This window comes from Chiloscyllium punctatum, chromosome 9 (genome assembly GCF_047496795.1).
Source record: "Chiloscyllium punctatum isolate Juve2018m chromosome 9, sChiPun1.3, whole genome shotgun sequence".
NCBI classification, from domain to species: Eukaryota; Metazoa; Chordata; class Chondrichthyes; order Orectolobiformes; family Hemiscylliidae; genus Chiloscyllium; species Chiloscyllium punctatum.
In genome coordinates, this window is record NC_092747.1 from 80,008,725 (window position 1) to 80,080,813 (window position 72,089).

A 72,089-nucleotide genomic window follows, 5' to 3' on the forward strand; every position below is an offset into this window, starting at 1 on the left:
TCTGTGTACATGGACACCAAGATCCCTCTGCTCATCCACACTACCAAGTAGTCTACCATTAGCCCAGTAATCCATCTTCTTGTTACTCCTACCAAAGTGAATGACTTCACACTTAGCTACATTGAATTCCATTTGCCACCTTACTGCCCAGCTCTGCAACTTATCTATATCCCGCTGTAACCTGCCACATCCTTCTTCGCTGTCCACAACTCCACCGACTTTCGTGTCATCCGCAAACTTGCTCACCCAGCCTTCAAGCCCCTCCTCCAGGTCATTTATAAAAATGACAAACAGCAATGGTCCCAAAACAGATCCTTGTGGAACACCGCTAGTAACTGCACTCCAAGATGAACCTATACCATCAACTACTACCCTCTGTCTCCTTCCAGCCAGCCAATTCCTAATCCAAACCTCTAATGCACCCTCAATGCCATACCTCCGTAGTTTTTGCATTAGCCTGCCATGGGGTACCTTATCGAACGCCTTGCTAAAATCCATATACACCACATCTACTGCTTTACCCTCGTCCACTTCCTTGGTCACCTTCTCAAAGAATTTAAAAAGGTTTGTGAGGCACGACCTGCCCTTCACAAAACCATGCTGACTATCCTTGATCACATTATTCCTATCCAGATGTTCATAAATCCTATCCCTTACAATTCTCTCTAAGACTTTGCCCACAACAGAAGTGAGACTCACTGGCCTATAGTTACTCAGGCTATCCCTGCTCCCCTTCTTGAACAAGGGGACCACATTCGCTATCCTCTAGTCTTCTGGCACTATTCCCGTAGACAACGACGACATAAAAATCAAGGCCAATGGCTCCGCTATCTCATCCCTAGCTTCCCAGAGGATCCTAGGATAAATGCCATCAGGCCCAGGGTACTTATCTATTTTCATCCTTTCCAGAATTTCCAACACCTCTTCCCTACATACCTCAAAGCCGTCCATTCTAATTAACTGTGACTCAATATTCACATCAGCAACAATGTCCTGTTCCTGAGTGAATACTGACGAAAAGTATTGATTTAGTGTCTCTCCAATCTCCTCCACTTCCACAGACAACTTCCCACTACTATCCTTGACTGGACCGATACCTACCCTAGTCATCCTTTTCTTCCTGACATACCTATAGAAAGCCTTTGGGTTTTCCCTAATCCTACCAACTAAGGACTTTTCATGTCCCCTTCTCGCTGCTCTTAGCTCTCTCTTTAGATCCTTCCTGGCTACCTTATAACTCTCAATCGCCTCAACTGAACCTTCACGCCTCATCTTTACATAGGCCGCCCTCTTCCCTTTCACAAGGGATTCCAATTCCTTATTAAACCACGGCTCCCTCACAAGACCCTTTACTCCCTGCCTGACTGGTACATACTTATCAAGGACACCCATTAGCTGTTCCTTGAACAATCTCCACATATCATTTGTGTTCTTCCCTTGAAGCCTATTTTTCCAATCCACGCATCCTAAGTCATGCCTCACCGCATAATAATTTCCCTGCCCCCAGCTATAACTGTTGCCCTGCAGTGCACACTTATCCCTCTCCATCACTAAAGTAAAAGTCACCGAGCTGTGGTCACTGCCCCCGAAGTGCTCACCTACCTCCAAGTCTAACACCTGGCCTGGTTAATTACCTAGAACCAAATCCAGTATAGCCTCTTGTTGGCCTGTCTACATATTGTGTCAGGAAACCCTCCTGCACACATTGGACAAACACCGACCCATCTAACGAACTCGAGCTATAGCTTTCCCAGTCAATATCTGGGAAGTTAAAGTCCCCCATAACAACCACCCTGCTACTTTCACTCTTCTCCTGAATCATCCTCGCAATACTTTCCTCTACTTCTCTCGGACTATTAGGAGGCTTGTAGAAAACTCCTAACAGGGTGACCTCACCTTTCCTATTCCTAATCTCAGCCCAAGCTACCTCAGATGGCGAGTCTTCATCCATCGTCCTTTCCACCGCTGTAATACTATCCTTGACAAGCAATGCCACACCTCCCCTTCTTTTACCCCCATCTCTGACCCTACTAAAACATTTAAACCCTGGAACCTGCAACAGCCAATCCTGTCCCTGTTCTACCCACGTCTCTGTAATGGCCACAACATCGAAGTCCCAGGTACCAACCCACACTGTTACAAGCAGTGTTTACCTCTGAATAAGTACAGTGTGCAGAACAATACAACCCCGCCATCATGTCTCACGAATTGTTATTATAACATTAATCAGCCCTTACCAACCCTCTCCTGGACCTGTTTAGATTCCCTAATTAGTATGTACCTGTTAAAAACATTTTAACTGGGCCATTATCCCTTTAAGAAACTATCTGATAAAACAGAGCTTCCACGAAATTGCGTGAACGAATGAAACTCATACCAATCGTAAATAAACCTCACTACCCAGCTGCAGTATTCTGTTTAATATCCTTCATTCTTTTTTCAAAGTACAGGTACAATTTCTAATTTATTCAGAGTATGTAGGCCTAGTATTTTTACAAACAATTACTAATTTAAATGGCAAAAGGATTAACACTTCTTAATTATGCAAGCAGACTAGACACTCTTAATCCCAAAAGAAATAGCAGCCAGCATTTAACACGTTTTAACCCATCTCCTGTCTCCTAACACAGAAGCCCTTCAAACTTTTGTGTACTAGAGATAAAAAAAAGTATCACCATAGTAATGCAATTTTAATATATATAAAAATTGTGTTTAATAGGGCTCTTGTAAGAACTGTATTTTGGGATTCTATTGCAGCTTCAAACTTGTGCTGTGAGTGCTGAGTAAAAGACCGATTCCAGTCATTATTTGAACACGATCCCACAGCCTTCCAGAACAAGGAATTGACCCTGACCAAGTGTTGCAGGCTGGCACATTCCAAGGTCCAGGACTATGTGCTGAGGGATGCAATAAAGCATGGCACAGCTGCTGTCATAGCACAATCGGTCAAGGCCACTGTTTGAGGTCTTTCAGCTGAAGTTAAATGGAGGTCTGTTCAGTTATTGGACTCTCCTGGTGCTTCAAGTATATGTACATAAAATCTAGTTCAAGTAAGAGATTGCCTTTGGTTTATTGGATACAGTCAAACCCCAATGTTTGCTTGTTTCCATGATATGCTGCATTTGTGACGGAGTGTGTGCATAAGTATATACTTAAAGGGTATTTTTATTAATAAAATAAGTTTTTGAAATAAACAAACAATTAACAGAAACTATACTGGATTTGGTTCTAGGTAATGAACCAGGCCAGGTGTTAGACTTGGAGGTAGGTGAGCATTTCGGGGGCAGTGACCACAACTCGGTGACTTTTACTCTAGTGATGGAGAGGGATAAGTGTGCACTGCAGAGCAACAGTTATAGCTGGGGGCAGGGAAATTATGATGCGGTGAGGCATGACTTAAGATGCGTGGATTGGAAAAATAGGCTTCAAGGGAAGAACACAAATGATATGTGGAGATTGTTCAAGGAACAGCTAATGGGTGTCCTTGATAAGTATGTACCAGTCAGGCAGGGAGTAAAGGGTCTTGTGAGGGAGCCGTGGTTTAACAAGGAAATGGAATCCCTTGTGAAAGGGAAGAGGGCGGCCTATGTAAAGATGAGGCGTGAAGGTTCAGTTGAGGCGATTGAGAGTTATAAGGTAGCTAGGAAGGATCTAAAGAGAGAGCTAAGAGCAGCGAGAAGGGGACATGAAAAGTCCTTAGTTGGTAGGATTAGGGAAAACCCAAAGGCTTTCTATAGGTATGTCAGGAAGAAAAGGATGACTAGGGTAGGTATCGGTCCAGTCAAGGATAGTAGTGGGAAGTTGTCTGTGGAGGCGGAGGAGATTGGTGAGACACCAAATCAATACTTTTCGTCAGTATTCACTCAGGAACAGGACATTGTTGCTGATGTGAATATTGAGTCACAAGTGATTAGAATGGATGGCCTTGAGGTACCTAGGGAAGAGGTCTGGGGAATAGTGGAAAGGATGAAAATAGATAAGTCCCCTGGGCCTGATGGCATTTATCCTAGGATCCTCTGGGAAGCTAGGGATGAGATAGCGGAGCCATTGGCCTTGATTTTTATGTCGTCGTTGTCTACGGGAATAGTGCCAGAAGACTGGAGGATAGCGAATGTGGTCCCCTTGTTCAAGAAGGGGAGCAGGGATAGCCTGAGTAACTATAGGCCGGTGAGTCTCACTTCTGTTGTGGGCAAAGTCTTAGAGAGAATTGTAAGGGATAGGATTTATGAACATCTGGATAGGAATAATGTGATCAAGGATAGTCAGCATGGTTTTGTGAAGGGCAGGTCGTGCCTCACAAACCTTATTGAATTCTTTGAGAAGGTGACCAAGGAAGTGGACGAGGGTAAAGCAGTAGATGTGGTGTATATGAATTTTAGCAAGGCGTTCGATAAGGTACCCCATGGCAGGCTAATGCAAAAACTACGGAGGTATGGCATTGAGGGTGCATTAGAGGTTTGGATTAGGAATTGGCTGGCTGGAAGGAGACAGAGGGTAGTAGTTGATGGTATAGGTTCATCTTGGAGTGCAGTTACTAGCGGTGTTCCACAAGGATCTGTTTTGGGACCATTGCTGTTTGTCATTTTTATAAATGACCTGGAGGAGGGGCTTGAAGGCTGGGTGAGCAAGTTTGCGGATGACACGAAAGTCAGTGGAGTTGTGGACAGCGAAGAAGGATGTGGCAGGTTCCAGCGGGATATAGATAAGTTGCAGAGCTGGGCAGTAAGGTGGCAAATGGAATTCAATGTAGCTAAGTGTGAAGTCATTCACTTTGGTAGGAGTAACAAGAAGATGGATTACTGGGCTAATGGTAGACTACTTGGTAGTGTGGATGAGCAGAGGGATCTTGGTGTCCATGTACACAGATCTCTGAAAGTTGCCACCCAGGTAAATAGTGCTGTGAAGAAGGCATATGGTGTACTGGGCTTTATTGGTAGAGGAATTGAGTTCCGGAGTCCTGAGGTCATGTTGCAGTTGTATAAGACTCTGGTGTGGCCTCATCTGGAGTATTGTGTGCAGTTTTGGTCGCCATACTTTAGGAAGGATGTGGAGGCATTGGAACGAGTGCAGAGGAGGTTTACCAGGATGTTGCCTGGTATGGTAGGAAGATCGTATGAGGAAAGGCTGAGGCACTTGGGGCTTTTCTCATTGGAGAAAAGAAGGTTTAGGGGAGATTTGATAGAGGTGTACAAGATGATTAGGGGTTTAGATAGGGTTGACAGTGAGAACCTTTTTCCGCGTATGGAGTCAGCTGTTACTAGGGGACACAGCTTTAAATTAAGGGGTGGTAGGTATAGGACAGATGTTAGGGGTAGATTTTTTACTCAGCGGGTTGTGAGTTCATGGAATGCCCTGCCAGTATCAGTGGTGGACTCTCCCTCTTTATGGTCATTTAAGCGGGCATTGGAGGTTATTGGGCTAGTGTAGGTTAGGTAGGCGTCGGTCGGTGCAACATCGAGGGCCGAAGGGCCTGTACTACGCTGTACTTTTCTATGTTCTATGTTCTAAACTAACAAGTTCAATAAAAACAGAAAATTTCACTTGCAAGCATCTCCTTTCCCAATAGGTGTTATTGTTGTACTCAAAATTGAGAAGTGATGCTGCAAATCTTGTAGCTGTAATTTTGCTTAGAATGCAATAGCCAGAAAATTCTGGAAGTCAGTGGCACTGGTATTGCTGTAAGGCTCTAAGTTCAACAAAGTGGCTAACTTTCCTTCTGAGTATTCCTGCATGAGAAGAGATGCAGTGTTGGGGTGTTGCTATTTTAAAATGATCTGAATGCATCAGTACAGAAAGGTTCAGTTCCATGCTTACGATAATGGGTATTTCTGTCTATTGTTGTTTGTGCCTCAAAGACAATAGCTGACATTACAACTTGCCTTGAAAGAAGCAAATTAGCAAATTAGCATGTAAACAAGTCTAATCTCAAGGTTTAAAACATGATTTATATCAAGCACATTCAAAGATTTTTCTAAGCACGGTCAAAACAAAAGATTGCCGTATATGGAATCAAAGAGTCATAAGGTACAGAAGAGGCGTTTTGGCCCATCACGTCTACACCAACAAAGTTAAAAATCACAGTACACCAGGTTATAGTCCAACAGGTTTAATTGGAAGCACACTAGCTTTCAGAGCAACGCTCCTTCATTAGGTAATAGTGGAGGGCTTGATCGTAACACAGAATTTATAGCAAAAATTTACAGTGTGATGTAACTGAAGTTATACATTGAAAAATTGATTGTCTGTTAAGCCATTCATCTGTTAGAATACAGTGATAGTTTCACTTCTTTCATGTGTAAATCACAAAACCTTTTTTTAAAAGTTGCATTCTCGGGTTAGCAGTTAGCAATGGTGATAGCTAGACAATATGAACAAAAACTAGACTAATTCTACATTACTCCCACTTTGCCGCACGTGGCCCATAGACTGAATGTTATGACATTTCAAGCACAAATCCAAATATTTTTTAAAGATTATGAGATTTTCCACCTCAACTGCCCTTCTTGATATTGTATTCCACACTTCCAGGAAACTATGGATGAATTTTCCTCAAATCTACATTAAACCTTCACCTGTCACATTGAAAATTTATCAGATCGAGTGGATTGGTTGGAGAGACAGATAGAAGCGATGAGGAATTTGGAACAGCAACAGTATGCGATAGATGGCAGTTATAGGAAAGGGGGAAAGTCTCAGATACAGTAACATAGATGGGTTAACTCCAGGAAGGGTGAGAGAGATTGGCACCTAGGGCAGGAGTCTTTGTGGATATACCCATTTCAAATAGGTATGCTGTTTTGGAAAATGTAGGGGGTGATGGATTCTCAGGGGAACGTAGCACAATCAGCCAAGTTTCTGGTATTGAGACTGGCTCTAATGCAATGAGGGGTACGTCGGCTTCCAAGAGATCAATTGTGTTAGGGGATTCTGTAGTCCGAGGTACAGACAGACGTTTCTGTGGCCAGCAGAGAAAAAGCAGAATGGTGTGTTGTTTCCCTGGTGCCAGGATCAAGGATGTCTCAGAGAGGGTGCAGAATGTTCTCACGGTGGAGTGGGGCCAGCAGGAGGTCATTGTCCACATTGGAACCAACGACATTGGAAGGGAAAAGGTTGAGACTCTGAAGGGAGATTACAGAGACTTAGGCAGAAATTTTAAAAGGAGGTCCTCAAGGGTAGCAATATCCACAAGGTTTATGAAGGTTTGTAGCTCAGGTTGAGGTTTAGGGTGTAGGTTTGCTCGCTGAGCTGTAGGTTTGATATCCAGACATTTCATTACCTGGCTAGGTAACATCATCAGTGGCGACCTCCAAATGAAGCGAAGCTGTTGTCTCCTGCTTTCTATTTATATGTTTGCCCTGGATGCGATTCCTGGGGTTTGTGCTGATGTCATTTCCTGTTCGTTTTCTGAGTAATATCTGGATTACTCCCAGTGCTACGAGCTAGTGAGGGCAGGAATAGGAGGATAGAGCAGATGAATGCATGGCTGAGGAGCTGGTATATGGGAGAAGGATTCTCATTTTTGGATCATTGGAATCTCTTTTGGGGAAGAAGTGACCTGTACAAGAAGGACGGATTACACCAAAATTGGAAGGGGACTAATATACTGGCAGGGAAATTTGCTAGAACTGCTTGGGAGGATTTAAACTAGTAAGGTGGGGGGGTGGGACCCAGTGAGGAAAGAGATCGATCTGAGGCGGGTACAGCTGAGAACAGAAGTGAGTCAAACAGTCAGGGCAGGCAGGGACAAGGTAGGACTAATAAGTTAAACTGCATTTATTTCAATGCAAGGGGCCTAACAGGGAAGGCAGATGAACTCAGTGCCTGGTTAGGAACATGGGACTGGGATATCATAGCAATTACAGAAACATGGCTCAGGGATGGGCAGGACTGGCAGCTTAATGTTCCAGGATAAAAATGCTACAGGAAGGATAGAAAGGGAGGCAAGACAGGAGGAGGAGTGGCATTTTTGATAAGGGATAGCATTACAGCTGTGCTGAGGGAGGATATTCCTGGAAATAGATCCAGGGAAGTTATTTGGGTGGAACTGAGAAATAAGAAAGGGATGATCACCTTATTGGGATTGTATTGTAGACCCCCGAATAGTCAGAGGGAAATTGAGAAACAAACTTGTAAGGAGATCTCAGCTATCTGTAAGAATAATAGGGTAGTTATGGTCGGGAATTTTAACTTTTCAAACATTGACTGGGACTGCCATAGTGTTAAGGGTTTAGATGGAGAGGAATTTCTTAAGTGTGTACAAGACAATTTTCTGATTCAGTATGTGGATGTAGCTACTAGAGAAGGTGCAAAACTTGACCTACTCTTGGGAAATAAGACAGGGCAGGTGACTAAAGGTGTTAGTAGGGGAGCACTTTGGGGCCAGTGACCATAATTCTATTTGTTTTAAAATAGTGATGGAAAAGGATAGACCAGATCTAAAAGTTGAAGTTCTAAATTGGAGGAAGGCCAATTTTGACGGTATTAGGCAAGAACTTTTGAAAGCTCATTGGAGGCAGATGTTTGCAGGTAAAGAGACAGCTGGAAAATGGGAAGCCTTCAGAAATGAGATAACAAGAATCCAGAGAAAGTATGTTCCTGTCAGGGTGAAAGGGAAGGCTGATAGGTATAGGGAATGCTGGATGACAAAAGAAATTGAGGGTTTGGTTAATAAAAAGAAGGAAGCATATGTCAGGTATAGACAGGATAGATCGAGTGAAATCTTAGAAGAGTAGAAAGAAAGTAGGAGTATACTTAAGAGGGAAATCAGGAGGGCAAATGGGGACATGAGATAGCTTTGGCAAATAGAATTAAGGAGAATCCAAAGGGTATTTACAAATATTTTAAGGACAAGAGGATAACTAGGGAGAGAATAGGGCCCCTCAAAGATCAGCAAGGCGGCCTTTGTGTGGAGCCACAGAAAATGGGGGAGATACTAATTGAGTGTTTTGTATCAGTATTTACTGTGGAAAAGGATATGGAAGATATAGACTGTAGAGAAATAGATGGTGACATCTTACAAAATGCCCAGATTACAGAGGAGGAAGTGCTGGACGTCGTGAAACAATTAAAGGTGGATAAATCCCCAGGACCTGATCAGGTGTACCCGGGAACTCTCTGGGAAGCTAGAGAAGTGATTACTGGGCCTCTTGCTGAGACATTTGAATCATCGATAGTCACTGGTGAAGGCCGGAAGACTGGAGGTTGGCAAACGTTGTGCCACTGTTTAAGAAGGGCGGTAAAGACAAGCCAGGGAACTATAGACTGGTGAGCCTGACCTTGGTGGTGGGCAAGTTGTTGGAGGGAATCCTGAGGGACAGGATGTACATGTATTTGGAAAGGCAAGGACTGGTTAGGGATATACTTACCTGATTAGGGATAGTCAACATGGCTTTCTGCGTGGGAAATCATGTCTCACAAACTTGATTGAGTTTTTTGAAGATGTAACAAAGAAGATTGATGAGGGCAGAGCAGTAGATGTGATCTCTATGGACTTCAGTAAGGTGTTTGACAAGATTCCCCATGGGAGACTGATTAGCAAGGTTAGATCTCATGGAATACAGGGAGAACTAATCATTTGGGTACAGAACTGGCTCAATGGTAGAAGACAGAGAGTGGTGGTGGAGGGTTGTTTTTCAGACTGGAGGCCTGTGACCAGTGGAGTGCCACAAGGATTGGTGATGAGTCCTCTACTTTTTGTCATTTACATAAATGATTTGGATGCAAGCATAAGAGGTACATTTAGTATGTTTGCAGATGACTCCAATATTGGAGGTGTAGTGGACAGCGAAGAGGGTTACCTCAGGTTACAACAGGATCTGGACCAGATGGACCAATGGGCTGAGAAGTGGCAGATGGAGTTTAATTCAGATAAATGTGAGGTTCTGTATTTTGGGAAAGCAAATCTTAGCAGGACATATTCACTTAATGTTAAGGTCCTAGGAAGTGTTGCTGAACAAAGAGACCTTGGGAGTGCAGGTACATAGCTCCTTGAAAGTGGAGTCGCAGGTAGATAGGATAGTGAAGAAGGCGTTTGGTATGCTTTTATTGCTCAGAGTATTGAGTACAGGAGTTGGGAGGTCATGTTGAGGCTGTACAGGACATTGGTTAGGCCACTCTGGAATACTGCGTGCAATTCTGGTCTCCTTCCTATCAGAAAGATGTTGTGAAACTTGAAAGGGTTCAGAAAAGATTTACAAGGATGTTGCCAGGGTTGGAGGATCTGAGCTACATGGAGAGACTGAACAGGCTGGGGCTGTTTTCCCTGGAGCGTCGGAGGCTGAGGGGTGATCTTATAAAGGTTGACAAAATTATGAGGGGTAGGATAGGATAAATAGACAAAGTTTTTTCCCTGGGGTTGAGGAGTCCAGAACTAGAGGGCATAGGTTTAGGGTGAGAGGGGAAAGATATAAAAGAGACCTGAGGGGCAACTTTTTCACACAGAGGGTGGTATGTGTATGGAATGAGTTGCCAGAGGCTGTGGTGGAGCCTGGTACAATTGCAACATTTAAAAGGCATTTGGATGGGCAAATGAATAGGAAGGGTTTGAAGGGATATGGGCCGGGTGCTGGCAGGTGGGATTAGATTGGATTGGGATATCTGGTCGGCATGGATGGGTTGGACCGAAGAGTCTGTTTCCATGCTGTACATCTCTATGACTCTATTACTGATTCTTCAACTAAGGGGAATAGCTGCTTTCTATCCCCAAGTTTAATAAGTCTGTCTTTTTAGCTAAACTGCTCCCTCCCAGGCAACACTGGTGAATGTCCTCTGCATTTCTTCCAATGAAATTATAACTTCCATGTAATAGTGACCAGAACTGCACACCAGACTCCAACTGTGGCTGAACAGAAGTGTTGTAGAATTCCAACACACCCTCTCTACTCGTATAATCTATGTCAGAAGTCACATGATACCAGGTTATAGTCCAACAGGTTTACTTGAAATCAAGCTTTCGGAGCACTGTTCCTTCATCAGGTGAACACCAACACTGATGCAACACCTGCACGTCTGCATCGTGGTTTATAATCTATGTGATGACTGTTAAAGGCAGATGTCCTGTATGCCTTCTTAACAATCCTATTAACCTGTGCTGCTGCATTGAGTTCTGTTGACAAGCGAAGAGGGTTACCTCAGGTTACAACAGGATCTGGACCAGATGGACCAATGGGCTGAGAAGTGGCAGATGGAGTTTAATTCAGATAAATGTGAGGTGCTGTATTTTGGGAAAGCAAATCTTAGCAGGACATATTCACTTAATGTTAAGGTCCTAGGAAGTGTTGCTGAACAAAGAGACCTTGGGAGTTCCTTTGATCTTCTAAGCTTCCAAGTGCTCTGCTATTCATTGAGTAATCCCTTAAAGTGATATTTCTTCCTAACACTTATCAGGGTTAAATTCCAGGTACAATCTGTTTATATTCTCCTATTAACTAAGAACCTGTCTACTCACTATCAAACTTCCAACCAATTTTTGTGCCATCCGAAAACTCAAATACCCTCGAGATCATCTTGCTATATTGTTCTTATATAGCAAGAACAATAGCAGACCCAGCGCTGACATATGCCACAAGATACCACCCTCCAGTCACATAAACAGGTTTCTGTTTAAACACCCTCTGTCTGCAATCACTAAGATTGATTTTGCCAAGTTACCCTGGATCCCATATGCTTTTACTATCTTTCTCAATCTTCCGTGTAGGACATGGTCAAAGGCACTGATGAAATCCATAAAAACTACATCAACTGCAATATCCTTGTCTAAAAACCTGATCACCTCCCCAAAAAGTTCAAAGCCATGCTGACTATCCCTGATCAAACCTTACCACTCCAAGTGGAGATTAATTCTCTATCTCCTTCAGAATTTTCTCCAATAGTTTCCTTACTAATTAAGTAAGACTCACCTGATCTGTAATTCCCTGGTTTATCCCTACCACCCTTCTTGAAAAGTGGAACTACATTAGCTAATGTCCAGTCCTGAGTAATGTTACCTGTGCCTAGAGAAGAATTAAACATTTGGGTCAGAACCATGTAATTTTTTCCCCTCTTTGCCCACAGCAACCTGGAATACAATTCAGATGGACATGGAAATTTGTCAAAATCTCTAATATCTCCTCACTTCCTATGTCAAATTACTGAAGAACTTCACAGTCACTTTCTCCGAGTTTTGTGCCGATGTTCTCCATCTCCAAACTGAACATAGATTTGATCTACCTGTTTGACACCCAGCCAATGTATTCCAGTTCCATGCAAAAATCTCCACCTTGATCTCTAATTGGCTTTACTCTTCATCCTTTTCCCTTTGATATACATATGGAACATTTTAGGATTGTCCTTAATCTGATCCGCACAGATTCACATAATTATTACTGTGCAAAAGGATGCCATCATGTCTGTACTAGGTTTATTACCTAGTGCCAGTTTCCTACCATTTTCCCAAAACCCCTGAACACCATTTCTATCCAAATAGTCATCCAATGTCCCCAAATGCTTCAAATTGAACCTGTCTGCACCATACTTCCAGGCAGTACATTCTTTATCATCATTAACTGCTGTGTGTAAAAGGTTTATCTCACATCACCTTGTTTCGCTTGCACATCACTTTAAATTCATGCCTCATCATTCATTTCTCTTTTACAAGTGGGATCAACTATCTTCTCTATCCAGCTCACTAATGCTTTTGAAAACCTCTATCAAATCCTCTCTCCGCGTTCTTCTCTCCAAGAATAACAGTCCTAACTTCTCCAATCTGTCCTGATAACCGAAGCTACTTATTCCTGGAACAATTCTTATAAACTGCCTCTGCACTCTCTCCAATGCATTCACATCCTTCCTATAGAGTGTCACTGGAAATGTACACAATACATAGCTGAAATCTCACAAATCAGCAGTCAGAGATAATGAGGAATTTACAGGAGATGGTGCTATGATGGGTGGCAATTATAGGAAGGGAGAAAACTGTAGATACAGTCAGGTAGATGAAAAGAAGCAGAGGGAGGCAGGTAGTACAGGAGTCTCCAGTGGTGGTCCCCATCTCAAACAAGCCTGCTGTTTTGGAAAATGTAGGTGGTGATTCTCAGGGGAATGTAGCACAAACAGCCAAGTTTTTGGTATCGAGACTGGTGTTATGATGTTGAAGGTGTTTACCTTTAAGAGAGATTGAAAACTGGCGACACCTGTCATGTCACAGAGTGTGCTGGAAAATTGAAAGGTGTAACATTTTGGCTGTAACCTAGGTACCAGTTGTTTTCACAACAGTTTGAATTTAACCAATCAGTTTAAATTATGACCCAAGATACTAAAACCCAATCAAATTTACATTTTACTGCTTTGACAAAATCGAATCGATGAGATGATCCGATGTTTGGGATATAAAATTTTGAACAGTTACCCAAAGAAAAGAGCACCATCTGCCATTGTCAGAAAGATTGCCTGAAAACAGTCAAAGGTACCTTTTCATATGAAACATCTTTGCAGCAGAAAACTGAAGATGACCCAGGGAAAACTACAGCCAGGGGAAGATCCACACTGGAGGCGACAGCCACTGTCTGGTTTTGAAAACATTTAATTTAGTGAAAATTTAACAGGGGCTTTATTGGATCAGTAGATTGTTATAGAGTGGAGGTAGATAACAAATCTTTAAGAGAAAGGAGGCTTAGAATTGTAAATAGATATTGTTTAATGTTCACTTTAGAAGTAAAGAATAAAATTGATATTTTTTTTAAATAGCGAAATTTGGGTAATTCTCTGTCACTGATACTTTAACAAATTATGAGGTGAGGAGAGATTTTTGGTGTGTTTGGTTTAATTAACAGAAGGGTTTACGGCTGTGTCATAACACTGTGTCATATAACGAGGAGCGTGTCAGGTTCCAAGTGATCAATCGAGATAAGGGACTCTCTAGTCAAAGGCACAGACAGATGTTTCTGCGACCAACAGCGAGAAATCAGAATGGTGTGTTGCCTCCCTGGTGCCAGGATCAAGGATATCTTGGAGAGAGTGCAGAACATTCTCAAAGGAGAGAGAGATAAGCAATGTTGTATACATTGGAACTAATTTCACAGGAAGGGAAAAGGTTGAGATTCTGAAGCAAGAATATAGGAAATTAGGGAGGAATTTAAAAAGGAGGTCTTCTAGGGTAGTAATACCTAGATTACTCCTGATGCTGTGATCTAGTGAGGGGAGGTATAGGAGGATAGAATGTGTGGCTGAGGAGCTGGTGCAGGGGAGAAGGGTTCACATTTTTGGATCATTGGAATCTCTTCTGAGGTAGAGGTGACCTGTACAAGACGGACAGATTGCACCTGAATTGGAATGGAACTATTATGCCAGTAGGGAGATTTGCTAGAACTGCTCAGGAGGATTTGAATTAGGGTGAGGGGAGGGGGGACCCAGGGAGATAATGAAGAAAAAGATCAGTCTGAGACTGGTGCAGTTGGGAAAAGAAGCACATCAAGCGGTCAGGGCAGGCAGGAACAAAGTAGAGAACAAGGTAGGACTGATAAATTAAACTGCATTTATTTCAATGCAAGAGACCTAACAGGGAAGGCAGATGAACTCAGGGCATGGTTATAAGCATGGGACTGGGATATCATACCTATTACAGAAACGTGGTTCAGGGATAGAAAGGATTGGCAGCTTAATGTTCTAGGATACAAATGCTAGAGGAAGGATAAGAAGGGGGCAAGAGAGGAGGGGGAGCCATTTTTGATAAGACTAAGTCTGTCCTTAGGGGAGAATATTCCTGGGAATACATCCAGGTACATTATTTTGGTAGAACTGAGAAATAAGAAGGGAATAATCAATTTATTGGGATTGTACCAGAGAACCCCAAATAGTCAGCAGCAAATTGAGAAACAAATTTGCAAGGAGATCTCAGTTATCTCTCAGAATAATAGGGTGAGTATAGTAGGAGATTTTAACTTTCCAAACGGAGACTAGGACTTGCCATAGTGTTAAGAGTTTAGATGGAGAGAAATTTAAGTGTGTACAAAAAAAAATTCTGATTCAATATGCAGATGTTCCTGCTAGAGACGGTGCAAAACATGGCCTACTGTTGAGAAATAGGACAGGGTAAGTGAGTGAGGTATCAGCAGGGGAGCACTTTGGGGCAAGCATAACTCTAGCAGTTTTAAAATAGCAATTGAAAAGGTTCGACTGGATCTAAAAGTTAAAGTTCTAAATTGGAGCAAGGCCAATTTTTATGATATTAGGTAAGAACGTTTAAAAATTGTTTGGGGGCGGATGTTCACAGATAAAGGGATGGCTGGAAAATAGGCAGCCTTCAAAAATGATATAACAAGAGCCCAGAAATAGTATGTTTCTGTTAGGGTGAAAGGCAAGGCTGCTGGGTGTAGGGAATGTTGGACAACTAGACAAACTGAGGTTTTGGTCAAGAAAAAGAAGGAAGCATATGTCAGGTGTAGACAGCAGAGATCGAGCGAGTCCTTAGAAAAGTGTAAAGGCCAGTGACATGTGGCTCAGTGGTTAGCACTGTGGTCTCACACCAAGGTCCCAGGTTCGATTCCAGCCTTGGGTGACTGTCTGGGTGGATTTTGTATGGGTTTCCTCTGGGTGCTCTCACACAATCCAAAGATGTGTAGGCCAGGTGAATTGGCCATGCTAAATTGCCCATAGTGCAATACAATGCTAGATGCATTAGTCAGAGGGAAATGGTTCTGGATGGGTTACTCTTCGGGGGGTTGGTGTGGACTGGTTGGGCCAAAGAGCCTGTTTCCACACTGTAGGGAATCTGTGGGTGCACAGCGGCACAGTGGTTAGCACTGCTGCCTCACAGCGCCAGAGACCAGGGTTCAATTCTCGCCTCAGGCGACTGCCTGTGTGGAGTTTGCACATTCTCCCCGCGTCTGCGTGGGTTTCCTCCAGGTGCCCCGCTTTCCATCCATACTCCAAAAATGTGCAGGTTAGGTGAATTGGCCATGCTACATTGCCCTAGTGTTAGGTGATGGGGTAAATGTAGGGGTCTGGGTCTGGGTGGGTCGCGCTTCGGCGGGTCGGTGTGACCTTGTTGGGCCGAAGGGCCTGTTTCCACACTGTAGGTAATCTAATCAGTAGGAGTATATTTAAGAGGGAAATCAGGAGGGATAAAAGAGCACATAAAGCAGTTCTGTAAATAGGGTTAAGGAAAATTCAAAAGGATTTTATAAACATATTAAGCACAAAACTAGGGAGAAAATAGGGTCCCTCAAAGATCAGCAAGGCAGCCTTTGTGTGGAATCCAGATGAGCATTTTGCCTCAGTGTTTACTGTGGAGAAGGACATAGAAGATATTGAATGTGGGAAAATAGATGCTGACATCTTGAACAATGTCCATATTACAAGAGGAGGTGGTGCTGGATGTCTTGAAATGCATAGAAGTTAATAAATCCCCAGGACTTGATCAGGTGTACTCTATAACGCTGTGGGAAGCTAGGTAAGTGATTGCTGGGTCTGGTGCTGAGATATTTGCATCATTGATAGTCACAGGTGAGGTGGTGGAAGACTAGAGGTTGGTTAATGTGGTACCACTAGTTTAGAAAGGTGGTAAGGAAAAGAGAACTATAGGCCGGTGAACCTGAAATCGATAGTGGAAAATTGTTGGAGGGAATCCTGATGGACAGGTTTTGTACGTATAGAACAACCTCTGTTATCTGAACATCAATTATCCGAATTTCGGATTATCCGAACAAGATCACAAGGTTCCGTAAAAATGTTACATCAATGAGGCGGAGCTTCTGTCTTTCTATCATGACACTGAGTTCAGCGGAAACTGACAAATGCTCTTGTGATGTCAGAAGCTGTTCAGGACCTTCTTTAATGCTGGGATTTCCATATTCATGTGATGGTGAGGGTTTAGTCCTTCTCAGTTTAACTGGACTTGTGCAATTTGCTCCTCGCAGCCTGGTATGTTGCTCTAGTATTATTTGCTGCCACGGAGCGGCTCTGGACCCTGTTCGGCTTCCTGCACGCTGTCCTCAGTCACTACCAACCTCACCCATAGCTGTGCCACATCCTGATCTGGATCAGACACACCGTGAGCCTGGGCAATCTGCTGCCCACACCCCCGGAGAGCCCTCCTGCAACAAACGCTGCTCAAAGTAGTGGAGGCAATCTTAAGGAGCAACTTCTTCCCTTACAACCTGAGCCTAGAGACGATCATCAGTGCTGGCAGCCTGATCCAGAGTGCCTCCTACAATCCAGTCCACTGTGGCCCAGGGAATCATTCTGGCATTCACACAATCTGCAATCTAACTGGTCCAAATGGATTTTTTTGCATCATTCCTGGAGATCCCAGAATGGCTGGCCACTGAGGGAGGTGGTAAAGCAAGTAATCCAACTTCTGTCAACATTAAATTGGAAACTCCACTCTGCCTGTCAACTTGGTGTAAGGAGGTGTGCACAGTGAAGCAGTTTGTTGTAGAGTGAAGTGATGGACACAAAAAGTTAATTTATTTGCAAAGTGTCACTAATTTTTAAGCAATATCCAGTGTTTGTACACATTTTATCGAATGAATGAAATAAAAACTCTATAAACATGCTTTTTTACATTTTATTGTCAGTATGACTTCCTTTGTTTATGATCTGAACAATTGGTTATCCGAACAAAATACTCCCTGCCATCTTGTTCAGATAATTGAGATTGTTCTGTATTTGGAAAGGCAAGGACTGATTAGAGATAGTCAACATGGCTTTGTGCATGGGAAATTGTGTCTCACTGACTTGATTGAGTTTTTTGAGGAAGTAACAAAGAGGATTGATAAGGGCAGAGTGGTGGATGTGATCCATATGGACTTCAGTAAGGCATTCGACAGGGTTCCTCATGGTAGATCACTTGGTTAGCAAGGTTAGATCACATGGAAAACGGGAGAACTAACCACTTGGATACATAACTGGCACGAAAGTAGAAGACAGAGGACAGAGGGCGGCGGTGGAGAGTTGCTTTTCAGACTGGAGGCCTGTGACCAGTGATATGCCACAAGGATCTGTGCTGGGTCCACTGCTTTTCATCAATTATATAAATGATTTGAATGTAAACACAGGAGGTATAATTAGTAAATTTGCAGATGACACCAAACTTGAAGGTGTAGTGGACAGCGAAGAAGGTTGCATTACAGTGCAATAGGACATTGATCAGTAGACCAATGGGCTGAGGGGTGGCAGGTCGAGTTTAATTTAGATAAATGTGAGGTACTGCATTTTGGAAACACAATTCAGAGCAGGACCTGCACAATTAATGGTAAGGTCTGATGGAGTGCAGGTTCATAGTTCCTTGAAAGTAGAGTCCCAGATAGATAGGATAGTGAAGAAGGTGTTTGGTATGGTTTCATTTATTAGTCAGAGCATTGAGTATAGAAGTTAAGAGATCATGTTCTGGCTGTACAGGACATTGGTTAGGCCACTTTTGGAATATTGTGTGCGATTTTTGGTCTTCCTCCTATAGGAAAGATGTTGCGAAACTTGAAAAGGTTCAGAAAGGATTTACAAGGATGTCGCCAGAGTTGGATGTTTGAACTATAGGGAGAGGCTGAATAGGCTGGAGCTGTTTTCCCTGGAGTGCTGGAGGCTAAGGGGTGGTCTTATAGAGGTTTATAAAATCATGAGGGGCATAAATAGACAAGATCTTTTCCCTGGGGCGGGAATGTCCAGAACTAGATGGCATAGGTTTAGGGTGAGAGGGGAAAGATTTAAAAGGGACCTAAGGGTGGTACGTGTGTGGAATGAGCTGCCAGAGGAAGTGGTGGAGGTTGTTACAATTACAGCATTTAAAAGGAATCTGGATAGGTATATGAATGGGAAGGGTTGAGAGGGATTTGGGCCAAGTGCTGGCGAATGGGACTAATTTTGGATATCTGGTCAGCATGGACGAGTTGGACCGAAGGGTCAGTTTCCATGCTGTATATCTCTATGACTCTAAGTGGCTTATACAAGTTCCACATCACTTCCCTGTTCTTGTACTCTGATTCTCTACATAAAGCTCTCAAACTGTCCTGCCACTTTCATGATCAGTGCACTTTTACACCCAGGTCCTTTTGCTTCTGCACCCACTTTAAAATTGTACGCTCTGTTCTTCAATTTCATTTTTTCACATTTCTCTGCATTGAACCTCATCTTACACAAATCCACCCATTCCAGCAACTTGTCAATGGAGTTCCATACTGTCCTCCACACAATTTATTACTTTTCCAAATTTTGTGTCAGCTGCAAACTCTCAAATTGCCCCTTGCACACCAAGATCCATATCATTATTTTATATCAGAAAAAGCAAAAGTCTCAATACCGATCCCTGTGCAACTCTACTACAAATATTCCTCCAGTCCAGTCCAGACTTATCCACCTTTATGCATTTTAAGACATCCATGCCTCAAGAATAATAATGTTATAGATGGGAAGAACTACTAGAATGGATGAGGGGAAGTGAATGTTTGTAGACACTGTTATAATTCAAATAATTTATGCCTAAGTTAGATATATTGAAATACTGTTCCTTTTTTTATAGATTGTCAAATTTCTGCAATTGCCCAGAACTGTGTTCACAAGATATCTTTGAAAGTGTGTGTATTAACAACATCTTCTGAATTATGGTTGTGTAAAAAACTCAGTACCTTTTTGTCTGAAAATGACTGCAGTAAATTTCAGAATTTGTAAAATTTGAATTGCGTTTCCTATTCTTGGACACCGTCGAGTATTCCTTTTGCAACCAAAAAAAATTACAGCTGGAGGTTGAACGTGAATGTCCTAAAACTTTACACAATGCGTCCCACCTACAAGATCTACAGCAAAACCAACAAATAAACTTGTGGAAAGGCAGTATAATACTTTTGTTTATTTAGAAATGAAATAGGCTATACCACATAATGTAGACAAATTACACAAGTTGGGAAAATGAACATTTAAACTGCTTTCTACATATGTAACTCAAGATTTCTGCTCAAGGGGTTTTTTTTTAAAATGTGCAACAAACAACTTTCTTAACATGGAAATTACTAACAAATAATGCATTCAAAGCATGTATTGCTCCTTACAAGATCAAAAAGAGAATTAAAACAGAAACAAGAAAAAGGTCAGCAACCAGTTAGTATAAGATTAAGGTTGGTCTCTTTCTTATCCATTCTTCTATACAGGCCAATGAAGCTACTTCTGATGATCGTAGATCTATACCTTTGGATAACAGACCTCCAGTCTGTTCAGTGGTTGGATTGCCCTTTAAAGGAATGGGCACATCATCCTGTGATACTTTTATCACTGAAAGAAACAAAAACATCACATGAAATGCAATATTACTTGACTAGAGTATCTCTCGTCATATTTTAGATGCAATCTTTATACAACAAGCATAAGATGTCATATCAGGAACAAAGCTTGGGGGAAGTTTGCTTTAACTGTTGAAGCAAATGAAGTAAAAGGTATCAGGCCGAAGAAAGATTATCAAATGGAAGAACATGTCTAGATGAAGACTGTAACTACAATATGTCTATCACTCAACTTAGCTTAATACAGAGAGGGAGGCTACAAAGCAGTCAAGCATTCACATAATACATACATCGAGCATTACATTTTATCAGCTCATATTAGATGAGCTATTTAGGTAGCAATGGCTTCTGTATTCATAAAATAGTAGGAGGAAGTAACAATGGCCTCTGCATTCATCACAAGACAGTAGTGGAAGGAAGGTAGGGGATGATGGAGGGGCAGATGAGCTTGTTTTATCATTTTCCTCTATTTCTCAGCTGGTTGCCAAGCATTAGATAGGCACTAGTTATAGGTGGTGCACTGAGGTACTGGCATGGAGCAGTTAGAGAACAGAAAAGTGGATATCAGATACGGAAAGTCAGAAGAATGGGGGAATCTCATAAGTTAAAAGATTCATGAATGGAGGATCAAGTGATAAAATCATGAGGGGCATGGGCAGGATAAATAGACAAAGTCTTTTCCCTGGGGTGGGGGAGTCCAGAACTAGAGGGCATAGGTTTAGGTTGAGAGGGGACAGATATAAAAGGGACTTAAGGGCCAACTTTTTCATGCAGAGGGAGGTGTATGTATGGAATGAGCTGCCAGAAGAAGTGGTGGAGTCTGGTACAATTACAACATTTAAAAGGCATCTGGATGGGTATAGGAATAGGATGAGTTTAGAGGGATAAGGGCCAAGTGCTGGCAAATGAGACTAGATTAGGGTGGGATACCCGGTTGGCATGGGAGTTGGATCTAAGGGTCTGTTTCCATGCTGTATATCTCTATGACTCATGAAGTGGACAACTTGAAGGCAAAGGGTAAATCATAGGGAGGAGGGAGGGGATTTTCAGAAAAGGATGAAGATTTTCTTGGACAGTATGAAAGGGAGATGCCTTTGAACTAGTGGGTGTGTGGGATAAGAACAAAAGTGAGGTCATGAATAGAATGAATTACAGAAGGGTGAGGCCATGACCTTTGCTCTGAGACAGGAGATTTCTGATCAAAAACTGGTTCTGTTTTCTGATTTTCAGTTTGGGTTTGGAGGTGAAATATCTGCACAGAAGTCAGTATCCTAATCACCAAGTCAACTTTTCTTTACTTGTGCACAGTACACTGGCTGTGACCAGCCAGCTCAGAGTCAGTTCCTGAATCACCTGTTTATATTTTATTTTATGAAACAGAACAAAAAACAAACAATTGACAATAAACAAAAAGCAGCAGTTCACAAAAGCTACTATTTACAGGGAAGGGACAGCAAGGCCAAACCCCATCATCCAGTGAGTGAACAGGGAGATGAGGGTGAACCACAGATCCCAACTTCAGTCAAAAAGGAGACAATAACAAACAGACAAGACAGTCCAGTCCAATGAAAAACAGTGCATAGAACAAACAACCTCCTCCCCTCCTCTCCCCTGTCCCCAGGAAACCACTTGTCCCTTCCACATTCCAGCCACACAAAGGTAGCTTGCCCCAATGCTCCTTCCCACTCTTGGTCCGTCCCATGCCCCTTCCAGTTTCTTGGTCCACTCCTATGCACCATCTGGTTCTCACCCATACTGACACACCTTCCAGCCACCTCTAGGAGAGCCTGTCCCCCTCCCTGGGATGACAGCACACAGGGCAGCCCACACCTTCCAGCCTTCAACTATGCACTGTTTGGCTCTTGGCTGCCCCGACACCTTCTGGCCACTTCTAGGACAGCCAGACTGCTCCTTTCTCAGCACAGCAGTGCTCAGAATGGCCTTACCACCCTCCAGCTCTCAGGGTAACAGCTTTCCAGATGACCTATAAGCCTGTCAGCTCACAGTAAGGCCTGTCAGACCCAGGGATACAAGACACTGTGCAGGTGATAACCCAAAAAGCAACAAGACAGAGTCAGTTACCAAAAGAGTCCATTACCAGAAACAATTCTCTTCAGAATGCAGAGTCTACTACCAGGAACAGAGTCCACTCCAGAATGCAGAGTCCACAACCAAAAGCAGAGTCTACCCCAGTGTGCAGAGTTCACTCCTGAAGACAGCAAATGAACACTGAACAGCACACACAGTGTTCAGTCTCCAGCCCACTCATAGGAATATAGTTCATTGTAAAGGTGCAATTAACTCACAGGGGCCCAGTCCATTCCCAAAGGCAGAGTCCACTCCTGAAGCCAGAACTCACTCCAGCATGCATCAAATGCTCACCTCCCAACACACACAGTTATTCAGTCTTTACAGAGGCCTAGTCTACCCACAGAGAGTCAGGCCTACCCATAGAGGAACAGTTCATCTGGAATGGTGCAGTTGACTCACAGGCACTCAGACCAAACACCAAGTGAAAACATGCAAAGAAGAAAGAAAACCAGAGGGCAAAGGCTAAGCCCTACCACAAAATCAGCATTGTCTTTTTCTCAAGATAAAACAGAAAAAGAGTAATTCATCAGCTGCAACTAGCCAGTGAAACAACAGTGCTCTCATGAGAACTGAATTACATCTGTAACACATTGATTTTGAAGGTCAGCTAGTTCAGAAATCAGTCTTCAAAAAATATGAATACCAACAACAAACTGGCTGTGCAGATCAGCCAGTTCAGGAATCAGGTCCCCCAAAACCAACAGCAATACACACTGGCTGTAGCCAACCAGCTCAGAGTCAGTCCCTGAAGTGAGGGAATTCTGGATCCCCTGTTTATATCTCTCAGCAAGGGCTCCCTGATTAGCCAGGTTAATAAACCTAATCAAGGATCTCATAGTCAATAAGATCCACCTAACTCTAAAAACTACAACCCACCTCCCCAAGTCAGGGGATGTAGGCCTTGTCTGTCTCTGGTAGCTTTGGCTGGGATGATTTTGCCCCAGGTCTAGTTCCTTTGACTCAGACTCAGACATGGGCAGCATGTACTGGACCATAGCCCCTCTCTTGTGTCTGGAACATCTCAAGAAAGTTTCCTCCTGTTCTATCCGAGGTAAAAGCATCAATGCCACATCCATCTCAGGTTCAAAGTTCCCTCAACTTCAGATGAAGGGGGAGATCCCACGGTTTTTAGCAGGTCTTCTGGCTGTTTTGAGGGGCCAGGTATGTTTTGCTCCTGCCCCATTTGTGAGGTAGCAGCTTAAAGTGATCCACTTTTGTTCAGGACTGCCTCACCACCTGAACTGTGTATGGCACAGGGCCTGACCTCACTTCATACCCATGCAGGGCCATTTCCATGGTTCCGGCACCAAACTTCGTCCCCTAAGTAAACTGTCTGTCATGTATAGAGAAGGCTGGCATTGAAATTCTTTTTACCATTTCAGCCTGCTCACCAATGCAGCTATGTTGGCATCCAATCCACGTATTGCCAACATCTTCATTTTGGAAACCTCTGGATGAACCTGCTGGGGTTCAGCCATTATCTGGCAGCAACCTTTACTCGGAACAATCACTCTTGCTCACCATAGTTTTAGTCTGTCCTCTACGGTGGCTGGGACCAGAAAGATTTCAATCCTGTTTGTGATGGCCCTTCTGTTTCCCCCAGCTGTTTTAGTTTTGCCAGGACTGGGACATCTTGTGTCCACAGTCAGATATTGGTAGTGGCGAACAGAAGGGTATCCTAAAACGAGAATGGACTCTTCCAGGGGAGGCACTACCAGTGGAATATCTGCCAGTGGGAAGTGGCTCAAGGCATCTGCATTAGCCACTTGGTTTCCTGGATAACGTTCCAACTTCTCATTGAATGCACTGAGGATAAGGGCCCTCTGCTGAATTTGATCAGAAGCTATGGAAGGTATCGCCTTGACTTCCTTCAGTAGCCCAAGTAGGGATTTGTGTTCCATTAATACAAATACATGTCCATAAAGGTAACGGTGGAAAGTTTTCATACCAAAGATGACCACCAAACCTTTCTTCTCTATCTAGGTGTATTTGTTTTTAGGAAACATATGCTGTTGGGCATTCCTCTCTGTCGGGCCACCGGTGATCCAACACTATGCCTGTACCACACGGGGAGGCATGGCATTTCAAGACCACATCTCGCTTCAGAATGTAGTGGGTCAACACCTTAGCTGACAATAGCTGCTTTTGTCTCTAAACACTAGTTCTTGACTATGCAACCATTTCCAAGGATGACCCTTTTTCAATAACAGAGGTATGGGTATTAAGATGGAGGCCAGGTTATCTATGAATTTCACGCAACGATTCACTAACTCAAGGAAAGAACTAACTGCCAGTTCAGAGGTGGGAGCCAAGGCACCTTTGATCACCTTCCAATGGGTGTAACCTTGTTTTGTCGACTCTTTAATCCAAGTGGAACATACATGTTTCCCTTCTACAGTACAAGCCTGTCCGGGTGAACCATTTAAGCACTATGTCCAAGTTCTCCAAATGCTCTTTATTGGTCTTCCGTTTATTACCTCATAACCAGATAAATAGAAACCTGGGGCTGAGTTTGTAAAATGCTCTCCATGGTTCACTGGAAAAGGACACTGTTGATGATACCCCAAATGGTAATCTCATACATTGGCACAAACTCTTATGGACAGTAATTGTGGCTTACTTCTTGGGAGTCCTCACCTAACTGCAATAGCAGATATGCATGGCTCATTTCCAGCTTTGTGAAGGACAGAACTCCCCTCACTCCCACACCGCAGCTAGCTTTGCATATAAGTCCTCTATGCAAGAGATTGTGCATTTATCCAGCTGTGAGAAGCGGTTTACCATTTGCTTAAAATTTCCACAAAGATGAACTGAGTTGTCAGGCTACGCAATCACTCTGACCAGTGCTGCCCATTCCACAAGTTGCATTGGTTTCATGATTCCTTCACCTTCCAGCCTCTTGATTTCTACCTCTACTTCTGCCTGCAAGGCAAATGGCACTGGGTGGGCCTTGCAAAATTGCAGAATTGTTCCCTGGTCAACATTTACAGTGGCTTTGGCCCCTTTGATACCCCCAAGCACTTCCTGAAAAATTCGTTAGGACTTCACTGACACAGCCATTTCCTAATTGAAAAATGTTGGACCAATCAAGGTGAATCTTTCTCAACCATTCTGCTCCTCAAAAGCTTCCACTTGAACCTGTTACCACCATCACTGGTAACTGCACCAACTATTTCACATAGGAGACCAGAACAAAAGTCATACTCTTAGCTACATATTGACTGTGCATGGCCAGTCAGCTTGGAGTCAGTCCCTGAGGTGAAGAGATTCTTAATTCCATGTTTTTAAAAATTCTATTAAACAGCATAAAATACAATTGACAATATACAGAAAACAGCAGTTCATAAAAAAACCCACAACATACAGGGGAAGGGGCAGCAAAGCAAAACCCCAAACCCCACTGTACAACCAATTTTCAGGGAAATGAGGTCAAACCTCAAAAGTCCCACTTTCAGTCAAAGGTAACAGTAACAAACACAAACAAGACAGTGCAATCAAATAAGAAACAGTGCAAAGAACACAGACCCAATTCCTTGTTTATACTGGCTATCCAGGGCTTAGTGATTAGCCCAAGTTAACAACCCCAATCAAGGATCTCATAGCCAATAAGATCCAACTGGTTTGAATCACTACAGAGGAGTTAATGTAGACTGCAATAGAGGTGCAATACAGATGAGAACAAAGGAGAAGAACAAAGAAAATTTACCTCCTAGGAACAGGCCTTTCGGCCCTCCAAGCCTGAGCCGATCCAAATCCACTGTCTAAACCTATTGTCCAATTCCTAAGCACCTGTATCCCTCTGCTCCCCACCTACTCATGCATCTGTCCAGACGCACCTTAAATGAATTTACCGTGCCTGCCTCTACTACCTCTGCTGGCAACGCATTCCAGGTACCTACCACCTTTTGTGTAAAGTATTTTCCACATGTATCCCCCTTAAACTTTTCACCTCTCACCTTGACCATGTGATCTCTCGTTATTGAATCCCTCATTCTGGGAAAAACCTTATGTCTATCCAACTTGTCTGTACCCTTCATGATTTTATAAACCTCAATCAAGTCCCCCCTCAATCTCCTTTTTTCTAATGAAAACAATCCTGACCTAGTCAATCTCTCTTCATAGCTAGTACCTTCCATACCAGACAACATCCTCAGAAACCTTTTCTGCACCCTCTCCAAAGCATCCAAATCCATTTGGTAATGTGGCGATCAGAACTGTACACAGTATTCTAAATGCGGCTCAACCAATGTCTTGTACAATTTTAACATGACCTGCCAACTCTTATACTCAATACCTCATCCGATGAAGGCGAGCATATCATATGCCTTCTTGACCACTCTATCCAGCTCAGCAGCCAACTTCAGGGTATAATGGACCTGAGCTCCCAGATCTCTCTGCTTGTCAACTTTTCCCAAGGCTTTTCTGTTTACAGTATAGTTCGCTCTACAATTAGACTTCCCAAAATACATTACCTCACATTTGCCTGGACTGAACCCCACCTGCCACTTCTCGGCCCAACTCTCCAGTCTATCTATATTCACCTGTATTCTTTGACAGTCCCCTCTACTTTCTGCTATTCCACCAATCTTCATGTCATCTGCAAACTTACTGATCAGACCAACTATGCCATCTTCCAAATCATTTCTGTATATCACAAACAACAGTAGCCCCATCACTGATCCCTGCGGAAAACCACTGGTCACCTTTCTCCATTTCGAGAAACTCCCTTCAACTACTACTCTCTGTCTCCTGTTGCTCAACCAGTTCTTTATCTACCTAGCTAGAACACCATGCACACCATGAGACTTCATTCGCTCCATTGGTTTACCATGGGGAACCTTATCAAACACCTTACTAAAGTCCATGTATTTATCATCTACAGTAATTCTTTCATCTATCAACTTGGTCACTAAGGCACAACCTCCCACGCACAAAACCATGTTGCCTATCACTGATAAGCCCATTCTTTTCCAAATATAAGTAGATTTTATCCGTCAGTACCTTCTCCAGCAGCTTTCCTACCACTGACATCAGGCTCACTGGTCTGTAGTTACCTGGAATATCCCTACCATCCTTCTTGTACGGGGGAAAACATGAGCAACCCTCCAGTCCTCCGGCACATCACCTGTGTTTGAGAATGCTACAAAGATATCAGTCAGGGCCCCAGATATTTCCTCTCTCACCTCCCTATGCAACCTGGGATAGATCCTATCTGGTCCTGGGGATTTGTCCACCTTAATATCCTTTACCCTACCCAACAATGAGGCTGTTGGGTGACACTTGGATAGGCAATGAATTTGACCTCAAAAGGTACCGAAATGCCTGGGAAAACTAAATTATAGTAGTGACCAATCAGAGCACAGGTGTCCCTGCAAAGAATCTCTAAGTCGTCTTCCAATCACCGGTAGGTTCTCTCCTGTATATGGTGCTGACAGGCTCATTAGTGAGCCTAAAATCAGCAAACATGTGAGAGAAACAGACTGTGGTTGGAGGAACAGTTAGTAAGTTGTGCCAATGAGGGTGTCGTTGGTATAGCTGAAGCTGCCTTTTATCATGGACTGTGCCTTTTTCTGAGAGCTGGATATGTGCCTTTTGCCAGGGGCAATCTTTAGCTGAAGAATCAAAGTATTGAAGAGGTATCTGAAGCGGTTGTTGAAGGAGGTGACTACAAGATGGATGGAGGTGATGAATCATCAACTCATAGAATCCTTAAGGTGTGGAAAGAGGCCATTAACCCATTAGAGTTTGCAGCAACCTTCCAAACAGTATCCCACCCACACCCTGACCCTGACCCCTACCTTATTCCATTAACCCCACATTTTATTATGGCCAACCTAACTAGCCTGCACATATCTGGATACTACGGAAAACTTACCATGGCCAGTCCACATAACCTGCTCATGTGTAGACTGATGAGGAAGCTGCAAGGAGCTGAGAAGACATGGAAGCTACAAGCAGGGGTGGGAAGAAGAGAAAGCTGTAAGAAGAATGGGGAAGTAGCAGAAGCTGCAAGTGACCAGTATGGTTTGAAAAGGAGGAGGCTGCAAGAGGGATTTGGAGGAGAGGGAAGATGCAAGAAGCTGAAGGGAGAGGGACATTGTAAAGCTGAGAGAAGTGTTAAATCGAGCAACAAAGGAATTCTTAGCTAACCAGAAGCCATAAAAACCTGTCAAAGGGATAATGAATTCATTGCAAATTATTATGGAATATCTAGATTAAACTTGCATAATGGGTGGCACAGTGTCTCAAGTGGTTAGCACCACTGCCTCACAGTACCAGGGACCCAGGTTCAATTCCACCCTCAGGCTTTCATCAGTTTTGAGTTTGCACATTCTCCCTGTGTATGCATTGGTTTCCTTCAGGTTCTCTGGTTTCCAAACACAGTCCAAAGATGTGCAATGTTAAATTGCTGATAGAGTCCCTCCTCCCAACTCATCCCAGTTCCAACCTCCCAACTTGGCACCGCCCTCTTAAACGATCCTACCTGTCCATCCTCCTTTCTATCTATCTGCTGCACCCTCCTCTCCAATCTATTACTTTCACCCCCATCTTCATCTACCTATCGCATTACCAGCTCCTGTACCCCCAGCTTCCCCACCCCCTTCCCCCCCGACATTTATCTCAGCCCCCTTGGTCCATAGGCCTCATTTCTGATGAAGGGCTTGTGTCTGAAGCGTCGTGCTCCTTGACCAGCTGTGCTTTTCCAGCACCACACTCTTTGACTCCAGGAATGTGAATAGTTTGATTAGCCACTGGGATGCTCTTTGGAGTGTCTATGAGTACTCAATGGGGTGAATGGTCTGCTTCCATACTGTAGGAATTCAATGATTCTAAGTTCAGTGTGTGGGAAAATGCAGTTGATGCTCTTGCAATGAGCCGTGAAAGAAAGCCTCTGTCCTGCCAAAAATCCCTCCACAGATCATTTTCCATTTATGTGGGCTAGGTTTAGGGAAGTTCTGGGCTTCATACATGCACATTTCCTCAAGACAGCTGGCCACTGAATTCCAATCTTGAATTGTCCTCTGCCTGGAACTTGGAATGTGCAGAGACGATCTGGTTAGAACATTTCCTGGGGACCTGAAACAGCTATGAAACTTGTGGGGAAGGTATATGGAGCAATGAATATGAAAGTTTACAATCGGGAGTTCTAGCCCACTTAACTGAGTGTCAGAGCCTGTGGGGGCGGTGCACAGAGTTGTGAGTGTACAAACTTTACAGCTAAAAAATTGGGCCCGCTAACCTGGGAGTCAGAGCATGTGGTGGATGTGATTAGGCAGAGGTCAAGGTACACATTGGTACCAATGAAATTTATAGGATGAAAGGTAAAGCCATGCTCCAACAATTCAAGGAGCTAGGTCATAGATTAAGAAGCAGGACCTTGAAGGTGGCAGGACAGGTGGTTAAGAAGGCATATGGGTGCACATCTTTATCAGATGTGGCAAGGACTATAAGATGAGGGAGATTACGTTGGAGCAGTATGGAACTTTGTTTAGACCACTGCTGGACTACTGTGCATAGTTCTGGTCACCATGCCAGAAAAAGGATGTGATTGCACTGGAGGGGTACAAAGGAGATTCACCAGGATGCTGTTTGGGATGGAGCATTTCAGCTATGAACGGAGGATGGATAAATTTGGGGAAAAAACAAGTAACTGCAGTCCGGGAAATTAAAAAACAGAAATGGTTATAAAAACTCAACAGGGTTGGCAGCATTTCTGGAGAGAAAGTAGAATTGACATTTTGGGTCCAGTGATCTTTTTTCAGAATATTCTGGAAAAGCTTGGGTTGTTTTCTTTGGAGCAGAGAAGGTTCGGGGGAAACTGACAGATTATGAGAGACATAGGCAGGGTGAATAGAAAATAGCTGTTCCCCATAGCTGAAGGATCAATAACAAGACAACAAAGTGAAAGGCATGAGGTTTTAGTGGGAATTTGAGGAAAAATTTTTCATCCACAGTAGTCTGGAATACACTGACTGGGAGATTACTTGAGGTGGGAAAGCTCACAACCTTTAATAATCACTTGAATGAGCATTGAATTGTCACAACAATCAAGGCCTAGTGTGGGAAAGTGGGATGCATATAGGCAGTGGTGCAGTTTTCATGGTACAGAACTCAATGGGACAAAGGGCCTCTTCCGCACTTAATCATTCTTTGATTCTGCTTCAGTGAATTGATTTGGACTGTCAGGTTACCACTTTGGAGAGGTACAATATCACTGCGGATATGGTCCCAGCACACCTTGATGACAGTGGTAATTTGCCATTTGGGATTCACGAAAAGTACACAAGCATGTGCGTAAAAAGTGGATAAGCCCATTGTGATTGTCAAAGCTGCCAAAAATGCATCAAAGCTGTCAAAGACTTTGACAAAAGCTGTTTAATTTCATTAGAGGTTAATTGAAGAAATTTCAACAATTTGAATTTTTTAAAGTCTATGTTACTAATCATGGCTTCATAAATAGATGTATACCTTTATCTTATTTCTGCATGGCTCCTGAGGTTTTCCCATGGTGGATACATTGACATGGAAGTGGGAGGGGTGCTCAGCTATGGGTTTCATGAGTTGGAATTGAGTTGGCAGAGGGGCTAAAAGGGCCAGGATGATGTGCACAAGGCCACAGATTGTCAGTGGAGGTTTCAGGTGCCTTTAGGGATGGGTAGAGGGCTATATGGTTATGAGGGGCCATAGAATTTGGGTAAAGGACATTAGTGGCAGGGGATGTTTGATATCCATGGCATGGTATTGATGTGATGAACTGGCATGGGTTATCATTGATAGGTTGCGTGATCTATAGGATGGAGTAGGACATTTTGGGGTATGGGCCAGAGTAATATTTTTTAGTTTACTTATTAAACTGCAGTACAGCACCAGTGCTGGGAGGCAGGACTTGCACCCACTTGCATCTGCAGCTTCCATTCTTGGTTGCCCAGCTTACATCCCATGAACCTCTGCTGCTTTGAGACAAAAATCTAGCTTTCCTTGGTACCTTTTACTGGTTTCAGATTATATTGCAGGGAAATGTACCATTTCTGCACTCGCAACCCTGGAATAAAAATTGGCACCTGTCAATTATTAAAATTAAATCTGAAATTGAGATCTGAGAATGTTATGAATAATGTTCTAACTACCTGGATACAATATTCTAGCTTGGTGCATGTACAATACAAATTCATTGGCTGTGACTCACCAATTTGTGGAAGGTGTGTTTAGGGTGATGGAATGTGAGCCAGTTATTTTGAAAAGAAAACTCCCATCAACATCCATCTGCTGTCTTGTATCCAGTGTCTAGGAAATTAATGTTTTGTTTGTGTTTCACATATCTGCATAGATAATATGCTAAATGACTTGCCCAGTAAAGATTGAATATCTGTTTGAAGCATCACCAACCTCATTTTGTGGCTTTTTCTGAAGATATATTCATGACGTCGTTACCATGTCCTGAATTTGATTGATCAGTCTTTGCCATGGCAGAGCTGCCTCTTTCTCTTTCAGGTTTTGTTATTAGACATTTATCATCATCTACTGGAGAGACCTCCCAGACATCATCATTTTTCGTTTCTGCAAACTATAAACAAATTTAAATACAACACAGGAGCTAGTTGAAAACTGAGGTAATTACTGTTCAAAGTAAATTTTAATTGCAAGGCTGTGTGGTAGATTTTGACAAGCTGACATTGCCAATAGCATACCTGACACATTTTGTGGGTGGGCCTCATTAAACATGTATGTGGCAAGCATCACATATTTAAGTTCTATAGACGGAGTTAAAAATGTCTCAATTTTTTAAACTCTGAACTTTTGCATTTTTTTCAGCCATTTTTATAATGTTCTTTGTACACTACTGTAATTTCCTCTCAGATTTTAAAAGAGAACATATGAAATTGATCTGCAATACCAATTAAATAAAATGTACCGTAATACAAATTATTATGTAGAGTACAGAATAGAACTGAAGTCCATGTACACCACATCAGCTGCCCTTGATGAATCCATGTTGACTATTTCCAATCAAATTGATGCTTGCTAAATGATTATAAATCCTACTTCTTATAATCCTTTCCTACAACAAACACAATTATATTCAAGATAATTCTTAAAAAAGTCTCATTGATATAAATTTTAGAAGAATCACCTATATATCTGGAGCAAACTTACGGTTGACACAGTGGGAAGCTAGGTAAGTGATTGTTGAGCTCCTTACTGAGATATTTGTATCATCGATAGCTACAGGTGAGATGCTAGAAGACTGGAGGTTCGCTAACATAGTGCTACTATTTAAGAAAGGTGGTAAGGAAAAGTCCATCAGGAAATGATGAGCACATGGTATCCTCAAGACAGATTGCCTGTCCTTTAGTTAGTTCCTTAATGTATTGGTCCAGAAAACCATCCCTATACAATGCATGAAGTCCTCTTTTACATCCTAAAAATGGCCTATCCCATCCTTCGTTATCTACCCTTTCTAGTCAAAGAACAAAGAACAAAGAAAATTTACGGCCCAGGAACAGGCCCTTTGACCCACCAAGCCTGAGCCAATCCAAATGTACTGTCTAAACCTGTCAGTCAATTCCTAAGCATCTGTATTCCTCTACTCCTCACCTACTCATGCATTTATCCAGACACATCTTAAATGAATTTACCGTGCCTGCCCCTACCACCTCTGCTGACAACGTGTTCCAAACACCCACCACCCTCTGTGTGAAGTATTTGCCACATGTATTCCCCCTTAAACTTTCCACCTCTCACCTTGAAAGCATGGCCTCTCATTATTGAATCCTTCATCCTGGGAAAAAGCTTGTCTCTATCCACCCTGTCTATACCCTTCATGATATTATAAACCTCAATCAGGTCCCCCCTCAATCTCCTTTATTCTAATGAAAATAAACTAACCTACTTAACCTTTCTTCATAGCTAGCACGTTCCATACCAGGCAACATCCTCGTAAACCTTCTCTGCACCCTTTCCAAAGCGTCCACATCCTTTTGGCAATGTGGCGACCAGAACTGTACACAGTATTCTAAATGTGGCTGAACCAATGTCTTGTACAATTTTAACATGATTTGCCAACAATATCCCGTCCAATGAAGGCAAGCATACTATATGCCTTCTTGGTCCCTCTATCCACCTGTGCAGCAACCTTCAAGGTACAATGAACCTGCACTCCCAGATCTCTCTGCGCATCAACTTTTCCCAAGGCTCTTCCTTTCATTGTATAATTCGCTCTAGAATTAGTCTTGCCTAAATGCATCACCTCACATTTGTCTGGATTGAAATCCATCTGCCACTTTTCTGCCCAACTGTCCAGTCTATCTATATCCTCCTGTATTCTCTGACAGTCCGCTCTACTTTCTGCTACTCCACCAATCTTCGTGTCATCTGTAAACTTGCTGATCATACCAACAGTGCCCTCTTCCAGATCATTTATGTATATTACAAACAACAGTGGCCCCAACACTGAAGCCTGTGGAACATCACTGGTCACCTTTCTCCACTTCGAGAAACTCCCTTCAACTACTACTCTCTGTCTCCTGCTGCTCAACCAGTTCTTTATCCACCTAGCTAGAACACCCTGCATACCATATGACTTCACTTTCTCCATTAGTTTACCATGGGGAACCTTATCAAACGCCTTACTAAAGTCCATGTATATGACAACAACAGCCCTTCTTTCATCCATCAACTTGGTCACTTTCTCAAAGAACTCTATTAAGTTGGTAAGGCACAAAACCATACTGCCTATCAGAGATAAGCCCATTCTTTTCTAAATATAAGTAGATCCTATCCCTCAGTACCTTCTCCAGCAACTTTCCCACCACCGATGTCAGCCTCACTGCTCTGTAGTTACCCGGAACAACCTTCCAGTCCTCCGGAACCACACCTGTATTTAAGGATGCCCCAAAAATATCTGTCAGGGCCCCAGCTATTTCCTCTCTCGCCGCCCTCAGCAACCTGTGATAGATCCCATTCAGTCCTAGGGATTTGTCCACCTTAATAACCTCTAGCCTACCCAACACATCTTCCCTACTTATGTTAACGTGATCCAGACGAATCAAACTTTTATCTCTAATCTCAACATTCATCATGTTCCTCTCCTCAGTGAACACGGATGCAAAGTAATCATTCAGAATCTCACCCATTCACTCAGATTTGACACACAGCCTTCCTTCCTTATCCTTTAGTGGACCAATCCTTTCTCTAGTTACCCACTTGCTTCTAATATAAAAATAAAATGCTTTGGGATTCTCCTTAATTCTGTTCACTAAAGCTATTTCATGACCTCTTTTAGCCCGCTTGATTCCTTGTTTTAGACTTGTCCTACTCTTCCGATATTCTTCCATGGCCTGTTCCGCTCTTAGCTGCCTCGACCTTATGTATGCTTCCCTTTTCCTCTTGGCTAGTCATACAATTTCTTGCCCTTCCTATCCTTTGCCTTCAACGGGACATGCCTATCTTGCACTATCTTTAACCCATCTTTGAAAGCCTCCCAAATCTCAAATGTGGACTTTCCTTCAAATAGCTGTGTTCAATCCACATTTCTGAGCTCCTGCCTAATTTTGATATAATTGGCATGGCCCAGTTTAGTGCTCTTCCCTTAGGACCACTCTCTTCTTTATCTACGAGTATTCTAAAACTTACAGAATTGTGGTCACTGTTCCCAAAGAAACCCCCTACCGCAACTTCTACCACCTGTCCTGGCTCGTTCCCCAGTACCAGGCCCAATATGGCCCTTTCCCTCGTTGGACTATTGACATACTGCTCTAGAAAATACTCCTGGACACTTCTTACAAATTCTACCCCATCCAGAAGTCTTGACGTTAAGTGCATCCCAGTCAATATTGGGAAAATTAAAATCTCCCATCACCATCACCCTATTGCCTCTACATCTTTTCATAATCTGTTTACCTATTTGTTCTTCTACCTCACGCTTACTGTTGGGAGGCCTGTAATACAGCCCCAACAGTGTGACTGCACCCTTCTTATTTCTCAGCTCCACCCATAATACCTCACTACCCAAGACCGCCATAGTGTGCTCCTTTAGCACAGCCGTGATATCATCCTTGACCAGCAATACAACTCCAACCCCCTTTTACTTCCCTCCCTATCCTCTGAAGGGTCTATATCCTGGAACATTTAATTGCCAATCATTATGCCCTTCCTTCAACAAAGTCTCTGTGATTGCAATAACATACTCCCAAGCACCAATCCAAGCCCTAAGTTCATCAGCCTTACACACGATGCTCCTTGCATTAAAGTAGATGCATTTCATGCCACCAGTTTTTTTGCACTCGTTGGAGGCTGAGGGGGGTGACCTTATAGAGGTTTAGAAAATTACGAGGGGTATGGATAGGATAATCAGACAAAGTTTTTTCCCTGGGGTTGGGGAGTCCAGAACGAGAGGGCATAGGTTTAGGGTGAGAGGGGAAAGATATTAAAGAGACCTAAGGGCAACTTTTTCACGCAGAGGGTGGTACGTGTATGGAATGAGCTGCCAGAGGGTGTGGTGGAGCCTGGTACAATTGCAACATTTAAGAGACATTTGGATGGGTATATGAATAGGAAGGGTTTGGAGGGATATGGACCGGATGCTGGCAGGTGGGACTAGATTGGATTGGGATATCTGGTCGGCATGACGGGTTGGACCGAAGGGTCTGTTTCCATGCTGTACATCTCTATGACTCTGTCTGTGACTCTATAAATTGGGAGAGGAGAGCACGCAGCAGGACCCGGGTGTCCTTGGGGATCAGTTGCTGAAGATATAGTATAGGTACAGCAGGCAGTAAAGAAGGCAAATGGTATGTTGGCCTTCAATAGTGAGACGTTTCAAGTTCAGGAGCAAGGATGTGTTGCTGCAGTTATACAGGGCCTTGGTGAGGTCACACCTGGAATATTGTGTGCAGTTTGCTCTCGTTATCTGAGGAAGGATGCTCTTGCTCTCAAGGGAGTGCAGCTGAAGGTTTCCCAGGCTGATCCCAGGGATGGTAGGACTGATGTGTGAGGAGAGGTCGACTAGGTTAAGATAGTTTTCACTGGAGTTCTGATGAATGAGGGGGGAGCTCAGAGACTTATAAAATTTAACAGGACTGGACAGGGTAGATGCAGACAGGACGTTCCTGATGGCGGGTGCATCCAGAACCAGGGGTCACAGTCTGAGGATTCGGGTAGACCATATAGGATGGAGATGAGGAGACATTTATTTTTCAACCAAACAGCGGTGAGCCTGTGGAATTCATTACCGCAGGAAGGAGTTGATGTATTCAAGAGGCGGCGAGATATAGCACTTGGGATGAATGGGATCAAAGGTTATGGGGAAAAAGCAGGGTTAGGTATTGACTTGGACAATCAGCCATGATCGTGATGAATAGGGGAGCAGGCTTGAAGGGCTGAATGGCCTCCTCCTGATCCTCAATTTTTATGTTTCTATCAGATGTAGGAGCGGAAGTAGGCCATTTGGCCCATCGAGTCTGCTCTGCCATTTAGTAAGATCTGATAATCCTGAAATTCAGTTTCCTGCTATTTCGCTCTAAGCCTTGATTCCCATACTGAGTAAATATCTGTATCTCAGCCTTGAATATGCTTAACAACCCTTGAATAGACTTACAGCCGTCTATGGTTAGTAATTCCCCAGGCTTACTACTCTGAGAGAAAAGAATTGTTCCTCACCTCTGTCAAAAAATTGCAACCTCTTATTCTGAGATTACATGCCCTGCTCCCAAACCCCCCTCATGGGAGAACAACATTGCACATCTACCTGGTTAAATCCCCTAAGAATCTTGTTAGTTTCAATAAGGTTACCTCTCATTCTTCTAAACTCCAAAGAGTTCAGGCTGAACCTGCTCAACCCCTCCTCAGAAGACAGTTCTTCCTCTGTACTTGGTATTAACCTTCTCTGGACTGTTTCCATGCCAGTATACCTTTCCTGAGATAATGCAGAAAAAACTGTTCAATGTGTCTGACCAGGGTCTTGTACATTTTTACATATTTCATGTCATATTTTATGGGCAGCACAGTGGTACAGTGGTTAGCACTGCTGCCTCACAGCGCCAGAGACCTGGGTTCAATTCCTGCCTCTGTGTGGCGTTTGCACATTCTCCCCATGTCTGTGTGGGTTTCCTCCCACAATCCAAAAATGTGCAGGTTAGGTGAATTGGCCATGCTAAATTGCCCATGGTGTTAGGTGAAGGGGTAAATGTAGGGGAATGGGTCTGGGTGGGTTGCGCTTCGGCAGGTCAGTGTGGACTTGTTGGGCCGAAGGGCCTGTTTCCACACTGTATCTAATTAATCTAATCTGCTGTCTGACTACTCTTCCCTTTATTAATGCTTTCTTCATAATTCTTACAATCTCCAGTCTCCACCTCACTGCCTACTTGTTCTCTCTTCTGGTTCCCAGCCCCCTGCCACATTAGTTTAAAAACTCCCCAACAGTAGTAGCAATCCTGTTAGAATTTTATAGATTTCAGAAATAAGGTGGGTGAACTTAAGGCGTGGATCGGTACCTGGGACTACGATGTTATGGCCATCACGGAAACGTGGATAGAAGAGTGACAGGAATGGTTGTTGGAGGTTCCTGGTTACAGATGTTTTAGTAAGATGAGGGAGGGTGGTAAAAAAGGAGGGGCTGTGGCGTTGCTAATCAGAAATGATATAGTGGCTGCAGAAAGGCAGTCGAGGGGGATCTGCCTTTGGAGGTAGTATGGGCTGAAGTCAGAAATAGGAAAGGAGCAGTCATCTTGTTGGGTGTTTACTATAGGCCCCCCAATAGCAGCAGAGGTGTGGAGAAACAGATTGGGAAACAGATTTTGGAAAGGTGCAGAAGCCACAGGGTAGTAGTCATGGGCGATTTCAACTTCCCAAATATTGATTGGAAGCTCTTTAGATCAAGTAGATTGGATGGGGCGGTGTTTGTGCAGTGTGTCCAGGAAGCTTTTCTAACTCAGTATGTAGATTGTCCGACCAGAGGTGAGGCCATATTGGATTTGGTACTTGGTAACGAACTGGGACAAGTGATGGGCTTGTTAGTGGGTGAACATTTTGGTGATGGTGACCACAATTCTGTGACTTTCACCTTGGTTATGGAGAGAGATAGGTGCGTGCAACAGGGTAGGTTTTACAATTGGGGGAAGGGTAAATACGATGCTGTAAGACAGGATCTGAGGAGCATAAATTGGGAGCATAGGCTGTCAGGGAAGGATGTTGTGGAAATGTGGAACTTTTTCAAGGAGCAGATATGATGTGTCCTTGATATGTATGTACCTGTCAGGCAGGAAAGAGATGGTCGTGTGAGGGAACCTTGGTTGACGAGGGAGGTTGAATGTCTTGTAAAGAGGAAGAAGGAGGCTTACATAAGGTTGAGGAAACAAGGTTCAGACAGAGCGTTGGAGGGATACAGGATAGCAGGGAGGGAGCTGAAGAAAGGGATTAGGAGAGCTAAGAGAGGGCATGAAAAATCTTTGGCGGATAGGATCAAGGATAACCCCAAGGCATTTTATGCGTATGTGAGAACGAGGGTAGGTCCGATCAAGGACAGTAGTGGGAGACTGTGTATTGAGTCGGAAGAGATAGGAGAGGTCTTGAATGAGTACTTTTCTTCAGTATTTACAAACGAGAGGGACCGTATTGTTGAAAAGGAGAATGTGAAACGGACTGGTAAGCTAGAAGAGATACTTGTTAGGAAGGAAGATGTGTTGGGCATTTTAAACAGCTTGAGGATAGACAAGTCCCCCGGGCCTGATGGGATATATCCTAGGATTATGTGAGAAGCAAGAGAGGAAATTGTAGAGCCGTTGGCAATGATCTTTTCGTCTTCACTGTCAACGGGGGTGGTACCAGGGGACTGGAGAGTAGCGAATGTTGTGCCCCTGTTCAAAAAAGGGAATAGGGATAACCCTGGGAATTACAGGCCAGTTAGTCTTACTTCGGTGGTAGGCAAAGTAATGGAAAGGGTACTGAGGGATAGGATTTATGAGTATCTGGAAAGCCACTGATTGATTAGGGACAGCCAGCACGGATTTGTGAGGGGTAGGTCTTGCCTTACAAGTATTATTGAATTCTTTGAGGAGGTGACCAAGCATGTGGATGAGGGTAGAGCAGTGGATGTAGTGTACATGGATTTTAGTAAGGCATTTGATAAGGTTCCCCATGGTAGGCGTATGCGGAAAGTCAGGAGGCATGGGATAGAGGGAAATTTGGCCAATTGGATAGAAAACTGGCTAACCGGTCGAAGTCAGAGAGTGGTGGTAGATGGTAAATATTCAGCCTGGAGCCCAGTTACAAGTGGAGTTCCGCAGGGATCAATTCTGGGTCCTCTGCTGTTTGTAATTTTTATTAATGACTTGGAAGAGGGAGTCGAAGGGTGGGTCAGTAAATTTGCAGATGATACGAAGATTGGTGGAGTTGTGGATAGTGAGGAGGGCTGTTGCAAAGGGACTTAGATATGATGCAGAGCTGGGCTGAGGAGTGGCAGATGGAGTTCAACCCTGTCAAGTGTGAGGCTGTCCATTTTGGAAGGACAAATAAGAATGCGGAATACAGGGTTAACGGTAGGGTTTTTAGTAAGGTGGAGGAGCAGAGGGATCTTGGGGTCTATGTTCATAGATCTTTGAAAGTTGCCACTCAGGTGGATAGAGCTTGTAAGAAGGCCTATGGTGTATTAGCGTTCATTAGCAGAGGGATTGAATTCAAGAGTCGTGAGGTGATGTTGCAGCTGTACAGGACCTTGGTTAGGCCACATTTGGAGTACTGTGTGCAGTTCTGGTCGCCTCACTTTAGGAAAGATGTGGAAGCTTTGGAGAGGGTGCAGAGTAGATTTACCAGGATGTTGCCTGGAATGGAGAATAGGTCGTACGAGGATAGGTTGAGAGTTCTTGGTTGAGAGGGGTGACTTGATGGAGGTTTATAAGATGATCAGAGGAATAGATAGAGTAGACAGTCAGAAACTTTTTCCCCGGGTACAACAGAGTGTACAACAAGGGTACATAAATTTAAGGTGAAGGGTGGAAGGTATAGGGGGGATGTCAGGGGTAGGTTCTTTACCCACAGAGTGGTGGGGGCATGAAATGCGCTGCCTGTGGGAGTGACAGAGTCAGAATCATTGACGACCTTTAAGCGGCAATTGGATAGGTACATGGATGGGTGCTTAAGCTAGGACAAATGTTCGGCACAACATCGTGGGCCGAAGGGCCTGTTCTGTGCTATATTGTTCTATGTTCTATGTTCTATTTCTATAAGTGCCCCTCAGCCTTCTGAATTCTAGTGAGGAGAATGCTAACTGATCCAGTCCTCCTCATCCATCGGTTCTGCCATTCAGAAATTAGTCTGGTAAACCTTTGTTGCACTCTCTCAATAGTCAGAACATGCTTCCTCAGATAAGGTGGCCAAACCTGCATACAATACTCCAGTGCAGAATCAGCAAGGCCCTATAAAATTGAAGCAAGACATCCATGTTCCTAATCTTGCCTCTTCACCATCTGCTGCACCTTCCTGCTTACATTCAGCAATTGATGTACAAGGACAACAATGTAACACTGCACTTTCCCAATATATCACCATTCAATTAATAATCTACATTACTGTTTTTGCGACAGATGTGGATAGCCTCATAAATTACCACAATATGCTTCATTTGCCACGCATTTGCCCTCTCACTCAACTTGTCCAAATCACACTGAAGGAGATCTGCATGGTGGTAATCAGCAGGAAGTTTCCTTATTCATCTTTGCCCTGACTCCATAAGATATACCAATTCTGCAGTCAACATTGAGAGTAAAGCAATGTTGGAACAAGAACTATCCAGGGATGATAGGAAAGAATCTGGGACATTGTCTTAAGGTTTGATTTGTTGAGTCTCCAGACTATTGCTTGATTAGTCTGTGGGACAGCTCTTCCACTTTAGCATAAGCTCCAAGATATTTGTAAGAGGAATAATACAAGGCAGTGTATGACTTTGTCATTTTCAATGCCTTTATGGATAGGTCATGCTGGGTCATCCATTCTTCATCCACTTTCTCATAGCAGTTTGGTACAACTGAGTTGCTTGATATCCGATATGAAACTACAGTGCAGTGTGTCTGGAACCATTTATTAACCAGACCAGCTAAGGACTGCAGATTTTCTTTTCCATAGGATTTTAGAGAACCAGATGAGTTTTCATCACAATAGTTATAAATGCAGGACTTTCAAAGATGGTTATAGTCATCTCTACAATAAGATATGTAGCATGTTTTGGATAGGGGACGTGTTCATGTTAAACCTCTTCCTAGACACAGGCTGTGAGAGCTAATTGTCATGAATAAAGAAACCCAACCCAAAGCCTATTTGTGTTTATTTATTCATGGAACAAAAGCATCGCGGGTAGGCTAGCATTTATTGCCCATCTTTAATTGCCCAGAGGAGAGTTAATAGTCAACCATTTTGCTGTGGGTGTGGGATATAGGATAGCTGATTTCCTTACGTAAAAGTCATTAGTGAACGAGATGGGATTTACAACAATCAACAATGGCTATAGATATTTTCTCATCAATATATTGAGAAATGTTATGCATCGCTCAAGCAGGTGGAACCTGAACCGAAGTTTTCTGCCCAGAGTATCATTGCATCACAAGAGCCATCAAAAGCAGCTTTACAATTGCCTTTACATTGCTTTTTAGTTCCAGACCATTTAGTTATGTCAACTTTCACTATCTGCCATGATTGGGCTCTAACCCATATCCCCAGAATATTAACGTGGGACTCTGGATAACTAGGTAAAAACAATGACTGCAGATGCTGAAAACCAAATACTGGATTAGTGGTGCTGGAAGAGCACAGCAGTTCAAGCAGCATCCAACGAGCAGCGAAATCGACGTTTCGGGCAAAACCCTTCATCAGGAATAAAGGCAGTGAGCCTGAAGCGTGGAGAGATAAGCTAGAGGAGGGTGGGGGTGGGGAGAGAGTAGCATAGAGTACAATGGGTGAGTGGGGGAGGAGATGAAGGTGATAGGTCAAGGAGGAGAGGGTCGAGACACCTGCACCAATCAACCAAACCGCCCTGTGGCCCAACATTTCAACTCCCCCTCCCACTCTGCTGAGGACATGGAGGTCCTGGGCCTCCTTCACCGCCGCTCCCTCACCACCAGACGCCTGGAGGAAGAATGCCTCATCTTCCGCCTCGGAACACTTCAACCCCAGGGCATCAATGTGGACTTCAACAGCTTCCTCATTTCCCCTTCCCCCACCTCATCCTAGTTTCAAACTTCCAGCTCAGCACTGTCTCCTTGACTTGTCCGGACTTGTCCGACCTGCCTATCTTCTTTTCTACCTATCCACTCCACCCTCTCCTCCTTGACCTGTATGGCGACCAAAACTGCACACAATATTCCAGAAGCGGCCGCACCAGAGTCTTATACAACTGCAGCATGACCTCAGGACTCCGGAACTCAATTCCTCTACCAATAAAAGCCAGTACGCCATATGCCTTCTTCACTGCACTATTTACCTGGGTGGCAACTTTCAGAGATCTGTGTACATGGACACCAAGATCCCTCTGCTCTTCCACACTACCAAGTAGTCTACCATTAGCCCAGTAATCCATCTTTTTATTACTCTTACCAAAGTGAATCACTTCACACTTAGCTACATTGAACTCCATTTGCCACCTTTCTGCCCAGCTCTGCAGCTTCTCTATATCCCGCTGTAACCTGCCATATCCTTCCTCACTGTCTACAACTCCTCCGACTTTCGTATCATCCGCAAACTTGCTCACCCAACCTTCTAACCCTTCCTCCAGGTCATTTATAAAAATGACAAACAGCAATGGTCCCAAAACAGATCCTTGCGGAACACCACTAGTGACGGCACTCCAAGATGAATCTTTGCCATCAACTACTACCCTCTGTCTTCTTCCAGAGAGCCAATTCCTAATCCAAACCTCCAACTCACCCTCAATGCCATATCTCTGTATTTTCTGCAGTAGCCTACCATGGGGGACCTTATCAAACGCCTTACTAAAATCCATATATACTACATCTACCGCTTTCCCCTCATCTACCTCCTTCGTCACCTTCTCAAAGAATTCAATAAGGTTTGTGAGGCACGACCTGCCCTTCACAAAACCATGCTGACTATCCTTGATCACATCATTCTTATCCAGATGTGCATAAATCCTATCCCTTATAATTCTCTCTAAGACTTTGCCCACAACAGAAGTGAGACTCACTGGCCTATAGTTACTAGGATCTTCCAGCACCACTAATCCACTCTGGATAACTAGATCAGTAACATTACCACCACACCTGCCTCACAGTTTTCACAAAAGACAGCTAATTTTTATACAAAGAGAAAGAAAGAGAAAGAGACGGTGCAACCACAGCTGCGAAGAGAAGGTAAAGATCTTATTTGGTGTCCATAACCGAAGCAGGATGCTATGGATACCAGTTTTTTGTTCAAAAAGAAGGCTAAGACACTTTAGAAGGTTTAAGTAACAAGGAGATGCTGAGGTACGCATTGCTGGTGGAAGTAAGTTTGGTATATACAGATTGAGTGAACTGATTTTTCAAGGACACTAGAAGAACTGACCTGGTGTGGTAGAGAAAGGTAAGCCTGCTGCCAAGTTGGAAGTAACTTGGAACATAGGATTGTAATGTAATATATCTGCCATAAGTGGGATGAACAATTAAAGGATTTGTTAAGTTTTATCTCAATTGCCTTAATTAATTAACGCAAAAGTACTGGTATATTGGTTGCCTCTTAAAGAATGCATGAATATATGATCTATACTTATTTTAGTTTGCTTTTTACAGTAATAGTCTTAAAATATGAAATCTGACACCTTGGATCATTTCTGGCAGTTGCTGTACATTAATCTTTGTTTCAGAATTATCAGTTTGTAAGGACATCATAACTTAAATCAAAATTTATAAACGTATTGATTCAAATTATATCAGATTCCACAGTGTGATCTGAAGCTGCATCTCTACACCTTTAAATTAGACTTCTGAAAGATTACTGCAACTATATTGATTAAACTTGGAAGCAATGTAACCTGTGAGAATGTTTGTGAAGAACTTGAAAAAGACAGTCAATATGGTGGAGTTTGTGGATAGCTGGCTGGTTAATTAATTTTCAAAATTGTCCAGAGTCAGATACTTATAGTCCCTGTCTTTTCTCATATGTGAACACAAGTTGTCATCTCACTGCAGATTTTAATGCAATACCTTCAGTTCTCTAACTACTTTTTTCACAGGTATCTTCAGAGGTTTATCAGCTCTAGCCATTAAACGTCGATTAAGTTCCTCTTCCATGATTTCAGTCAAGCCTTCTATAATAGAACCATATGAAAACAGATCAGAACATAAAGACTTAACATTAAGTAGCTGTTGAATCAAATTACAACATGATTAGATTATCCATTTATAATTCACATTTATATAATGCAGCTGTTTTAAAAAATGTTAAGTCTAATTTTAATAGGAACCCAATGAATTTGATTTAATTAATTAGGCAATTTAGTATGCTGCATTATCCTGTTCATTCAGATTCTAGTTTTGCAGTAATCAATCTGGCAAGAAGATAATTTTCCATTACACTCCAGACTTGGTTTTGGAGCTGGTACCTTTGCATCGTTTGGGAACCAGGTTGTGAGCCAATCACCAGATAATAACCAACATGCAACCTGCTGTAGTATCTTATTTGTGTGACTTCTATTAATTGAATATTAATGGTGACAAACAAGGTGTTGATGGCCTGGATAAAGTCAATGGTAATGCTACTGAATTTCAATAGCAAGCGATTAGTCACTTCCTTGTTGGAGATGATCATCACCTAGCACTTGTATGGCACTAATGTTATTTGCCACTTAGAATCATACAAGCCCTACAGTGTGGAAACATACCATTTGGCCCATCATGTCTGCACCAACTTCCTGAAGAACATCCCACTCTATCTCCATAACCCTGCATTTACCATGTCTAACCCACCTGGTCGGCACATCCTTGGACGCTATGGGTCAATTTAGCTTAGCCAATTTACCTAATCTGCACATCTTTGGCTGTGGGAGGAAAGCAGAGGACTTGGCAGAAACTCATGAAGACACAGGGAGAACAAGCAAACTCGACAGAGACAGTCACCCAAGACTGGAATTGAACCTGGGTCCCTGACACTGTGAAACAGCAGTGCTAACCACTGAACCAACATGCATGTAGAAGAAACCTATTTTCAACTGTTTTAAACTACATTTCCATTAAGCTAGTGACTGACAAGCAGTGGTTCAGAAGTAGTTTCTAGCTATGGTTTAATTACTAATTTAAATTGTAAATTGCATAGTGTTGAAAGATTTCTGCTTCCAGTTTCAGGTCTTAAATCATGTGGACCTTAAATTGTTTGACAATCTGTTTCTATTTTCTGTTCATCTCTATCATTTTCTGTTCATTTTCTGTTTTGTTCATCTCTATCAAACTGCCCATTACATCCTTTTAAATAGTGATTCAAAGTAACCTTTTGGGTAGTCATTTCATTGTTGTGTATTGATTGAAAGTACTAAAATGCTTTAGCGGCTGTTTTAACAACAAGGTCAACTTGGCTGTCATAAAAGGAAGCCTTATGGCTAATTTCTTTGATCTTCTGCAATGGTGTCTTGTAAGGATTCTCTTTCACAGCAGTTCTTGCTGTAGAACAGGCCCTGAGATTCAAAGTTGTCATTATCAACTATTCTGCAACGGGACTTGATAAATCTACACAGAAAGATGCACTATCTCCACTGACTATCTTATGTCTGAAGGATCACAGTATGATAAAATATTTAGCTTGCTGTTTCTAACTGTTGGACAAACAGCAGCAGTTACTTGCTTTTTTTATTTGTTCATGGAATGTGGATGTCACTGGCTAGGTCAGCATTTGTTTTCTTTAGCTGCAGTCTTCAGTGTATGGGAATACCTACAGTGCTGTCAGAAAGGAAGTTTCAGGATTATTGTTGTTGGGAAGGGAGTTTGAGGATTGGAAATAGTGACCAAAATTTTCCATTTCTGGGCAGTGGCAAGAAAGTCAGGAAATTGAAGTGAAAATATTCCATTTGTTCTTTTAAGGTTAAAACAACAATTTTGAATCTTACTAATGAGTGGTGACTATCTTATTTCTATTTATTTGCATCTTATTATTAGCTACTGTCATCTCATCTCCATGCAGCTCACAGATTTTATCTTCTTCCCTGAGAAACTAGACAGCACTAATTCCGGACATGGAAATTACATCCTTTCTACTACCCTATTACCCTTTTATGCTAACTACTATTTCAATCTCATATTCTCTCTTTGCCAGTCTTATTTGTTCAAATAAACTGGGGGTAGCAACTTGCTACTTGCTTCTCTGGGAATTCAGACAACTCTGTCTTCACCATGATGTCCCTGTATTCTCCATGGACACCATGATCTCTATTCTTTCATCTCCATAAATGGGTATTGCCAAACTACCAGCCTCACCACATTATCATGGCCGCTCTCAGACCCACTTATACACCACTTTAGCCCTTCAGACTTCATTCCGGGTTTCTGCCAGGTCACTATGCCCAAGCGACACACACATATTTCATTTATCTACAGGATGTATGTATCTTATGGCTCTTGGCTTACTTTCTTAGCACTCAGTTACCTTGTGCTTATTTGAATGCTGCCAACAACTGTGCTTGCACTGCTTTATAACAGATCATAGGCAGGTTTCTTGTATAGTTAAAAACATTCAGCAGTTAAGGGGATAGATGTTTTGCTGTACGGCACCATAATATGCCAATGTTGCAACTGCAGTATGCGCCATCAACCTTTTTATGGCAAACATGCTACATATGATTGAATCAAATGGTCATGTGTGAAAGTCAAAGGGCACCAATCCTTAATCAGCCACAGGTTGTCACCATATCTAGTCAATTCAGTGCAGGGGTTGGCCACAGTCATAGACACTTGGTTCTACCACAGTCTGGAGATCTATGTCCTTGCAGCTTGAAGATTGAAACAAGGGCTGTCCGGCAGGTCACGTTAAATGAGTCTGGGGATAATAAGTATCTCAGATGTGGTGTTGTGGGGACATTAATCCAAGGATTGAGCCATTTTCATTTGGGTAAGTTCTGCTGAGTCAGTCCTATGTGTGGTACAGTCAGTCCTGGAGGTTGGGCATTAATGGTCACAGCTCTTAATATGGAACAGCCAGTGGGGTCCTGGGGAAAATGGGAAGCTCAAATTTATGATTGGGGTTCATTGGGCTTGGTTGCTGTGGGAATAATTATAGAGAAAGGGGCCAATTAAAGATTGAAGTGTGGAATGGGGAGTTCTGTAGAGGGTGCTGGGGGAGTTTTGTAGTGGGCGGAGGCATTTTTCATTCCACCTACTTTCAAAAACAGCACAGAACAGATATGTTCTTATCCAATATTAATTGTGTCAAATGATAGTGAATTCAACCAAAAAGGCAAGTTCCATTCATTGCAACAAATACTGTTAATATCAAGTTTTGAAACCAAATCAAATAATGCAAGTACTTGGTTCATCACTTAAAGGAAGGCAAATCAGGAGCAGGAACAAAAACAGAAATTGCCATTAAGCACTTCTATACAAAGGGTGATAGAAGTTTGGAACTCTCTTCCACAAATGGTAGTGGATGCTAAATCAGTTTTTAATTTTATAACTGAGATAAACAAATTTAAGTAAACATGTTAAGGAATGTGAGCCGACAGCAGGTATATGGAGTTAGGCCATACATCAGCCATGATTTCATTTTTTAGTTGAACAAGTTCAGGGACTGAATGACCTTTCCTGTTCCTGATTTAAAAACTGAAAGAATTGCAGATGCTGTAAATCAGAAACAAAAACAGAAATTGCTGGAAAAGTTCAGCAGGTCTGGCAGCATCTGTGAAGAGAAATCAGAGTTAGCGTTTTGGGTCCAGTGACCCTTCCTCAAAACTCTATGAAGTGAAATCTGAGGAAGGGTCATTGGATCTGAAATGTTAACTCTGATTTCTCTTCACAGATGCTGCCAGACCTGCTGAACTTTTCCAGCAATTTCTGTTTTTGTTTCTGATTTACAGCATCTGCAATTCTTTCAGTTTTTAAATCAGGAACAGGAAAGGTCATTCAGTCCCTGAACTTGTTCAACTAAAAAATGAAATCATGGCTGATGTATGGCCTAACTCCATATACCTGCTGTCGGCTCACATTCCTTAACATGTTTACTTAAATTTGTTTATCTCAGTTATAAAATTAAAAACTGATTTAGCATCCACTACCATTTGTGGAAGAGAGTTCCAAACTTCTATCACCCTTTGTATAGAAGTGCTTAATGGCATCTCTCCTAAAAGGTCTGTGCCCCCCTGTTTTGGAATACCCAACCAGAAATAATTTATCTTTATCAACCCTGCCTTTTCCTGTTAATACCTTGAAGACTTTGATAACATCACTGCTTAACTTTCTAAATTATAAACACAGGCCTAACTTGTATAATCATGGAATCATACAGAACCCTTCAGCACTGTCAAAAATATACTACTACTTACATTAGGCCCACTTTATGACTCAAGTGCTCATCCATGTTCTTTTTAAAGGTTGTGAGTTTCCCCCACTTGACAACTCCCTCAGGCAATGCATGCCAAACCCCTACTGCACTCTGGGTGAAAAGGTTTTCCTCAAAACCCCCCTTTCACTTTAGACTTATATACCCTTGTTATTGACCGTTTGACTGAGGGAAGTAGCTGCTTTCTATTTACCATGACCATGCCATTCACAATCTTATACATCTCTATCAGGTTTCCCCCTGAACCATCTCTGCAGAAAACCTGAGCTTTTCCAGCCTCTCTTTATTCCAGGCAACATCCTGGTGAATATACTTGTACTCCTCCACAGCAACCACATTATTCCAATAGTGTGGTGACCATAACTACACAGAGTACTCTAGCAGTGGCCTAACAAAAGTTCTTTATAGCTTTAACATGACCTCCTATCTGTGCTCCTACTGATAGAAAAAAAGCATCCCATATGCTTTCTTGATTATCCTTTTAATCTGTCCTTTCACCTTCAGGGATCTGAGGACAAGCACCCAAAGATTGCTTTATTCTGCTGAGTTTCCTGGTGTCCATTAAGTAATTCCTGGTCTTCTTCCTTCTTCCAAAGTGCATCATTTCACAGTTATGAGGGTTACATTCCATCCAACATTGATCTGCCCCTCTGACAAATCAATTTATAACCTCCTGTAACCTAACATCTTCCGCCTCTCTGTCAACCACCCAGTCAATCGTTGTGTCATGTGCAAACTTTCTTATCATCTCATATTCTTATCTACATTATTTATGGCTATCACAAACAATAGGAGATTCAGCGCTAATCCCAATGGCATGTAACTGCACACTGCACTTCAGTCACACAAACAGCCTACCACTTTCACCTTCTATCCTGCCAATTAAGCCAACTTTGGATCCAACTTGCCAAGTTACCCTGCATCTCTTGAGCCTTTACCTTCTTTATCAGTTTCCTATGTGGGACCTTGTCAAAAGCCTTGCAGAAATCCAACAACACTGTTCTATCCTTCCCAAAACACTAAATCATATCCTCAAAAAAACTGACTCCATTTGCTAAGCATGACCTTTCTCTGACAAACCATGTTGACTATCCCTACTCAAACCTTGTCTCTCTAAATGAAGATTAAATTTACTATTCTCTTCAACAGTTTTCCTTACCACTTATGTTAGATTTCCTTGTTTATAGATCCCTGACCTTTCTCTACCACCTACCTCCTAAAGTGGAACCACATTAGCTGTCCTCCAGTCCTCTGGCACCACCCCTTTGGCCAGAGATGATCTGAAAAGTTGGGTGTAATTTCCTTCCTCATCTCCCATAGTAGTTTTGTGTACAAGTCATCTGGACCTAGGGATTTGTCCACTTTTAAAACTGCTGAAGCCTCCAATACCTCCTTGCTTCTTACATAAATTTGCCCAGGAACCTCACAGTGCATCTCCTTGAATTCTGTCCTTGAATCCTCCTTCTTCTGTGGAAAGACAAGATTGAAGTATGCATTTAACACACTACCAATGTCCGTTGGCTTCATAAGTGGATTGCCCTGTAGGATCATAATAGGCAGTGCTTTTTTTCTGGTTCTTTTCCTCGTGATATATTTGCAGGATATTTTAAGATTCTCCCTCATCTTGCTCATCAATGCTTTTGCAAAATAACTGAATCTCTCCTCATAACTAAACTCCTAAAGTCCCCCAGGTATCATTCTTGTAAACCTACATTGTAGGCCTCTCTCCAAGGTGCTCATTCCAAGACCTCATTCCAAAGGTGCTGTGCCTGGATTGCCTCACAGTAGTCCAAGTAGCATTTAACCAAATTTTGCACAACTGCAACATAACCTCTGCATCCATATATTCCAGTCCATGAGACATAAAGGCCAGTATTCCATGAGTTTCTTTGATTATTTTTTCACCCATTCATGTCATTTCAATGAGCTGGGCAGCTGAACCCAAAGTTTCTTTGGACATCCATTCGGAATGAATGGAAACAGGGAGAAACTGAAAGATTATTCAAGACAGTGGGACAGCAATATAAAAGTGAACATGAAAGACAGGAGATTCTGCACCTCAGGCAGACCCTACATTCACTCACGTGGACACAAATGTATAGTCATAAAGGTTTACAGCATGGAAACAGGCCCTTTGGCCCAACTTGTCCATGTTGTCCAATTTTCACAATTAAACTAGTCCCATTTGCCTGCATTGGTCCATATTCCTCCATACCTATCCCATTCATGTATCTGTGCAAATATTTAGAGTCATAGAGATGTACAGTACGGAACCAGAGCCTTCGGTCCAACTTGTCCATGCCGACCAGATATCTCAACCCAATCTAGTCCCATCTGCCAGCACCCAGCCCATATCCGTCCAGACCCTTCCTATTCATGTACGCATCCAGGTGCCTATTAAATGTTGCAATTGTACTAGCCTCCCTCATTTCCTCTGACAGCTCATTCCATACACGTAACCACCCTCTGCATGAAAAGGTTGCCTCTTAGGTCTCTTTTATATCTTTCTTCTCTCACCCTAAACCTATGCCCTCTAGTTTTGGACGCCCACACCCCAGGGAAAGACTGTGTCTATTTATCCTATCCATGCCCCTCATGATTTTATAAACCTCTATATAATCACCTCTCAGCCTCCAATGTTCCAGGGAAAACAGCCCTAGGCTATTCAACCTCTCCCTATAACTCAAATCCTCCAACCCTGGCAACATCCTTGTAAATCTTCTCTGAACCCTTTCAAGTTTCACAACATCTTTCCAAATACAAAGGAGACCAGAATTGCATGCAATATTCCAACAGTGGCCTACCCAATGTCCTGTACAGCCGCAACATGCCCTTCCAACTCCAGTACTCAATACTCTGACCAAACGCCTTCTTCACTATCCTATCTATCTGTGACTCCACTTTCCAGGAGCGATGAACCTGCACTCCAAGGTCTCTTTGTTCAGCAACACTCAATAGAACCTTACCATTAAGTGTATAATTCCTGCTAAGGTTTGCTTTCCCAAAATACAGCATCTTATGTTTACCTTAATTAAGCTCCATCTGCCACTTCTCAGCCCATTGGCCCATCTGGTCCAGATCCTGTTATAATCTGAGGTAACCCTCTTTGCTGTCCACTACATCTCCAATTTTGGTGTCACTTGCAAACTTACTAACTGTACCTCTTATGCTCACATCCAAATCATTTATATAAATGATGAAAAGTAGTGGACCTAGCACTGATCCTATGGCACTCCACTGGTCACAGGCCTCCAGTTTGAAAAACAACCTTCTGTCTTCTACCTTTGAGCCAGTTCTGTATCTAAATGGTGAGTTCTCCCTGTATTCCATCAGATCTAACCTTGCTAACCAGTCTCCCATGGATAACCTTGTCGAACGCCTTACTGAAGTCCATATAGATCACGTCCACCGCTGTGCCCTCATCAATCCTCTTTGTTACTTCTTCAAAAAACTCAGTCAAGTATGTGAGACGTGATTTCCCATGCACAAAGACATGTTGACTATCCCTAATCAGTCCTTGCTTTTCCAAATACATGTCCCTCAGGATTCCCTCCAACAACCTTCCCACCACCAACATCAGGCTCACTGGTCTATAGTTCTTTGGATTGTCCTTACCATCTTTCTTAAACAGTGGCACCAAGTTAGCCAACCTCCAGTCTTCTGGCACCTCCCCTGTGACTGTCGATGATGCAAATATCTCAGCAAGAGGCCCAGCAATCAGTTCCCTAGCTTCGCACAGAGTTCTAAGGTACACCCGATCAGGTCCTAGGGATTTATCCACCTTTACCCGTTTCAAGACACTTCCTCCTCTGTAATCTGGACATTTTTTTAAGATGTCACCATCTTGGGCAGCACAGTGGCACAGTGGTTAGCACTGCTGCCTCACAGCGCCAGCGACCCGGGTTCAATTCCTGCCTCAGGAGACTGACTGTGTGGAGTTTGCACGTTCTCCCTGTGTCTGCGTGGGTTTCCGCCGTGTGCTCCGGTTTCCTCCCACAGTCCAAAGATGTGCAGGTTAGGTAAATTGGCCATGCTAAATTGCCCGTAGTGTTAGGTAAGGGGTAAATGTAGGGGTATGGGTGGGTTGCGCTTCGGCGGGGCGGTGTGGACTTGTTGGGCTGAAGGGCCTGTTTCCACACTGTAATGTAACCTAATCTAATCTATTTCCCAACATTCTATATCTTCCATGTCCTTTTCCACAGTAAATACTGATGCAAGATACTGTTTAGTATCTCCCCTACCTCCTGCGGCTCCACAAAAAGATGGCATTGCTGATTTTTGAGGGGCCCTATTCTCTCTCTAGTTACTCTTTTGTCCTTAATGTATTTGTAAAAATCCTTTGGATTCTCCTGAACACTATTTGCCAAATCTATCTCATGTTCCCTTTTGCCCTGCTGATTTCCTAGTCCCATGTTCCTAACCATGCCCTGAGTTCATCTGCTTTCCCAGTTTGGCCCCTTGCATCGAAATAAATGCAGTTTAATTTATCATTCCTACCTTGTTCTCTGCTTTGTCCCTTGCCTGCCCTGACTGTTTGATTCGCCTCTGTTCTCAACTGTACCAGTCTCAGACATATCTCTATCCTCACTATCTCCCTGGGTCCCACCCTACCTTCCTACCACCCCCCAACCTTACTAGTTTAAGTTCTCCCGAGCAGCTCTAACAAATCTCCCTGCCAGTGTATTAGTCCTTTCCAATTTAGGTGCAATCCGTCCTTCTTGTACAGGTTACTTCTATCCCAAAAGAGAGTCCAAAGATCCAAAAATGTGAATCCTTCTCCCATACACCAGCTCCTCAGCCATGCACATATCTGCTCTATCCTCCTATTCCTTGTTTCTTAAAGGTTGTTTAAATACTCACCTCTGACAGCCTGTTGCAGACACTCACCACCAGACACTCACCACCTTCTGTATGAAAAAAAATGCCCCCTGGACCCTTTTGTATCTCTCCCTTCTCACCTTAAACTTATGCTCTCTAGTTTTAAACTCTCCTGCCATGAAGAAAATGCCTGTCATGATTTTATACACTTCTTTAAGGTGCCTTTACTTCAATTAGCACCAAACTGTTTCTGGCCATGATCAAAACCCCTATAAGTACAGAGTTAAAAGGTTCTGCTGTTAAAAAAATATGTATTGTTTTTCAGAAGAAGTTAGACATTGTTCTTGGGGATATATCAACATCAACTGGGCAGTAAATGAGAACTATGGATTCTCAAAATACAGTACTGATACAATAGGGATGAACTTCTAAAGATGGGGTTCAGCACCTCAACTTATTATCCTCCTTACATTTAATGTAGATTTTGATGCCCCTACCTGGCATATGCTGAACAATGTAAAGGACGAAAGATCTTACAAAATCTGTGTGGATTTCACAGAATCAGAGAATCCCTACAGTGTGGATACAGGCCATTCAGCGCAACAATTCCACACTGACCCTCCGAAGAGTAACCCACCCAGACCCATTCCCCTATCCTATTACCTTACATTTACGCCTGACTAACGCACCTAATCTCCACATCACTGAGCACAATGGCAATTTAGCTCAGCCAATTTACCTAACCTGCACATCTTTGGATTGTGGGAGGAAACCGGAGCACATGGAGGAAACCCACTCAGGCACCGAGAAAGTGTGCAAGCTCCACACACAGTTGCCTGAGATTGGAATTGAACCCGGGTACCTGGTGCTGTAAGGCTAACCACCGAGCCACTGTGCCATAAGAATTTGTCAACATATTTTGTGGTTAAAAGCAATATGAATTTTATACTTTAAAAACCAATTGGCATACTCTCAAAAGATTTTGATTCAACGCTGTTGTTCTCAGTTGTTTTCTGGTCCTCAAAGGTACAGATTTCCTCAAGCTCACAGGTTTCAGACATTTGATTTTCACTGCTTTCAGTTGATGTAGTGTCAGAACTTAGATCGTCTATAAATTCGTCTGAAGCAGATGATGTGGTACTGTATTGAAAAGAAAGTAAAAATTATTCATCTGTACATTTTAATAAACACTTTTATGTTATTTACATATTTTCTCAACATTATTTTCTTAAGTAATCTGTTTGGATGGCAAAATGTCACACTTGTAGCATCTAACAGCAAACAGGGCTTTATGACACTTAGTGAGTATGCACTGTGCTAGTATCTGTTTCCTGCAGAATTGACACAGCATCAGTACAAAAAACAAACAAATACAGATATTCTCCCTATGTGCACTGAAACACTGTGAATCGATTGCAAACTTGCCCCACAAAGATTCTATCTATGTTTTGTTAATCAATGAAGAAAGGACACACACAGAAAGATGTGTGCTGAACTGAAGTGATTTACATGGCCACTCAGTTAGATTGCAGGTGAAATATTTTACATATACTGACTGTGTGGAGTTTGCACATTCTCCCCGTGTCTGCGTGGGTTTCCTCCGGGTGCTCCGGTTTCCTCCCACAGTCCAAAGATGTGCAGGTCAGGTGAATTGGCCATGCTAAATTGCCCTAGTGTTAGGTAAGGGGTAGATGTAGGGGTATGGGTGGGTTGCGCTTCGGCGGGGCGGTGTGGACTTGTTGGGCCAAAGGACCTGTTTCCACACTGTAAGTAATCTAATCTAATCTAATCTAATCTAATTTGCTTGGACAAAGTTAGTAGAAGCACAATAGAGTGTTGGTATAGATGTTTAGTATCAGGCATGAGACAGGTACCAGAGCCAGGGATGGGGATATTTGTTGCAGCACTTCCCAGACGTAAAAATTTATAGCAGATATATTGAGATTCAAACTTCCAATGTCATTTGGCTGTGTCCGCATGACAGAAATCTGACACTCCATGGCATTCACCATTGTGACGATGCTATTCCTTTAACAAGGGGTTATTCTGTCCTTGGTTTTTCTTTCAAGAGGGGCTGTAAAGGCAGAGATGCCGAAATATCTGAACTGGCTACTTTAATCATGGCTTACAGATGTTGCTTCAGCCAACAATCAGAAAAGGCTTTCAGGTTTTTTTATTAAAACCACTTGTACAATGCAAGGGGAATGGCCAGTTCTCCCAGTTCAGGACTTTTTTTTTCTAGTTTTGGGTTAGTTTTAGCTGTGGACTCAAAGAAACAGCTCCATGCTGATCCCCTCTCTCTCGGACATCTCTCGCCTGCAAGAACCTCCATTTGAATTTACCTTTTTGCCAAGGGGTGTGTTTATGAGATGTTGCAGGAAATTGGAACAGCTCTTTGTTAAGTTGCGTTTTCATGTCGGTTGGGTTTTCAAATAGTTATGTTATTCTAAATTCAGTTTTCTTTGGTTTGTGTGTAAATAAATTCTGCTTTGTTTAAAACCAAGTGTTTTGAGTAGCTGCATTGCTCCTGGAATATTCACCTTCCATCTGCTTAAAACAACTAGAAAAGTTAGGTTCTAGGCTACCTTCTTAAGATGTTTTGAGGGGGGTCTAGCCTGGTTAGCCATGGCCTAACTCTGAATTTCCATTACAGCACTAAAAAGTATAGGGCACATTCCGCTTGTGATACAGTGGAAGGTAACATGTGTCCACCAGATGATCTATCACAGGTCAACTTCATGGAGTTGCTCATACTCCTATTGAGAGAGTTATGCATCAATCATTCAGAATTACCTGTCCACATTGAAGCAATACTCATCCATATTTCTAGACACAGACATATCAAAAGAGTGTACAAACACTCTAAACATCTTGGTGTGCAAGTTCATTCATGTTCTTTTGTAGTCTACCCTGTTGAAGCTCTCATCTAAATCCCATGTAACAGATCTCAGCTAAATCCTCATTCTACTGAAGCTGGCACACAATTTACATTTTTCCACTGGCCTGGCTGCATTCATCATGTCCTGACTGGGACTCTATACCACTCTCTAAGATCCTTGCAATCCCAGCATCTGAATGAGTCAATGCAAGTGGCCAAACAAATGATGTCTCACCTTCATCACTTTCATAGGATAGCTCTTTCTCTTCTTCAGGCCTCTGCTGTCCAGGCAGTGGTTATAAAAATACTCACACAAATGGAAAGGACTGGACTAAGGGAAAAAGGTTGGGAAAAAATACAGAAGTTTCATGGTCACACTATCTTGGCTTCTATTTGATGCCACGCCTCAAGATAAGGGTTAAGATAAGTTTGGAAATGGAGAAAACCAGAGCATTTGGACAAAACCCACAGAGACATGAGGAGAAAGTGCAAACTCCACACAGATAGTCGCCCAAGGCTGGAATAAAACTCAGGCCCCTAATGCTGTAAGGCAGCAGTACTAACCACTGAGCCACCATACTGTCCCAATTACTTTATGTGCATGTATCTCTGCTGCTTGAAGCCCAACCTCACTAAGCAAATCAATCCCACTTTTACTTTGGAATCATAGCAACTATGAAACATTGAAATAAAGTCACAGCAGAAATTAATTTGGTAAGTACTGGTCTAATGGGGGTGCAATGAACATCTAATAGGCCAGTTCTGAGGGTCACCGGCTCCAAAACATTAGCTCTGATTTCTCTCCACAGATGCTGCCAGACCTGCTGAGCTTTTCCAACAATTTCTGTTTTTGTATTTAATAGGTTAGTTTTTAGGATATTGGCATTATTCTCTGAGGAGCATGACAAATCAATTTTCTGTTCTTCTGTGTGCTATGAAATACGGCCCCTGTTACTGTTGATCTTACTTGGGAACAAAGGCAAGGCTTGTTATGAGGTTTTCAATAGGTCACTCAAAACAATTGTGCAGATTGCAGTGAATGCACAAAGGTTCAACAGTAAACCTTAGTCAGTGAGTTGGTTAGGAGCAGGTGATGAGGCTCCATGCAGCAAAAAGTGCTGCAGTTAGTTGGATCAGTGCAGGTGGGTCCGAGGGAAGTCTGTAGGCACTGGTTTCTTACTCTGTACTGCTGAATTGTCGGGGGTCACGAAAGCCCTTGGAGCACTCATCAACCCAATAGAACTGAAAGTGAGATGTCTGCTAGAAAACTGGAAGTCAGTCAGTGAGAAAGCCAAAGAAGTTGGCTGCATTCAGCAAACCTATACCTGCTACCTCTGTGATTTTGAGGCTCACTGAAGCCTAAGGAGTCCATTTGGTAGCTGCGAGTTGAAATTCAAGGAGGCTCATGAGCAGTATTTGCGATATAAGGCACAGAAGTCTGGAGTTCAAAGAAACCCAGAGATAGTGCTAGTTAAAGTTAGCTATCCAAAAGAGCTAGAGTCATGTTGGAAATTAGTTGCTGGAGTGATGCTTTGTGAGTCATAGAAGCATAAAAAAAGGAACTGGAAAAGGCCATTCAGCCCTTCAAACCTGCTCTGCCATTCAATATGATCATGGCTGATCATTCACCTTTGTTCTCTGTTCCCACTTTTACCATATCTTTTGATTCTTTTAGCCTAAGAACTACACATGTCTTAATTTTCGAAAACATTCAATGTTTTAGCCTTAGCAGCTATGGCAGCAGAGAATTACACAGGTCCACCCCTCTTGATAGGTCTTAAAAGTAGTCATGGAAGCAGAGCAGACACCAATGATATGCTTCTTCTGCTATGTGGCAAATCATGGAAGCATCAGTTGCCCCTGGCATACACATGTATAAGACATATGTCATGCTGCAGAGACTGGCAAACAGCATTTTGGAGCTGGAGCTGCAGATGAATTCACTGTGAAGCATTCCTGATGCTGAACAAGTCAAATATAGCATCATTGAAGAGGTAGTTATGCTACAAGGTGCAGATTCAACCAGCAGATAGGGCATGGGTGACCAGGTAGAGCACAGGAAGGCAGGTAGTACAGGAGCCCAGAAGCAAAAACAGAAATTGCTAGAAAAGCTCAGCAGGTCTGGCAGCATCTGTGAGACAGGAGCTCAATGTAGCCATCCATCTTTCTAACATATATACCATTTTGGATACTGTTGGAGGAGATGAGTGTCCAGGGGCAAGCAATGGCAGCCAAATTTATGGCACCACTGATGGGTCTGCTACACAAGTGGTGAGGAAAAGAAAACACAGCAATATTGTGGCAGGGGATGCAGTTGTGAGGGGAACAGACATTTCTGCAGCTGTGAGAGATTCTAGGATGGTATGTTGCCTCCCTGGTGCCAGAAATGTAATTGAAAGGCTGCAGGGCATTCTGAAAGGATAAGGCAAACAGACAGAAATTGTGATACATATTGGTACCAATAGGCAAAAGTGAGGACTGCAGATGCTGGAAATCAGAGTCTAGATTAGAGTGGTGCTGGAAAAGCATAGCAGGTCAGGCAGCAACCGAGGAGTAGGAAAATTGACGTTTCGGGCAAAAGCCCTTCATCAGGACGAAAAGGGATGATGTCCTGAAAGCAGAATTTAGAAGTCTAGGAAGTAGGTTAAAGAATAGGATCCAAACGTATTAATCTCTGGATAACTTCTGATGCCATGTGCAAGTTAGTATAGAAATAGGATAAGACTAGTGCTAATGTTGTCTGGCATACTGTCTGCTACATTGTGGAGGCTGAGTGCCACCTCTTAAATAACTCCTCCTATCTCCTCCTGGACCTGACCCCACTGTGGAACACCAGGCTACTGTGTCCACAATGGTCACTAACTTCATTTCATCTGGTGATCTCCTCCCCACTGCCTCCAAGCTCATAGTCTCCCTCAGTCCACTTCGACTTTCCCAAAATCCACGAACAGCACTGCCTGGACGGACCCATTATTTCTGCCTCCTTCTGTTCCTCAGAATTCGTTTCTTCCAACTTTGATTCAAGTTTTTCTTGCCTTGTCCAGTCACTTCCATCCATGATTCCTTTAATGCTTCAAATCAGTTTCAGAATTTCCAATCAGCCACGCCCTCTCTACCTTAGTCGTGTTTCCCCGATCTGGATGGTCTCAGTGCTGTGTTCCTTCCTGGAACTGTCCCTGTCAACTACCACCCTCCTCCAGCTGACTGAGCTCATCCTCACTCTGAACAACTTCACTTTTAACTCCTCTCACTTTCTTCAGCTCAAAGGTGTGGAAATAGATATCTGTAGGGACCCCAGTTATACCTGTCTCTTTGTGGATTTTATGGAACATTCCTTGTTCCAGTCTTACTCCAGGCCACACCCACAACTACAGAGTATCTACAGAGATACAATCAGATCAAGGATCAAACTTTAGATAAAAATTATTCAGGGAGGTTATGGATAGCTTAGGAAGAAAACAATTCAAATCTGTAAATGCAAGGATCATTAGAAAGCTGGCATCAGACTTTAAAGATCATATTTAGGGCTTATAGTCAAGACTATCCAGACACTTAGGATAAAGGAATTCCATTTGTACCTTTTGCCAAAAGGGATGCATCAAATGACTTGATCAAATTCAGTCCATTTGAATTAGTTTTTGGATATGAGTTGAGAGGACCACTGAAATTAATTAAGGAGAAATTGGTGAGTCAGAATTCAGAGACCACATATTTAGGCTATGTGTCAAATTTTAGGGAATGACTAAATAGAGCAGGGGAGTTGGCTAGACAGCATTTAAAAATATCACAGCATATCATGAACCACAAAGCAGACAAGAAATCAAAAATGGAGATGAAGTGTTAGTGATGGATGATGGTGAACTGTTAAAAGTAAGATTTAGTAGACCATACCAAATTGAAAGGAGATTGAGTGAGGTGAACTAATCGATAGGAACACCAGATAGAAAGAAGTCTCACAGTGCCACGTGAATCTGGTCAAAAGGTATTTTGATAGGGAAGGAAAGTAAAAGGAAAATGTGTCACTGGTTACAACAAGAGCAAAGAACCACATTTAGAGGATTCAGAATTGATTATTCCTCAAAATAAATTAGACACTGAAAAATTCTCAACAATTGGGATAAATTATTGAGTTACCTTCCAGAGGAATGTCAAAATGACCTGAAAGAGTTATTACTATTGCATGGGGAGATAAATGACAATAAGCTGAGAAGTGCTAATCTAATTATGTATGATGTAGATATAGGAAATGCTGTTCTTATTAAGCAACATATTTATAAACTTAACCTTCTAAAGTTGGGCAGGGTCAAAAAGAGATTGAATGCATGATCCAAAGCAACATAATTGAAGTGAGTTGCAGAGACTCACCCGTAGTAGTCGTGCCAAAACCAGATGGTACCCAATGATTATGTTCAGACTATCGCAAAGTCAATGCACTTACAAAGTCTGATTCATATCCACGTATGGATGACTGTATTGAGAAGGTAGGACAAACAACTTATATTTCTAAGTTGGACTTCTCAGTCGATACCTTGGTGCCTTCATCGGAAAGAGCGAAGACAATTTTGGCTTTCACAACACTAAGTGGACTATACCAAATTAAAGTCATGACATTTGATATGAAAACTGTGCCTGCCACATTTCAAAGACTAACCAATAAATTTATTTCTGGATTCTGCAATTGTACGTTATGCATCAAAGATCTGGTGTTTTTTAGTCACACGTGGAAGGAACATTTGCAGCATTTACCAGAATTATTCAATTGACTTCGGGAGGCAGGACCGGTGATCGACCTAGCTAAAAGTGAATTCACCAAAGTCCAAGTCGCATTCCAGGACCATGTTATTGGACATGGAGAGGTGGAACAACAAAATATGAAAACACAGATTATTGGGAAGTTTGCCATATCATAGACGAAGAGAGCAGTACTAAGACTCCTGGAATAGAATGCTTTTGTCTGAAATTTATACCGAATTTTAGCAGTGTGGCTGTTCTACTCATTGACTTATTAAAGAAGTGCAGAACAGAAAGTATTCAACAGCCTGAAAGCTGTGTTAACCATTGCCTCAGTATTAGCCACACCTAATTACACAAAGCCATTCAAGGTGGCTATCAATATGAGTGTTGTGGGTGCTGGTGCTGTACTCTTACAAGAAGATGATGAGAAAATAGAAAGATCTATCACATACTTTTTCTGGAAACTGAATATTCACCAACAGAAATATTACACAATTAAGAAGGAGACCTTGGATTTGGTGCTGGCATTACAATATTTCAACATTTATTTAGCCAGTAATGTGTCTGAGACAATAACATACACTGATCATAACCCATTAAAGGTTTTGGAGAAATTTAAGAACAAAAATTCCCGACTGTTTACATGGAGCTTATTATTGCAGCCACTCAATTTGAAAACTATACACATGGGAGGACGAGAAAATGTAATTGCCACTGGAATGTCAAGACTTGAATGAAGAAAAACGGAGGTGTTTGTTGGGAGGAGTAACTTAATTGAAGTAGAATATAGTAGTGAATGTTTCCATGCTTAAAATTAATATAAAATATATGTGCTGTAGTGTACTAACAGAATAAGACAAAGGGGTTTTAAAATGAAACCATCTTTGTATCTTTTTCTTAGAAAGGAGTGAGGTGTGACAATGCTGTCACTTTAAAATGGTTGTTTTGTCCTTTTTTTGAAGAAAGATCATAAAGGCAGAGGTGCCAAAGAGTCTAATTTAATAATGGAAGGAGAGTGGCCAGTTCTCCCAGCTCAGGTTTTTCTCTAGTTTTGCTTTTAGTATGGCAGTCACAAGATGTGTGAGTCCAGGAATGTTGGATGCTTCAGTCAAGAATTCCACTGACTTTCTTCTTTAACCTCTCTCTGGAAGTTGTTCCCTTTTGCCTGTAAGAATCTGTGTTTGAATTTACCTTTTTGCCAAGGGCTGTGTTTGTGATATGCTACTATATTGGAACAATTGGAATTATATTGGAAAGAATGTTCAAGTTGGAAAAGATGAAGTTGGAACTTGAGGCAAAAAAACTTCATATGACTGAAATAAAATTACAGGATAGAATTGATGATGAGCAAGCTCATCACAGCCAACAGCCTGGTAGGGATACATACAAATATGTCTGAACATTACTAAAATTCGATGAAAAAGTATTTTTCATTTCCTTTGAGAAACTGGCTAGGCAAATGGACTGGCTAGAGTCTCTGTGGGTAATGATAATGTAGACCAAATTTGGGGGTAGGGTTAATGAGGTGTTTGCAGCACTGTCAGATGAAGTGTCAAGAGATTATGAAGATGTTAAACAGGCTATTTTGAGTGCCTATTAATTGGTACAAGAAGCATATAGACAATGGTTCAGAAACATAAAGAAGGAACCAGGTAAGACTTATGAAAGAATTAAACACAGCAACTTCGATAGATGGGTGACGGCATTAAAGGTAGATAAGACATATGAGGATCTTAGGGAGATTATTCTGCTGCAGCAGTTTAAGAAGTCACTTTCAGAAATGATAAGAACTCATATTAAGGAACAGAGAGTTCAAACAGCGAGAAGAGCTGCAGAGATGGCAGATGCATATGTATTAGTGCATAAATCGAAATTTAGCTTCCGACAGCAATTTCATTCCATGAGGGATAGAAATTGGGAAGAAAAGGATGATCCTTCAATGATAAACAAAAACTGGGAACAGTTTATTACACGTGAAAAAAGAAACCAAAGAGGGTGAAAAGGAGGTGAATGGCCTCAGGTGTTTTCACTGTAATACGGTGGGACACCTTAATGTCACAGTGCTGGTGGTTGAAGAAAGTCACGGGGAGAGAGCATGTGGTAAAAGAGGCTAAACTAGTGGGATTAGTTAAGATAGTGAAGGAAATCCCAAAAGAAGTCGAGGAACTGCAGGAGAGTGCACAGCCTAGCCATCGACTGGATAATAAGATAGCACCTGATCTTTACAAAGACTTCACCACTGTGGGTAAGGTTTACACAGGAAGAACGGGAGAGAAGTGAAAATATTGAGACATATGGGAGCTAGTCAGTCACTAACAGTAAGAGACAAAAGTATTTGCACTTCTTCTGAAATGTTATCCAAGAGAGTGATAATCTGTGGGGTAAATGGAGTGAGATTTAGTGTTCACCTGCATAAAATCAGATTGAAAAGTCCAATTCAGACTGGGGAAGTGACAGTGGGTGTGACTGAAACAGTAGTTGTTCCAGGAATACAGTTTGTTCTTGGAAATGACCTAGCAAGGTCAAAAGTGAGAGTGACGCCTCTTGTAGTGAAGAAGCAGAAGGAAAACCAGGAAACTGAAGAGTTAAAGAAAAGACTCTGGACTTTTTTCAGAGTGTGTGGTACTAATATCCCACGGTTATAAGTAAAAGCAAGAAGGAAAAACCAAACAGAAAGACGAAGGAGTTCAGGTTCGGTTAGCTGACACCCTGTTGATGAAGGAAAACTCTGAACAGGTAGAGGATCAGGCAGACATGTCTAACAATCTGAGAGATATAGAAAAGCAGATATGTAGGCAAATTTCAGGGAAGTGTAAAGGTAACAGTTAAGTGATTATAGGGTATTTCAACTTCGTTAGCATTATCTGAGGTAGTTATTGGAGGGAGTGGAATTCGGAAAATGCATTTAGGTCAGCTTTCAAGAGAGGGGGTTGTCCAGGACTTAATTTTAGGTGAATGAAGCTGTACAAGTGATTGAAGTATCAGTGGGGGATTTTGCAGACAGTGATCTTAACTCATGACTGTTAGATTCAAGACTATAATGGAACAGGAGAAGGATGGGTCTGAAATCAAAGTTTTCAACTGAGGTAAGTGTGATTTTAATAAAATCAGACATGATTTGGCTAGGGTGGATTGGGCCCAGATACTTTCAGGCAAATCTGTCTAAAAACAATGGGATACATTTAGGAAGAAATATAGTAAGTACAATGCCAACATGTCCCAATAAAGAGAAAGGATGGAACCATCAAAGTGAACACTGGATATTGAAAAATATTTGGATATTGGATTATGGCAAATACAAGATCTCAAAATAGTAGAAGCCCTAGAGGGTTATATAATCTGTAAGAGGGAACTTAAAATGGAGATGAGGGGAACTAAAAGGGGATATGGAAGAATACTGGCAGTAAAATAAGGGAAAATCCTAAATAGCTTACAAGTACATTAAATGTAAAAGGAAGGAAAGATCTGGCCCATTAAGGACCATAGTAGTAATTTGTGTCTGGAGTCAGAAGATGTAACTGGGGTTCAAATGAATATGTTGGGTCGGTGTTCAACAATGAGAGGGCCAATACAGAAATAGAAATCAGGGACATTGTTGAAAAAATTAGCATAGATAAAGAGGAAGTTCTGCTAGTCTAGTAGGCTTACAAATTGATAAATATCCAGGCTGGATGAAATATATACCAGGTTGTTGAATGAGGCAAAAGAAGATATAGCACAGGCACTTGAAAAATGTTCAATTCTTCTGTCGCCACAGACAAGATGCTGAAGGACTGAAGGCAGCCAATGTGGTACCATTTTTCAAGAAGTGAGCAAGGGAAACTACATTCTGAACACAATGGTAGGGAAGCAACTCTGAGGGACACAATTAATCTGCACTTGGTGAGTTAGGGATTAATCAATAGTCAGCATGGTTTTGTTAAAAGGTCATGTCTGACCAACTTGACTGAATTTTTCAAAGAGGTAACCAGGTGTGCAGATAGGGGCAATATTTTTCATGCAGAATCATGCAGTTATATCGCACAGAAACAGACCCTTTGGCCCAACTCGCCCATGCTGACCAGGTATTGCAAACTGAACTCGCCCCATTTGCCTGCATTTGGCCTATATCCCTCTAAACCTTTCCTATCCTTATGCCTGTCGAAATGTCTCGTAAATTTTATAATTGTACTCACATCATGTTGAACTATTTCCTCTGGTGGCTCATCCCTTTTTCTACTACATCATTGGTACCAACATGTATGTCGACATTTGGCTGCTTATGTTCCCTTTTGTGAATTTGCTGCAACCGCTCTGAGACATCCTTGACCCTGGCACCAGGGAGGCAAAACAACATCCTGGAGTCTCACTAATGGCCACAGAAATGCCCTGGCTAGAGACTGTCCTATCACAATTGCCCACTTGGACTTTGCCATACCCAGATTTACCCTGCTGCTAATTTCTCCTCAGAGGCTAATCCCACCCCCCCCCCCCCCCCAAGTAGTATCCAAAATGGTATACTTGTTTGAGAGGGGGAATAGCCACAGGAGACTCCTGTACTACCTGCCTATCTCTCCTAGTGATCACCCATCTACCTGACTGTACTTGTGGTGTGACCACCTCCCTGAAGTTAATATCATGTGCTCTGCCTCCTGTATGCTCCTCAGTTCTTCTGATTGTTGCTCCAACTAATCCCTATAGTGTGAGAGGAGCTGTAGCCAGTCACACTTCCTAGTTGCCAGGGACAGTTGAATTCTTCCTGATCTCTCACATAGGACAGGAGGACCATACCATGCCATTGGCTGCCACCTCTGCCTCTTTAATAACTAGCTGACTTAGGGGGAAAAAGAAGATTTAACTTTACCCTTACTTTATTGCTACTCCCCTCCCATCAACAAAGCCAGGCATTCAGCTTGGACTGCTCTTAGGATCAAACCAACAGCAACACCTTGACAAGAAAGCAGCCCTTGCAAAGATGACTGGACAACACACAGAAATGCCTCCCTTCATCACATGTCTAGACTCCCCACTTAGCTCAATTCCCAGTGCCAATTGCACTCTGTTGGCTACTTGGACTTCAGCATTGCTTTTGATAGGTCTCACAGGTGAGATTGACAGCAAACATAAGAGCTTATGGATCCAAGGAAATTTGGCAATATAGGTCCAGAATTGGTTAAATGGAAGGAGGCAGAGGATGATGGTTGAGGGGTCTTTTCTTGACTGGAAGTCAGTGACCAGTTAGGGCCCACAGGGGTCAGTGCTGGGCTCTTGCTATTTGTGGTTTATATAAATGAATAAGACTTGAATGTAGGAGTTTTATCTGTAAGTTTGCCAATGTTACAAAAATTGGTGGGGTGGTAAAGAGTGGGGAAGTATAATCTAAGGTTGAAAGACAATGTAAACAGTTAGTCAGATGGGCTGATCAGTAGCCAGTGGAATTGAATCCAAACTAGTGAGGTGATGCACGTATGCAGGACAAATAAGCACAGGAGATCATGAGATGCTCATCAAATATTTTGCCTCTATTTATTCTGGAGAAAAACATGGAAGCTATGGAAATTGGGGAAATAAATAACAATGTCTTGAAAAACGTCCACAATACAGGAGTGGAGGTGCTGGAGGTCATAAAATGCATTATGGTAGATAAATCCCTCAGACCTGATCAGGTGTATCCAAAAATATTGTGGGTAGCAAGGGAAAAGATTGCCAAGCTCCTTGCAAAGATATTTGTATCATTGATAGCCATAATGTAGGAAGACTGGAGGGTGGCTAATGCTACGCAATTTTTAAGAAAGGCTGCAAGGAAAATCCAGAAAACTATCCACTAGGGATCCTAACATTAGTGGTGGGTAAGTTGTTGGAGGGGATTCTAAGAGATAGGATTTACATGCAGTTAGAAAAGTGAGGACTGATTAGGGATAGTCAGCATGGGTTTGTGCATAGGAAATCATGTCTCCTAAATTTGGTTGAGATTTTTTAAGGGGTTACCAAGAAGATGGATGAAGGCAGAACAGAAGACATTGTCAACATGGACTTTAGCAAGACCTTTGACAAGGTTCTACACGGTTGACTAGCTAGTAAGGTTAGATCACATGGGAACTAGAGAGACATAGCTAATTGGATACAAAATTGGCTTGAAGTTAGAAGACAGAGGGTGCTGGTAGAGGGTTGTTACTCAAACTGGAGGTATGTGACCACCAGCATTCCTCAAGGATTGGTTGTCCTCCACTATTAGTCATCATTTATATCAATTATTTGGATGAAAATACATGAGGCATGGTAAGTTTGCTGATGACACCAAAAATGGTGATAGAGTGGACTATCAAGATGGTTGTCTAAGAGTACAATGAGATCTTTATCAGATGAGTCAAGGGACCAAGGTGCAGCAGATGGAGTTTAATTTAGATAAATGTGAGGTGTTACATTTTGCTAAGGCAAACCAGGGTAGGATTTATATCGTTAATGGTAAGGTCCTGGGTAGTGTTGTTAAACAGAGGATCCCAGGGTTGCAGATTCATAGTTCCTTAAAAGTGGCATCGCAGGTAGACAGGGTGGTGAAGAAGGCATTTGGCATGCTTGCCTCATTGGTCAGAGCACAGAGTATAAGAATTGAAACAACATGTTGTGGCCATACAAGACATTATGAGGCCACTTTTAGTACTGCACACAATTCTGGTCACCCTGTGATAGGAAGGAAGTTGTTAAACTAGAAAAGGAACAGAAACATTTACAAGGATGCTGCCTGGACTGAAGGGTTTGCGCTATAAGGAGAAGCTGGTTAGGCTGGGACATTTTTCTCTGGAGTATAGGAGGGTGACATAATAAAGGTTTGTAGAATCATGAAGGATATAGATGAGGTGAATACCAAAGGTCTTTTACCTAGAGCAGGGAAATCCAAAACTAAGGAGCAAAGGTTTAAGGTGAGAGGGGAAAGATTTAAAAGGAACTTGCAGGGCAATGTTTTTACACAGAAGGCAGTGCATATATGGAATGAAATGCCAGAGGAAGTGCTAGAGGTGGGTACAATTCATTTGGACAGGTAGATGAATAGGAAAGGTTTAGAGTGATGTGGGGGCCAAATACAGGCAAATACAGGCAGACTAATTCAGTTTGGGACAGCTGGTGTGTTTGGATTAGATTGAACCGAAGGGTCTGTTTTCTCCTGCTGCATGAGTCTGTGCCTCCAAATGTTCCGAAAATCAGAGGAACCTTGGTGTGCATGTATACTGGTGCCTTAAAGTATCAAGTATAAAGTATCAAGTGGCCCAGTGAAGGTGGTATGGTGGCTCAGTGTGGTTATCACTGCTGCCTCACAAGTTCAATTCCACCCTTAGATGATTGTCTGTGTGAATTTTGCACATTTTCCCCATGTCTGGATGGCTTTCCTTCGGGTGCTCTGGTTTCTTCCCATATTCCAAGGATGTGCATATTAGATGCATTAGTCATGGGAAAATTTAGAGTAATAGGGTATGGGAATGGGTCTGGGTGGGATACTTGTCAAAGGGTCAGTGTGGATTTGTTGGGTCAAATGGCCTGTTTTCACACTGTAGGGATTCTATGAAATTAGTGGATAAAGGTAGCTAAGAAGGCTTATGGGATACTTACCTTTATTAGTCGAAGCAGAAGGTTTAAGAGTAGAGGGAGATTATGCTAGAACTGGCTTGGCCACAGCTACAATATTGTGCACAGTTCTGGAATCAAATTACAGGGGGGATATGGTGGCAGTGGTGAGGGTGCACAAGAGATTTACCAGGAAGTTGCGTGGCCTGGTGAGTTTCAGTTATGAAGAGAGGTTGGGCAGGTGGGGTTGTTTTCCTTCGAGCAGAGGAGATTCAGAGAGAACATGACTGAAATGTATAAAATTATGAGTGGCACAGAGATGGGACACAGGAAGAAACACTTTTCACTTGAGGAGGGATCAATAATCAGGTGACATAAACTTCAGGTAAGGGGCAGAAGGTTTTGAGATTTCAGGAAAACCTTTTTCACCTATAGTGTGGTGGGAGTCTGGAAACCTCTTTGCCTGTAAGGGTGGCAGAGGCAGAAATCCTCATAACATTTAAGAAGTATTTAGATGAGCAAGTGTGATGCCAAGGCATATAATGCTATAGGCTAAGGGCTGGAAAAATGGAATTAGTACTTAGCTGGTTGTTTTTGACTGGCACAGATGCAATGGGCCAAAGGGCCTTTCTAAATGCCTCCTCATCTCAGTCCTAAATTGCCTACCTCAAATCCTGGTTTTGAACTTGTGGGAACATTCTTCCTGATTTACCTTGTTTAGTCCCGTTAGAATTTTATAGGTTTCTGTGAGATTCACCCCCTCATTCTTCTAAACTCCAGTGAATGTATCCTAACTGATCCAGTCTCTCTTTATTCACCAGACCTGTCATCCCAGGAATCAGTCTGGTAAACCTTTGCTACATTTCTCCTTAGTCAGAACATCATTCTTCAGATAAGCAAACCAAAACTGCACACAGTACTCTAGGTGTGATCTCACCAAGGTCTGTACATCTACAACAAGACATCTTTGCTCCTGCACTCAAAACCTCTCACTTAAAAGGCCAATATAGGATTTGCCTTCTTCGTTGCCGACTGTATCTGCATGCTTACTTTCAGCGACTGGTGTGCAAGGACACTCATGAATAGATCCTATTAACATTGGTTTTACGGTACAATTTAAAAACCAAATCCCACATCCCGTATTTATTTGCTGATTTGAAACTTTAAGGCAACAGTAGACAGTTTCATGAGATAACTTAGGAAACTTAAGTTATAAAGTTGGGGCATAGTCTTAATGAAACATGTTTGCATTGTTAAAGAACAGCTTAAGGAAAAAAACACAAGTAATTACAATAAACAGAATGATGTCAACCAGGTGGATCCCGTTAGGACTGCCCATAACTGAGAGACATAAAATAGCTGACAAATAATTAAATGGATTTAAAAGCCCGATGGAGTATTTAAGTGAGATCATGAGTTGACAGAATGGCACCTTTGAACAGGGGTTATTCCAAGGTGAAAGAGAGTCCTGCACAAACAACAGATGCAAAAAGTTTGTCAGAGATAGTTTAATAAGAAACATCCAAGGACAGAAAATCTGTAACAAACATTGAAGGGAAAAGAAAGCTCCCACATGAACAAACGCAGATAACTAATGGGATTATAGTTCATAAAAATCTAGAGCATCAAACAAGTTCAATAAACTATGACAATGATTTGACTCGAGTTTCATTAATGAAAGGATGTTGTCCCATTAGGTGAAAAGTGTTAGTCACAACGAGGGACGTAAATCTCATCTCAGAAGACAGTGTGTAGGCAGCTTAGGTCATTGTACAGTTGTGAAAACAACAGATTTACAGTAATTAATTATTTCTTCAAAATTATCACAGCATGAAGAAATAGGTTCTAATTAAAGTTTCTTCAGATAATCACAGAGATAGCTTTTAACATTATTGTAAATCTACATATAGATCAAAAATACAAAGATCACTAAAAGCATTAGGTGAAAAGATCAAATATTGATGTGAAAGCTAACGAGTCTCAGATAGCCTTCCCCTTATCATTAAGGAATATCTAGTGCACAGTGTAAGAAACAAATTGTTCATCATTAATTAGCTAAAGAATGTTAACAGTAGGGGTAGATTTTAAAGTTTACATATAACTAAATTTATAACAGAATTAATATTATGAATCTCATAGCAGTAAGAACTAACTGCCTTTTATATTTTTTATAATTAGAACAGTGGAAAATATAAGATGAGAAACAGAATTTGATAACAAATGAATGCAATGAATAACATAATTCAAGCAGTCCTGAGAGATATGCAAGTCTGGGACATGTCAAAGAAGTGCAGCCAGTAACTTTGGTATGCGAATTAATAGGATGCATTGAAAGATTCCAAGACCTGGTGACTACAATGTCTGTTAAACATAAAGAGATCATGGGAAACCTGAGACTGTCCATAGAAGTGCCCATCATTGATTAGGTGATTCACAAGATTGGATGTAAAGAATAAGGGGGAAGGCACAGTGACCACATTGTATGTGATAATTCTATCATAGAATATATAAAAATACTGTAACCTACTGGGAAAATCATAGCGTCATCAACCTCTCTTCTGATCGTAGCCAAAGATTTAGCAGATAATTGCATCCTCATGTCAAGGCCAGATTCGGGATTGCCTTTGGCCCTTTCCCGGCACGATCCAGTGTCTGCTTATAAAAACTGCCATGTGCCTGTATTCTGCCTGCCTCCTCTGAGTCTTTGTCCCTGGTTAGGGTTTTTTCTTCCAATTAAATCTTATAGCCCTGGGCAGACTGGTTGCTGTACTAAACTGTGATGCTTCCAGATAGAATGCTTTCTATGGTGCATGTGTACAAATTGGTAAGGGCCCTGATGGACATGCCAAATTTCTTTAGATTCCTGAGGAAGAAGAGACATTGTGGTGCCTTCTTGACCATCATCAAAGATGTGGGTGGTTCAGAACAGATTGTTGCTGATTGTCACTCATAGGAACTTGACGCTTTTGATCATCTCCATCTCAGCTCCATTGATATTGATCAGCGGTTAGCACTGCTGTCTCACAGCACCAGGGTTCTGGGTTCAATTCTAGTCTTGGGCGACTGTCTATGCGGAGTTTGCACATTCGCCCTGTGTCTGCCTGGGTTTCCTTCGGCTGCTCCAGTTTCCTCCCATAGTCTAAGACGTGCGGGTTAGGTGAATTGGCCATGTTAAATTGTCCATAGTGTTCAGGGATGTGTAGGTTAGGTGCATTAGTCAGGGGTAAATGTAGAGTAATAGAGTTGAGGAGTGGATCTGGGTGGGTTAT